The following is a 72089-nucleotide window of genomic DNA, read 5'->3' on the forward strand; positions in this document are numbered from 1 at the left end:
CTAACCCAACTTCAGTCTCAAAACTTACCTAAACTTCAAAGCCAAGAACCTTTCCAAAGACATTTCTCCTCTGCTGAACCTCCAAATTATAGTCCTTTGATTGTGTAACTCATTGGGCAGATTTTACCTATCTCCTCCCCATTGTGTCACACAGGGCCTGGAGTTGAAGCTTAAAGTTTTCAGGTACTCAGTCAATACTTGAATAAATAAATGAATAAACAAATAGCAATAAACATGGCTGTCATGTATATTCCTTTCCTCCTAGAATGGATTATAAATTATCTAGACTCTTGAATGTATTGTAACTTCTACTTCTGTGTTTCCACCAGTAGCTTTCATGGACACCCAGTAAGTAGGTGTCACTATTCTCAGTTATTAAATATGTGGTACTAATATGCTTGAAGATTCAGTAAAACAAAACAAGCATTCTGTGAAAATCAATCAGGGCCATGTCAGTAGGCTTCACTTTTGTCATATAAGAATGTGGACACCAATAATCCATTTTTCAATTTGTAGTTCCTCCTTCAATATTATTTTTTTAGTATATAGAAAAGCACTGATGTTGGCCCACTTTAACACTAGAGAGGACAGCTGCCAGAAATATTAAGTAGGTCATAAACTGAAAAGCATGTGGAAAAATGAACTTTTCACCTTGATGAAAGGTGGTAATGGATTAGGACTTCTTAGACTACAAAGGAAAAAAAAAGAATTTCAAAGATGATGCTTCTTAACAAAGATTTTATTTTATTGTCTCAGGTTCAACTTTGGAAACCACTAGGTGAAAATCTTAGATCTTATAAAGATGAATTAGTGCCAGCAAAGCATTCTGAGTCTGAGTCTGGCGGCTTACATGAAACAAAAAGACCTGCAAATATAATCTCTAACTGAATGAACATTTCATCTTTAAGTATGCATTACTGCACTAGCTTTCCAACAATTACTTTAACTCAAAGAGCAATGTTTAGTAATACCTTGGGAATGATATTTCCAAGCTACCGAAGTGATAAGATTATAATTGTTCAATTCATGACACATTGCTTTTGATCTGAAGGTAATTATGTACATAGACGCTTAGTGCATCAGCACTCTGCCTGATTAAAAAAACAATCCAATGACGGCCTTGGACATAACTCTGGGGACTCAATATTTGTTCCAATGCATAATAAAAGAATGTCAGCTACAGAAAAGTATTAAGCCAGATGATAGGGAAAATTGACAATCCTGATAGAAACAAAAATGCCAATGTCTTTCCATCTGGTTAGAACCATACGTCACAATCATTATTGATTTTCTGGGTTATATGATATGAAAGAAGTATGCAGGGTGAAAAAAAAAAGTTGTTACCGTTAAGCAAAATTTTATGTGTCTTAAAATGAGAAGAGAAAGCAAGCCAATTAAGTGTAGACTGAGTGTATATACCATCGAATAAAAGTATCATTAATACCATGCCTTGCATAGTATAAACTGAAAGTCAGTAACAACATAATTTCAGAATTTTTATGGTGGTTATAGATTATATATCAAAGAATCACCTCAGCAGGTGACATAATAGGGATAATGTACGTGGCTGGATTCCAGGCAAATAGATAATTAGTTCAGAAACTGAACAGCCATACTAGCCAGTGTTGAGTTTACTGAAGGAAGTGGATGTCTGAAAGATCAACATAATATCTAGGTAAATCATACCAAAAAGGAAAAAGACTGTCATAGACATGTGATTTTTAAATTATTTCTTCCATATTATAATCATATTTTTCAGATACTTGAAACCAAACACAATTCTGTCCTTATGAACCACAATCTTTAAGGTGAATTCCAACGTAAGTTATTAAATGTTGTTATAGTGAATCAAACTTCTGCTGTGTAGGAAGAGAAAGCAACAATTAAGAAAAAACAAGAAAGCAGGGAAACTAGAATGGCACAAGAAGCTAGAGAGTTAATTTTTAAAGATTTCATAATATTTAAAATATGAATCATGCCCCTCTCAATTTGAAGATAAGCTAATAGGTCACTCTGTGCCTGGGAGATGCATGCACAAAAGCCAACAGACATTTCCTCTCCTTTCTTTTGTTTGGGGATTAGCTCAGAAGCAATCCCTTATATGAAGCTTTTTCTCTCCCCCAGTGAAATAAAGGAGGAAGACAAGGAACTCGCATTTCTCTCCTAGATTTAGACTTTCTCAACATGGATTTCATACTTATGCATTGCTGAAGCAGGTTCATTTGGTCAAGAGTTAAAACTAGAAGACAGCTGAAAAGGTTCCTTAGCAAGGTAAGGTATACCATAAACTCTGGCTGAATATAGATTCAGTAAGTTAGCTTATGTCTATATGGTCCTCAAAAACTGCAATAAATAGAATGTATACATACAATTAACAAGAGACTAAGGATGATTTTTATGATGAAGTCCTCACTGAAGTACTCTGTCCAAATGTAGGTACTAATTCAAGGGTTTATGCCTTGATTCTCTATAAGCTATAGGAAAGAGCTAAAACTCTTCCTGTTCTCATTAGTTAAAATGGTATTGCTCTCAGCAAATAGAGTAGTCTATCTCACTATTATCATTTCTAATAATGCACTAGAATTACTTGGGTACTGTCTTCATCTTATTAATTAAGTCAGCATTTTAGAAAGAATAATAATGATGATTTCTGACTATTTTTTAATTGTTATTCAGATTGTAAATGAATTCACAAAACATAGAACAATCTTTTACCTTCAGTTCAGGTCAGTTCAGTCGCTCAGTCGTGTCTGACACTTTGCCACCCCAAGATTCACAGCACACCAGGCCTCCCTGTCCAACACCAACTCACGGAGTTGACCCAAACTCATGTCCATTGAGTCCGTATTGCCATCCAGCCATCTCATCCTCTGTCGTCCCCTTCTCCTCCTGCCCCCAATCCCTCCCAGCATCAGGGTCTTTTCCAATGAGTCAACTCTTTGCATGAGGTGGCCAAAATATTGAACTTTCAGCTTTAGCATCAGTCCTTCCAATGAACACCCAGAACTGATCTCCTTTAAGATGGACTGGTTGGATCTCCTTACAGTCCAAGGGACTCTCAAGAGTCTTCTCCAACACCACAGTTCAAAAGCATCAATTCTTTGGCGCTCAGCTTTCCTCACAGTCCAACTCTCACATCCATACATGACCACTGGAAAACCATAGCCTTGACTGGACGGACCTTTGTTGGCAAAGTAATGTCTCTGCTTTTAATAAGCTGTCTAGGTTGGTCATAACTTTTCTTCCAAGGAGTAAGCATCTTTTAATTTCATGGCTGCAGTAGCCATCTGCAGTGACTTTGGAGCCCCCCCCCCCTCAAAAAAAATGTCTGACACTGTTTCCACTGTTTCCCCATCTATTTCTCATGAAGTGGTGGGACCAGATGCCATGATCTTCATTTTCTGAATGTTGAGCTTTAAGATAACTTTTTCATTCTCTTCTTTCACTTTCATCAAGAGGCTTTTGTTCCTCTTCACTTTCTGCCATAAGGGTGGTGTCATCTGCATATCTGAGGTTATTGGTATTTCTCTCAGCAATCTTGATTTCAGCCTGTGCTCCTTCCAGCCCAGCATTTCTCATGATGTACTCTGCATAGAAGTTAAATAAGCAGGGTGACAATATACAGCCTTGACGTACTCCTTTTCCTATTTGGAACCAGTCTGTTTTTCCATGACCAGTTCTAACTGTTGCTTCCTGACCTGCATATAAGTTTCTCAAGAGGCAGGTCCAGGTGGTCTGGTATGCCCATCTCTTTCAGAATTTTCCACAGTTTATTGTGATCCACACAGTCAAAGGCTTTGGCATAATCAGTAAAGCAGAAATAGATGTTTTTCTGGAACTCTCTTGCTTTTTCAATGTTACAGCAGATGTTGGCAATTTGATCGCTGGTTCCTCTGCCTTCTCTAAAACCTGCTTGAACATTTGGAAGTTCACTGTTCATGTATTTCTGAAGCCTAGCTTGGAGAATTTTGAGCATTACTTTACTAGCATATGAGATGAGTGCAATTGTGCAGTAGTTTGAGCATTTTTTGGCACTGCCTTTCTTTGGGATTGGAATGAAAACTGACCTTTTCCAGTCCTGTGGCCACTGCTGAGTTTTCCAAATTTTCTGGCATATTGAGTGCAGCACTTTCAGAGCATCATCTTTCAGGATTTGAAATAGCTCAACTGGAATGCCATCACTTCCACTAGCTTTGTTTGTAGTGGTGTTTTCTAAGCCTCACTTGACTTCACATTCCAGGATGTCTGGCTCTAGGTGAGTGATCACACCATCGTGATTATCTTGGTCGTGAAGCTCTTTTTTGTACAGTTCTTCTGTGTATTCTTGCCACCTCTTCTTAATATCTTCTGCTTCTGTTAGGTCCATACCATTTCTGTCCTTTATCAAGCCCATTTTTGCATGAAATGTTCCTTGGTATCTCTAATTTTCTTGAAGAGATCTCTAGTCTTTCCCATTCTGTTGTTTTCCTCTATTTCTTTGCATTGATCGCTGAAGAAGGCTTTCTTATCTCTCCTTGCTATTCTTTGGAACTCTGCCTTCAGATGCTTATAGCTTTCCTTTTCTCCTTTGCTTTTCGCTTCTCTTTTTTTTTCACAGCTATTTGTAAGGCCTCCCCAGACAGCCATTTTGCTTTTTTGCATTTCTTTTCCATGGGGATGGTCTTGATCCCTGTCTCCTGTACAATGTCATGAACCTCTGTCCATAGTTCATCAGGCACTCTGTCTATCATATCTAGTCCCTTAAATCTATTTCTCACTTCCACTGTATAATCATAAGGGATTTGATTTAGGTCACACCTAAATGGTCTAGTGATTTTCCCTACTTTCTTCAATTTAAGTCTGAATTTGGCAATAAGAAGTTCATGATCTGAGCCTCAGTCAGCTCCCGGTCTTGTTTTTGCTGACTGTATAGAGCTTCTCCATCTTTGGCTGCAAAGAATTTAATCAATCTGATTTCGGTTTTACCTTAGCGGCCCAGAATAACAAGAAAAAATGAAGATTCTAGTCCCAACACTGACCATCTTGAATGTTGTGGCCTGCTTCCTGGTAAGTTTCAGCATTTTGGATAACAGTATTTTTATGGAACTAAAAATTATATGGTGGTAAAAAACGGATTTAGATTTTCAGCATATGCTTAATGCAAGAAAGAATGTCTTGCTAAACAAATCATCATTGTATTTTTGGTATTCTATTTTCTATTTATAAAATTTCCTTATTTTAAAATTAATATATACACAATAAAGGAAAGATAATAGAAGTTATAATACATATAGCATGGGATTTTGAAGAGCTTCTCTGTACTTTTTAATACTATAAGAGATTAGTTACTGAAAGTTTGCCTTAGAATTCCTGGATTAATATTTACAGAGGGTGTATAACCTTAACATATTAGCTGTTCCTTTTCACACTGACATTGTCTATTTCTAAATTGATTAAATGAATAAAGAGAAGAGACCTTGAGAATGTTGCTTTATTTGAACAATTTAATGTCATGACAATTGATTTCAGGTTTTCAGTAAAATATAATCTGCAAGGGAAGCCTCACAAGAATATTTTACTTCTTTCTCTATAGTATAATGGGAGTCAGGAAATAAACACTCAGACAAATCACCATCTGTACGCCAGTCTGCCTTTGTCTTCATCAGACAATCACTCAGCGAGTCAATTCTCATCCATTCTAAGAACAAAAGAAAATTCTCTACCTACATACAATCCAAATAGCTACTCTAAGTCTACTAATAGCGGAGCAAGGCTCTCTGGATCTCTTTCAAAGAGAAACCACTCAGAGACTCTTCAAACTAGTGTATATAACCTTTCCCCATTTGGGAATGACTTACCAAGTAATGCTGCTTATGTCAACGATACTGTAGACAACTCTACTCCAGCAAAGGCCCCAAAGAACATTGTTTCACCTTCACCTGCTGCCACGCAGGACACTTCTGCTATGAGGACCACACTTTCCAGACTTTCACCCACCTCCAAAATAACACACAACAGGATGACTGTTTCTGAAGAAAATAGCATCTCAGTATCTGTATCCATGACCACTCCCCAGTATAAGTCCAATTCCACCGTTGCTCCCTACTTGCATGCCAAAGCAATTCAGAGCCTAGAGCCTTTCTTCCCAACCACTGGCAAGTCTAAACTGTTCTTTGTCCCTAATCCTGCTGCCTACGTCCAAAATGCTAAGAATGAGTTCAGTGCCTCTGCAGATGAGAGTACCACTGTTGTGTCAAATGCAAACAACTTCCACATGGAAGAAGCAAGACCAGACAGTATACACTTTGTTGGTACCACAACCCTTATGAAAGAAGGCAATACAGCAAATATTTATGCCATGGGCATTTTAGAAGATTACATACCTTTGCTTGATGTTGCTGACATGAAGGACAGAAACATAATTATAATTGATGCTAGCTACCTGGAAAGATATGACAAAACCCTGAGCAACTATCCTAAAATTCCACAGAAAGACGATTCTATTGTAATTGATGCCACAGACATGAAGAATCAGGATACATCTACAGTTAATGCTCAAACACCTAGCATTTTGTCTGCAAATGATGACAATGACTTTGAATCTATTCCAATTCTGAGTAAGTACGACAACGCTGATACCAAATCCATCACAATTGACACAGACATTGATGAAACCATTTCCAATATCAATCCCATTAATATTAAAAAGTATTTTCTTAATTATAGAATATATAAGAAAATCAATAATGATATTAGTAATCTGAATGATACCAAAACAATGTTAGATGAAGCTAAAAATACCATGCATTTTGAGGGGGACTTAACTGCCTCCAACACAAATGGTATCACTTCTACAAAGCATTATGCTAACGATATTCCAATGGAACCAAAGACCAACACCAACATGAACTTTAAAATAACTTGGCCTTTAAAGGAAGGTATGACAGAAGGCATTCACCCTGTTCAGATGGAAAACATCAGAACACCTATCGATAAGAATATTGCTAAAACAATTGAATCTAATGTAGACAATTCAAGAATTAAGTATCATTCTAATATGCTTGCTGATGTAAATCTCCAAACTGATAGAAACAATTTTAAGTCTGTGAGCACTGATGGAATTGAGAATGTTATTATTATGCTCCAAAGAATTGAAAATCTGGACCAAGATGATGGAGGTGTAAAGGAAGTCATCTTCTTTCATCCAGACACTTTCACAACAGATATTAGAAGAAAAGGTTTCTCTTTCAACCCTGATATAGATTATGCCCAAACAGCAGGAAACAAAATCATCCTCCCTTCTGGCATCACTGATATGTTCAACCCTCTAGTCAAATATAAAATAAAGCTTTTTACAGTGGACAGCACAAACCTCATCAACAGAGGTAACCCAAGAACTCCCATCAAAATTACTGTAAATGACACCAAAGCCAAGACAGATATTGAAAGATCTACTGTGTTTAAAACAGCCAATTTCCAGAGCAATATTCATCCTGTGGTCTCTATCACTCATCCTGGCACTGTTGGGTCCACTTATTTTAGTGAAAACAGTGTATCTGACATGACCTCAGATTCAAAGGTCAACATCACTCTTTCAGATCAATCTACTGACTCTGTGGATGAAAGCATTCATCTCTCTACTAATAACAACCAAGCTGGTGGTGCTGCAGTTCCCAACCTTGAAACAGACTTTCCTATGTACAAAGGATACACTCTTCTGTCAGTAGCTGAGTCATCTACTCCAATGCCCAATGCCCAAAATAATCAAGCTCAGAACTCCCTGCTAATTTATGATTATCTTTTGACTAGTCCTTGGATATCAGATTCTGTGGCTGAAAATCCTCATCTCACTAATGATACCATGACACAAAAATGGCAAGCCAATAAATTATCAATAGATCCTTTGAACATTCCAGTGGAAGTTGATTTCAGTTCTCCAAACAATGCATACAACGTCACTGCTCATGCAAGTAAAGGGACCACAAATATGAGTAACAGCTCTGAACTGATGATTAATAAGGCCACCACAGCAGAAGGAAGGCCCACTGTAGCCATGACCTCCCTGCCTGCAAAGACAGCTGGTGTTCTTACACCAAGAAAAAGATTTAGAAGTTTGATAGACAAGGAAATAGCTAATGAAGAAGAATCAGCTCCTGATGTGGAAGTAAAGTCTGTAGTGGAAGAAGATGCTGGTTTTCAGATAAAAAATCTTCCACCTACACATAATTCTAAGTACTTTGAATCAGGAGACAGGGGCTTTGAAAGGAATGGATTTGTGTCTGTTGATACCACAAAGTCTCTTTCCCCATTAAGTAGTAGTATGCCTATTACTGAAGTAGCAATAAGTGACAGAGACTTTACTTCTCCTAGAGGAGAAAATTATGTTCTATATGTCATAAAACCTGAAAATGACAGAATGCATTTTCAGACACTGGCCACCGAAACAATAGCTAACGGTCTGCGTAAAAGTGCAGTTGTGAAACAGAATGTGGAATCAGCAGATGGCACTGAATTCCTTCTACCTAGCAATTCTATCCCCCAAATTGGAAGAATGGATAAACCCATACTCCATAATTCATACTATGATGTAACCAGTGATAATCCACTTAGTATCACCAAAGAGAACCCAAATGTTGTTCAGAGCATCATGAAACATGAACTATCACTCTCCACATTGGATAATGCAGACATTGTTGATTACATTGATGGCTATCAAGCCCCTGCTGCCATCACTTCAAGCAATGCCAAGAGACTTGCCAATAAAGGCAAAATGGCTGGGACTCAAACTATTAATATTCCTCTTGGCATTAGTACCATATCTGATGATATTTCCTACGTGAATAAAAACACTGAAGTTATAACAGATTTGGCTTCAATAGCTGCCGCCTCACCAACAGAGAAAGGCATTCTTACCATGATTGAAGTTAACACTCTTGGTAATAAGCCTAATAAACTGAGAGATGACTTAACCATTTCCAGAATAGATCCCAACGTGTCTGGAGATGATGTCATTCTGTTAATAGCTGATCCCTCTACTGTTACAAAGTCCGTTGCCCACTTCAATCATCCTCAAATGACAAACCCTTCAAAAAAAATCTCTTTGGCAGATATTATAATACCTAAAACTTTTCATAACTTTACTTCAGCAGCTTTGACTGCTGCTGAAGGCAGTGTTGACACTAAGTTTTATATCTCAAGATATGAACCTGAAAACTCTTTCAGGGAAGATATAACACTGAACTATGAAGCAGATCCTCCAAAAGACATACACGTCACAGTAGAGGAAGAAAACACACTGAAAGAAGGAAATGTGAGGGATCATATTTATGTTATACCTATTTCAGATGATAATGTTCCTACAGGCAACAAGCTGGCAGATAAACATTATTCTAATTCTGATGTGTATAGCTCCATCAGATTCAAAGGAACAACCCAAACCACAGCTGACCAACTTGAATTTGAGAATCCTGCATCAACCTACATGACTGAAGTCTCCAAACCTCCACTTGAAGAATTTACTTCCAGGTCTCAAGGAAAAGTGGTTGGAGCAAATAGTAATAGTGGAGATGACAATGGTGAATTCTTTGGTGGTGATAGTCTTTATCCATTGATGAAAGAAAATGTCCCCAAAGGATATACTTTTCCCCCTGAAAGAAGATCTACAGTTATACCACCAAATTTTAGGATTCCAATGAAAGATAATATAGCCCCTGCTCCAGAAGGCAGTGTCTTATTAAGAAAAGGAGCTTCTAGAAGACATTTTACACCCTATACTGATGTTCAAACTGATCCAGGAACAGAAAAAGACCAAATTGCTATAGGTAGCATAACCAATGCTCATACAGGCATTGTTCCTATGACCTTCTCCACTACTGTCTCCTCTGAAAATATGAATGTGGGGAATTATTATCAAGTGTCTGGAATAGGAACTCCTCTATCACTGGAATATCCAAATACATTGAGAGGTGATGAGTCCATCATTCTTTGGCATGGGACTACTGTGGCAAAGGAAAATGATCTAAATGCTATGGACTTGATCATCACTGAATCTGATAAAAGTGATTCAGAATATATTTCAAATAAGCATGCCTCTGAACTAGAGAAGGGAGAAAATCACCTTAGTATGAAACCTAGTGAATACACACGTGGACCGAATGGATTTGTATATCAAACACCATTCTCTAAAGGTGAGGTCTCAAAGAATCTTCTATATAGAATAATTTACCCTGAGTTTGACGGTGAAGACAAATACCAAGCCACCATTCTTAAAGAAGGAAATACTGACTTTGATTCTCTTGCCACTTCTTTCAAAGATTACACCCAAAATTTTAACACTCAGCATCTGAAGACCATAGTGCCCTCCATAATTGAGGCAGGCAAGACATTTTCCCCTGAGTTTCTAAAAAGATCAGCTGCAGAAAAGGGCACTTGGCCTGAAGATAATGATGTCATCATTCTCCCTCAAGTTTCTGGTTTGGGAAATACAGAAAGCAAAGATTTCTTTCTACCACACACAGAAACAACTGTTACCATGGGAGAGAAGAGAACATTTGACACTCTCCCCATTGACCATGCTGCAGTCATCACGTCCATAAAAAGTCAAAGTCATTTCTACAGGAAAGGCATTTCATCCAATGTTAGTAACACAGATGCTCCAGAGTTGGCAGACACAAGCACATCAGGAAACTCTAAAATCAATGAATATAAAATGAACTTAGCTGAAGTAAAGCCTTCAAAGGATCACAGTAATCCCTTGGCTAAAGGTACTGCCTCCCAAGCTGAGAACGTCTCTGGTGGTGAAATCAGTAAGAGTACAATCAAAACTGACTCAATAGCATCTATGAATCACATTAATGTCGCCAAAATGCCAACAAATGCTACCACCATTTCACCTAGTGTCTCTACCTTTGAGTCTAAGGAAAGCAGTGAAAATGGTGACTCCATCATGCCTGAGGTAGATGGTGTTCTATCCATAAAATTAAATTCACTATTAATCCCCAATTGGAAAAGATCTAGAACTGCAGTTGCCCTTAGTAAAAATGATGATTCTTTTTCAAATAAAACTGTGACAGTAGAGTTATCAGAGCCATTGGGTGAACACTCTCTTATCAAGAACCCGAACTGGAAGATTACCAAGGTACAAAGTGAATTTCATCCCCTCTCCGTGGTCTCCTCTGTTCCTCTTGAAGATCCCACTGCCTTTTCAGAGAATTCTATCAATGTTGTCGCTGACATACTTACCACTGAAAATGGGGTCCTTAATAGTAAAACTGATTCCATGGAAAAAGAAACTACCTCTTCAGGAACAGAGACTAATGCATCTTTCAGTAAAGATAAAGCTATTGTAGAGGATGAGCCCTTTATTTCTGAAGCCAAAATTCCAGTGAATTTAAGAGAGGAAAATTCAGCAAATGTTAATCCATTCCTTCTTAAGCTGGATGTTGCTTCTGCTAAACAGAAAGTGCCTGGAACTTTCAAAGGAACTAACCCTGTTTCCACAATAAGAACAATACAGCTGGAAAAGGCCAGGGCTAGTGGCTCATCGTCTCTTGATAATGATAACTTAGAGAGGTCTATCACAACCTCTTATAGCCAGTTACATCATCTACCCCAGAAACCAACTATTCCTCTTACTGCTGCTTTTGTTGCTGATTTTATCAAAATCAATAATTCTGAACTTGATCCTGCACCCATTATCAGAGGGAGTGACCTAAAAATAACTGATGAGTCTAGTACATCTAATGATATAATTGTCCTAACTGACAAAAAAGTCATTTCACCTGACAGCATTATCTTTGCTTATGACAACAGGAACATTATAAATGGGAAACGATATTTAAATTCTGCAGAAAAAGATAGTACAACTCAATATGAAGTAATTCCTGTTAGAAAGGACTTTTCAACAGAGTCAGATGTGGTTTTTCTGGCAGAAGAAGATCATCTAGACAATAAGAATCTAATGACCATGAGGCTTGATGACAATGATTTTAACTATTTATCAGAGGAAAATTCCTTTTATATTGGAGAAGAAAACAGTCCCACAACAAAAATACCTGCCCTCATCCAAAGGCTCTATAAATTTGGATCTCATGCTCCTTCCCCCATACATGTCACTGAGAGTCTATCAAACGAAAATTCTGTAGAACTCAAAGCTAAAAAATATCAACTGTTGACCTCCAGAAAAGGAAACTCTGACTCTGACAAAGTTGGCTCCTTTCTCAAAGATTATACCATCAATTTCAAAAGTAAGTTACCCAGAACCATGACTCACTCCCTAACAGATGGAAATAGAATTTTTTCTCCAGAATCTCCAGATGATTTATCTCTGGAAAGAGGCATCCCGAGTGAAAATGACATCATTATCAATCTTCCAGAAGACAAATGGATTGAGCCTGTCAATACTCCAGACGCAGAATCAGTGGAAATTGTGGAAGAAAGCAGGGCCTTCTCAGATGTAGTCTCTGATCCCACCAGGAGCACAAATCCAATAATGAGCAAAGACTGGCTTCACAAGAGACACACAGTCCTGCACACTGTGCTGTATGACCAGAGGGTACCCAGTATGTCACTCAAGTTGAAATATAATCAAGACACAGCTTTCAAGGCAGAGAGTTACCATTCACAGGATGCCACTGCTCCTTCAGTTAATGTCAACCCTGATACTGAACTTTCCTTTGTTGATGAAAATTCTGAGAATAAAAAAAACAGGGTTTCAGCCTATTTTTCACCTATGAAGACACCTCCCACTATGGCTGATACCACTGCTATTTCCCTTGAGAATAGTTATGAAGGAGGTGAGTCTACACAACCTAATGAAAATAACATTAGACCTAAAGAATTCCCAACTCTACAAACAACAGAAAGTGTCATTCTCATGCCTCAAGTCCTAACTGAGGATTCTGCTCTAATAAGTGATGGGTCTTTGACAGACTCTTCAAAGACAGTATTATTAGTACCAGAGAGAGTGACTAAATACCTTGATCTCATTCATGGAACTGATATTTCAGAAAATCAGGTCATTAAAATCCAAACAGATCTTCAGCCCCATTCCTTGGACTCAATTATTCCCTCTGCTGATTCAGTAACTTTTACCAGGAATTCCATAGATGGTGGGCCTGATTTGCCATCCACTGTGGAGAGAAAGACTGTTAACATTTCTAAAATTAAGACAGATGTGCAACCTTCAGATACAACAGTGAAAGTCCTTTCACCTACACAAATAAGTTCTTTCCCTTCTGAAATAAGGAAAATGGCCACACTCTCTGTTGAGGAAGACACCAACGCTAAATTTGATTTAAGTCACATTACAAACGCAACAGTTCTCATTCCAACTTTGGAGAAAACACTTCTCTCAGCCCCCGAGCCCAGTACTCTCTCCAAGAGCAATAGTAACAAGGAGGAGGAACTCATTGTTTCCAAAGCAGGCAATTTCATCTTAGGAGATTCAAGAACATTGAGAGAGAACCCTTTCATTGATAGATTTAATATTTCTGCTAGACTTCAAGCTCCTCCCAGTTTAAAAAGAATACTTTCAGCTGATTCCACCTTGTCTCATGAAAAGACTTTAAAGCCTAAGAAGAAAAGTTCTGCTCTGTCTGATACAGATGCAGGTCCTATAGGTTTGTTTCATAATGTTCCCACTGGATCCTATGAGCAACTGTGGAAATCCACTCTTTTTCCTTTTGATTTTACAACTGCTATGATTTCATCAGGATATTCTGAACTTGATCCAGTTTTCAAAATGAAAAAAGATGCTACAACAAAGACTAATAATAATACTCCATTTCAGGAAAGAAATTCTCCATCTAACAAAGACATCATTTATCCTAGTACCAATACTTCAACAAAAGACATGTTAAACATTATTTTTACTAACAAATCTGTGCAAAGAAATTTTGTAGGGAAAGATATAAACACTGAAAATGAAGTAGCTCTTATTACAGAAAACATCTCAAACATTACTTCAGAGGGTGAACATGTTCCAGATGATGAGGATGTAATAAGTACTGTGTCTGGTGACACAGTTTTTGAGGATGTTATAAAGAAATATGTCCTTGAACCACAGGAGGAGAATAACAATCCAGTTACTAAAGAAGCTACTGTCATTTATGACCCCAAAATAGTTGGGTCTCACCAACTCTACTCCAGTGCTAATGCATACAAACATTTATTTCAAGGAGCCCCAACAGAAACAAACACTAAGGAAATGCTGCAAAATTTGATATCTAGAGAGGAACACTTCAGTTCTGGCCTGGATGATATTCTCAATTCCACTGACAATTTGAATTATAAAGTTCCTAGATCTATGACTTACCCACCAACTCACACAAGTGAGAATCTTCACAAGTTTCTAGGTAAAATACCTCTAAAAGGAGGTACTTTAAAAGAAGACGACACCAGCATTATCTTCCCTGAAGACAAAAGGATGGACTATACCCTTGCTTCAAATCCAGAAATAACAGTAAATATGGTGAATGGAAGGAAGTTCCTAGATGGACCCATTGATTCCTTGGTGATCACCTCTCCATTGGAAAATAAGAATCAATTCTACAGTAAAGTCATTCCATCTGCTACTTATAACACTGTTTCCCAAGGTAAAGCAGAAAATATTCTATTACCCAATATTAAAGAAAAAACTAATATGGCAGGGATGCCACACTCTTGGGAAACAATTTTTCCTTCAGCTGATTTCAGTGTCATCACTGATGGCAAACTTTCTTTTATCAATGAAGAGATCAAAATTTTAAACAGTGAGGCATCAATCTCTTCCTCACCTACAAATACAGGCCACACTGTGGATGATACCACTACTCTCTCCATTGAAAATACTGATGACAGAGGTGATTCCATGTCTCCAGAGGAAAATATTAGATCTAAAGAATCCCTAACTCTACAAATTTCAGAAAAGCCCATATTCATTTCTAATGCCTCAACTAAAAATCTTGAAACCTTTGACCCAATGATAAATAACCCTTTGGCTACTTCAACTGCATGGTCAAATATGTTTGAGACAATGGTGGAATACCCTAATTCTGCTAATGATGGTAGTGATCCCATTACTAATGAAACTGATTTGAAGCCCTCTTCCTTGACCTCCACTAAGCTTCCCATTGGTTCCACTGCTTTTGCAGACAATTCTACATACAATGAGTCTGATTCACTTCCCTCAGTAAACAGAGGAACTATCGACATTTCTAAAATTAAAACAGATGAAATATATTCTGAACCTTATAGAACAATCATAAAAGCCTTTTATCCTATAAAAGTCTCTCAAAATAGAGTCTATGAAGAAGGAAAACTAGCTAATTTTCCTGATCAAGAAGATCCAGCTACTAAATTTAATGCAGATCTCATTACAAACGCAATTGTTCTCAGTCCAACTGGAGAGAAAATCCTTTCCTCAGTAACTGGGTTTAATTCTCTGCCCGAGAGTGACAACAATATGGAAGAGGAAGTCAATATTTCTGAAATGGGCAATTTTCTTCTAAGAGATGCAAATACACTGAAAGAGAATTCTTTCCCTGTTAAATTTGATGTTACTTCTGCTAAACCTCAAGCACACTCCAGTGTAAAAGGAATCTCTTTAGTTGGCTCCACAGTAACTCTTCCAGAAGCATCTAAGTCTAATGATCCAAGTTCTTCTACTAAAGTCGCTATTGGAGAAGGGACCATAGTAAACTCTCCCACTGGAAAAGACAGGTTATCGTCATGGAAACCAACTCCTCTTCCTTCTGATTTCACAATATTCAGTAGTTCTTCTAAGTATTACAAAGTTGCGCCAGTTGTCAAAATGAAAAAAGGCGTCATAACAAAGACTAATAATAATATTCCATCTAGAGAAAGCAATACCCTCTCTGTTAAAGCCAATATTTCCCCCACTACCATTATTTCAACAAAAGGCACTAAAAACATTATTGATAACAATAAATTTGGAGAAAAGACTTTTATGGAGAAAGACACAGCCTTCATGGAAGAAGCTTCTTTTACAGAAAACATTTCAGAAGAGACCCATGATACCTTTTTGGCAGGTCAAGATATTCTAAATAGTAATGATATAGTAACTATAATACCTGTTGACAATGCTCTTGAATATGCTACAAATAACTACATCCTTGAACTAGTGAAGGAAGGAAATGGTCCCCTTATAGGAAAGGGCACACATACTAATGACTTCAGTGTATCTGAGTCTTATGCACCCTCTGCCAGCACAGCAGTCTCTGAATATTTAACCCAAGGATATCCAATTGATATCAAAACTGATAGGAAACACCAAAACTCGATCCCCAGAGAGGACATTCATAATTCTGACAATGATCCTACTGCTCTCAAAAGTTCTATTGTCCATTTTAATGCAAAGTCTCCCAGGTCTCCCATGATTTATTCTCCAACTGACTCAAATTGGACCTCCTCACCTGAGTCTCCAGTTGAAACAGCTATAGAATATAGTTCTCCAGCTAGAGATGACACAATTATCAGTCTCCCTAAAGGCAAAATAATGGAGTACCCATTTGTTCCAGGCCCAGAAAGCATGACAAGAATGGAAAAGGACAGAATAATCACAACTGACTCTATAGATCCTGCTGTGATCAGCAAGCCTGTAGAATATAAAGACCAATTCAATAGGAGAGGTGTCTCATCTGTTTTGTATAATATTGTTGTCCCAGATGGTGCAAAACCCTCTATATCAGGCAGATTCAATGCAAATAGACATAACTCAAACTTGGAAGATATTCCCCATTCACAGAACACTATTCCTTTAGCTGAGTTCAATGCCACTCCTGATGATGATCTTCCCTTCATCAATGAAAATACTGAGTATGCAAACAAAGCTTCAACCTTTTCCTCAACTCTAAATAAGGAATCTGGCACTGTGGCTGACTACATTGTTCTTTCCAGTGAAGATAGTTATGAAGGAGGTGATTTCACATTACCTGGAGAAGATAAAGTTGAGTCTAGAAGACTCTCATCTCTATTAACATCTGCCATGTTCACTCCTACTTCCTTAACTGAAAATCCTGAAATTTCTGGCCTAATGACAGATAACTCCTTGACTGAATCTTTACTAACTAGGTTGGAAATGTTAAAGAGATCAACTGAATATGGTGACGCCATTAATGAAAGTGATGTTCCAGAGGGGCAGACCGTAATCATGCAAGCAGACATTGATCCCCATCCATTGGCCTCAAATGTTCTTCTAACTGAATCACCCACTTTTTCATATATTCCCACTAATGGTGAAATTGACTCATTTTTCTCTCTGGATAGAGATACTCCTGATAATTATAAGACTAAGACAGACACACTATATTCCAAGTCTCAAAGAACTATGATGAAAGGCTTTTCCCCCAGAGGAGACTCTCAAAACATTGTCCACGGGAGAAGGAAAATAACTAATCTTTTTGATCAAGAAGATCCAGCTGCTAAACCTGAATTAAGTCACTTTAGAAATACAACAGTTCTCATCCCAGCTGTGGGGAAAATCCTTCCATCTGGAATCAAGCCCAATCCTCTCTCCAAGAGCAACAAGAATAGGGAAGATCTTTTCACTGTTAAATTTGATGCTACCTCCTTCAGACCTCAAACACAGTCTAATTTTAAAAAGATATTTTTAGCCAATTCTACATTAACTCTCCCAGAAGCATCTAGGCCTGCCTTTCCTGATAAATTCACTGACACCGGAGGAGCCATCACAAACTCTCAACTTGAAAGAGATGGCCTACGATACAGGTCAACTTTTCCTCCCCCTTATTTCACAACATTCCTGGAAAATTCCAAATATTCTGAACTTGTTCCTGTTACTACTGTGGGAGAATATACCAACAAAAAGACGGATTATCACATTCCATTTGATGAGACAATTATTCCGTCCAAAGAAGTTATCATTTTCCTTAATACTATTACCTCTGAAGAGGAGATGGCAAGCACTTTTAAAGAGAATATATTTGAGCCCAAAGATTTTATATAGAGAGAAACAACTGCTGAATATGAAATCATCTGTTTTACAGAAGATATTTCAGAAATGGTTGAGGACATTTTTTTCCTACAGGCAAAATCACTCCAGCAAATGAGAACTATATAACTAGTATATCTGATGGCAGTGGTTCTGAATACATCTCAGGCAACTATGCCTTTGAATTAGAGGACAGAGCAAGTAATTCTCTTATAAAAACAAGGTTAGCCATGTATACCCCAAAGACACATGTGTCTCACGTACCACACACCACAGTTGCTGCTTTAGACTGTCTATCTAAAGCAACATCCTCGGAGTTCAAAGCTGGAGAAAATTATCAAGCTACAATTCCTAGACAGGAAAACAAGAACTTTGATCCCATTGTTCTCAAAGATTCTAATGCAAGTGTCAATACCAACAAACCCATAACTCATTTCCTAACTGATTCAAGTAAAACTTTTCCTTCTAGTTTTTCTGACAAACCATGTGTGCAAAGAAGCACCATAAATGGTATTGATGGCACTGTAATTCTCTCTGAAGGCTTTGACTTGGGAGATAAAATAATTGATTACTCCCTTTTTCTAGACACAAAACCCATAACTGACAGCAGAACATTCACAACTGTTACTAACCCTGCTTTAAAAAACAGTGATGATTAACATATCACCTACCATTTATAAGGTAGCTACACCCAGGAGAGGAGACACCACCACATCCAGGAAACCCAACTTTACTGAAGGTAGAGCAGGTACAGCTGCAGTGCCTGATTCAAGGTTTAATAATTTCCCTTTAGCTCAGCATTCAGGTAAAGACAGCTCCAATGTGGATGAAGACACAGAAAGTACAATCAACACAGCTCTTAGTTTCTCTTATCCTTTGAAAAAGCTGTCCACCAATATGCTAAATATCCCTACCTCTACTGCAAACGAAAATACCATTGGCCATTATAGCCTTCCATCAGCAAAGAGTCCCATGTCTCTAAGACTTTCATCTATGGGATTACCTGAAACTCTCATCCTAACTTCTAATGTTCCTACTAAAGAAACTATAGCCCCCAGACTTACAAAAGATACAAACTTGTGTCACCCAATAGTGCCAATATCAGAGACATTGAAGCCTGTGCCTAAAGACTCCACTTACTTTAACGAAGGCATTGTCTCAGAAGGGCATAGTATTAAAGGTCAAATGATCCCAAAGTCTGTACATTTCTTCTATGCTATTCTCCAAGCTGATGCCACTGGTTCTTCAGACAATATGGTAGATGTCAAGACAAAGACATCTGCTACCATCGTCACTAAGAACAAAAGTTTTGATATTGTTGCTTCTGGTGATCAAAATTCAGAACGCAGGGAAATAGCCATCAAGTTTTCTACTCTTTTGCCTAACGAATACAGTAAAGCAAATTCCTATTCCATTAGGGAGATAACTAAAGCTTCTTCAGTGAAAGATGTAACTACTGAATTTGAAGAAAATCACTTTACAGGTGCAAATAAAAGAGGAAATAATCCAGCTATTCAGGTGGGAACAAACTTTCTAAAAGACGCATATCTGAGGCATTATCTTGTGAATAAAAATGTCATCACTGATACTAAACTAGTCATAAGGATTATTATGGTGCCCTGGAGCAGCTTATTCAAGCTTTCACATACCCAAGGATTCGCTTCTAGAGGGATCTGTTCCTCAGGAAACCCATTTCATGGCTAAGAACTCATACTTACCCACAGAAGTAATTATCACTATTCCTAATGATGAAGAATCTTTATCTAACATGGATATATAATTTCCATGGTAAAAGGAAATTCTCAGTTGCAATTTAATGTAGCCAATCTCAAGGCAACAGATACTGAATTTCAAACCTAAGGAAGAAGAAATACTACACAAGAATCTATTGTTGAGATAGAAAAAAATCTTACCTAAATTTGAAGGAATTTCTACTGTACCACAATCTAATGAGGAGGCTAAAATAGATACTTTAAGACTGACATTCTTCAGTCACAGATAGAAACAATTAACCCAATGTATATCCATGAAGCACCTACAAGCAACAAAGCAGATATGAGGGTCGTGACTGCCCCTGCTGTACATACTATCTTCTCAGGAAAGAGAGAAATAGTGATCCCACAGACCAACACATCCTTCAGTTACAATTTCCCTACTCAAGTACCCAACCTTCCAATCACTGGAAGGAAAGAGAAAAAGTAGACCCTGATACAATCAAATCTCAAAATGCAACTGCTCCTCTCAGTTCTATCACTGTTTCTGAAGGTAGGAATTCTTTTGTTAATAAAGATTTTATGACCACAACAGCTACATTCTGATTATAATCCTGTCAATTAAGGTTAAGAACCCTATTTTTGCCAATAAATTTGCAAAATCTAAAGATACATAGACTCTTTCTAAATGGGAATTCTGCCTCAGTTGATTCTTTTAAAACTTCACATGACTTTTCTTCTGATAAATAGCAAGATATTCTCAATATAAAGAAAGTCTCAATGCTGGACATCCCTACGGCATCAGCCTTTTCAAAGTCTATACCTGAGGATTCTTCTAGTCATGTATTCTTGAAAATCATAAATGTGGCAAACGACCTTCCTGGAGACTTACTGCAAAATCTATCCCTTTGGTTAGCAATTTCTACTTTTTCACTGAAAAGAAAAATAGGCTTCAAGAAAATGCTATCTAAAAGGATGCATAATCACCAAGCCAAACACCAGGAGGAAATGAAACATAAAAATATTTTACCCAAGCAAACTTGCTGCAGCTGCCAAAATAAGGAAGATATGTACCCCAGGAGACATGTGAGTAGATATAAATTTGAAATTTTTCTGGGAAAAGACAAAATGTTCTCATTAGTGTGATATATGTTAAAACAATGGAAGAAACTACTATTCAGATAAAATGAAACTTACAGAATCTGATCCTCTGTTCTTATGTCAGATAATACGCTTGTTAAGAATGATCCATTGGTCAAATAAATCATGTTCTTTGTAGCAGATGACTCCAGTCCCATTCTCAAGATTGCTAAAATTCCAACAGTCCCACCAGGATTTTCTCCATGTGCTTCCTGTTTTTTGATGGATGACACACACTCTCAATCTGAAGTGTCCTTTTTGAGATCAACAATATAAAATATACATATAATAATAAAATTATTCTCCATAGACAGAAAAGCCTTTTTATGCTACAATCAACATGATTCCACCTTACTCTGGGAGAGTAGATGTGATCATGGAAGTAATCTCTGAAATTAAAGATTATTTGACTATTTTTATTGTAAAGCTGTTATCATTTCACCTGACATTTCTAACCAGGGAATAAATGCTTATAAGAATGAATATTTTGCTCCTTATTTTTTACTCTATTCAACATAACAAATACCAAATACTCTAAGATAACTTCTAACAATTATACACCTAACACTTACATTTTTTCCCTTTTTGTACACATACATACAAAAAATTCCCCCCCAATACCACCAAGTCTTCCGTTTATAATATGCTTTATCTTGAATCAAGCTTCACAAATACCAAATTATGAGAAAGAAAAAAAGTAGAGGTTAAAAACCTCCCATTAAATTAGCCAATCCAGAGAATGGTTTTACCCTCATATTTCTTTTAATGCTGCTGGAACTGACTTTATTTCTATTTAGAAATTTTTTTTAAATGTGCCTACAACTAACCAGAGACTTCCGTCTTTGATCTTGATGCTGACAGCATTCCCTATGTCAATAAAGACAGTGGAGCCCTCAATAGCAATGGTAGCATCTTGAAGCAAAAACATTTCTGGAAAGCTGTGCATATATTTGAAGTGAAAATTGTCCATCTTAAAACCTATCTGATATTTCCACAGAAAGTATCGATATATTTGTCCCAGACCAATCAACTAAGAGAAAACACTGTAAACTTTGAGGTTGAGTTCATGCATGCTTAGTCACTTAGTCATGCCCAACTCTGTGACCCCATGGACTATAGCCTGCTAGGCATCTCTTTCCATGGGATTTCCCAGACAAGAATACTGGAGTGGGTAGCCATTCCCTTCTCTGGGGGATCTTCCTGATTCAGGGATCAAACTTGCATCTCCTGCAATACAGGTAGATTCTTTACCATTGAGCCACCAGGGAAGCCCAAACTTTGAGGCTGAGTCCATATTTAATGAAGAATAAGCATTTGTCTTTGAGATGGAAACTACTGGTTGGGATGATGCCACTACCTTTTTTCAGATTTAGTTCTGCCTGAGTCTGAAAGTTCTCTTTCTTTTAAGAGCATTAAGAAAAACAACACCAGAGTACAATCCCTTTTCACCTAATTAGCTAAAGCTTAAGGATGATAACAAAGTAATGATGACTAACATAATTTTTTTAAAGGAAAGATACTCATTCTGAAATTGAGGATATAATTATTAAGGCTGAAGAGTTATTTACACCCGGATCTTGTTTCTGGGTGAATTTTGATGTATAATATCAACTCTCTGCCAGGAAAGTCTTTGTGTGTTTGGGGTTGAAATAACACTGTCTATAAAAAACCATTCCTAAATAATCTGACCTACAAGATCTGACAATCTCACTATTATTCAAGTTAATTCAATAAAATCAACTACAATGAAGAAGAAAACTAGCAAGACCCTAATAGACCAATAACTTATTTTTATTATCCCTACTGAAAAAGTGAGACTTCCTGCTCTAAAGAAAAGAATTAACTGAAATATCTACTACCTAATTAGCTTCTGCAGCTACATTCACTGCCAAAAATGTCATTAATGTGTTTTAGACATTTAAATACTATGAACCTGAAGAGAAGATGCTTTATTTCCAAAAGACACTGTTACTTACTTGAGAAACAGGTAACCTGAAGCTGATGCTGATAATCCATGGCCCCTGGAATTTCCCTCATTGACACTAAACCCATTAAGTACATGGCAGACTCTGCTATATCTGTTTCAAGTGACACGAGACATATATTGGAAGGTATAGCACTTATAAAGAGACATGGTAAATATCAAGTTCCCCACCATTATATTATTTGGCTTTTAATGTTGATTTCATAAACAGAGAGGGCTCTATTATCTTTTCATTTAAGTCTACTGACAAGTGTCCAGTCATGTCCAACTCTGTAACCCCATGGACTGTAGCCTACCAGGCTCCTCTGTCCATGGGATTTTTCCAAACTAGAATACTGGAGTGGGTTGCCATTTCCTTCTCCAGGAGAGCTTCCCAAGCCAAGTATCGAACCCAGGTCTCTTTTGTCTGCTGCACTGGCAGGCAGATTCTTTACCACTAGTTCCACCCGGGAAGTTTTTTCATTTAATGTCAGTACTCATAACTCAGTGCCCAATCAGAGCACAGAAACAACCTCCAAGGAGAGCCGGGGCCACTGGCCCTGTGGTTGATGCAACAATCACCATAATGACAAATGCTTCAATCACTATAATGAACACCACTCTCCTGCCTAAGGACACCACTGCACCCAGGGAAAGATCTTTGAGTGGGCACGGTGCCACTTTGTCCCATGGCTGAAGATGGTTTGCCAAAAATTTATTCTCATCCTCCAGCAGAAAGCACTAAGACAACTGAGGCAACCATCTTCTTTGGGGCTGACAACACTATTCCTAAATCAGAAACAACTATTACATCAGAAGGAGACCACGTTACTTCAGTAAATGACTATATGCTAGAAAATGATTTTGCAACAACTACAGGCAACAAGCTTATACCACCAAAGGAAAGACTAAAATCAGAAGATGATGTTGAATCCCACCTGGAGAAAGAATTTGCCACTCTGATGGACATTAAAAACCCAATGGCTAATGAGTCTATCACTGAAAACTTCTTGCCAGTGAAAACTGGTAATATCTCATCAACAGATGCCATTTCCTTAATCGATTTTTCCACTGACATAGCAAAAGAAGATATTCTCTTGGATACCATTGACCCAGGGGATAAAGATGTGTCACTAACATCTGAAGTCTCTGGCACACCAAAGGAAAGCACAGCTGGCATTGCTGACACCCCGATCCTTCCAACTACAATGGGTAAATCTGATGTAAGCAATTACAGTTCCTCAGTTAAGTTCAAAGTCGCTGCTGATGGGAATGCCCATATTACTGATTCCTCTGTCCCTGAGGCTGAAATCACTCCAGCTACTGAAAGAAATCTCACCACTATTCCAGACATGGTTGCCCTTGCAGAAGAGAAAATAACAGAAATTGACTTAATTCTTCCAGAAAATGACCCCAATGTTGTGCCTAAACTAACTGATTCTGATGAAGAAAAGTTCATCACTGTGTTTGAACTCACTACCACTGCTGAAAGAGACAAAGATAACCCAGAAGATATTCTGCTAACTGATGAAGAGTCTACAGATGGAGTCAGTGTTTGGATGGAGAGGGATATGGCAAATGAAGAAGAGAGTCATTCTGTTTTGCTTACTGCTGTAGAATCCAGATACGACTTCATCATCCCTGCATCAGTAGCTATGAACCTCACGGAAGATTCGCTTACAGAAGAAGATCTGCCTGAAAATAATAGGATGGAATCTGTAACTAAGAATACTGACGAATTGTCAGGAACTACTGATCTAGATGCATTCAACCATAAAGAAGACAATTTCACAACTGAAACGGGTGTCTTTAAACTACTGAAAGAAGAACCAGATGAGTTCCTGATTTGAAAGCAACAACAATAGAAACGCCACAAAGTATTTTAAAATTAGGCAGCTAGTTTTAACATCTAAGAAGTTTGTCCAGCAAGCAATAAATCTTAATAAATGAAAGAATGTGAGCATTTAAGGCAAGTACAAAACTTAGAAAATGCATGGGTTTAAGAATAGTGGTCATGCAGCTGAATATATTTTGGGAAACTTTAAAAAGTCAGCAATGCAAGAGTTCCCCTACTATCACAAAGTTTACTTGAGTTATCCAATAATTACTTAGTTTAATATAACTTCTTTAATCCCAGCCTTCAGGGATATTAAGAGAGAGGAATAAAGCAAGCTCACTCCCCACTGCGTCTAATCATATACATCATTTTAGTTCATCCTCAATAGCATATTTTAATGTGAGTTAGAGACAAAGAGAATCAAATTAATAACATATCTCAAAAACAATTGTAGTATTAAAAGACCTTAAATGCTTATTTTAAACAGATATCTTTTTAGTATGCAACCAATGATTCTCTACTGAAAAATATATTTGAAACCCACACTCATAGAAAAAATAAGGCTATTTAGTAATTGTTTCGCATGCCCATGTAAGAAATATAAGAAATAGTACAGGGTTCCTGGGGCATGCTGGATGCAAACTAAGGCAAAATGATATTTTACAAATGTGTGCATTTGTCAAAAACATATTGTATGTAAACATATGAATTAATTTAATTTTTCTTTAAAATTTCTTTCCTGAATTTTTGCTAATTTTTTTCAGGTCTTAAGCATTGATACTGCACTCTTCTTATGCTTTGGGTTAGCAATTCAAGGACATACATCTTCATTCTTTTTTGACACCAACTGTTAAAATGGGCCTGTTTTCACTTTGCTGAATTCTCTTCAATAAATCTTTTTGACAGCAACTGATTTACTGTGTGTAAGTGTGATTGATATTCTAGACCAGAATTCTCAAATTAGAGATATGAGTGAAAAAAATGAAAATTCATTGTTTAAAGAATAACTTAGCTCTGGGTATCAAGTAGAATTATCCTATAAGGACTCATAATTTTATTATATTTTATAAAGAAAAACAAAGCCAAAGTACTAGTTGAAAGTTAAAGGGTCCCTATATGGGAGGTGGGTGAAGAGGGATAGGAATTTACACCACTAGATAGACTATAGACTTTGTTGTTTAGTTGCTAAGTCATATCTCTTTTGTGACCCCATGGACTCTAGCCTATCAGGCTCCTTCTTTGTCTATGGGGCTTTCCAGGCAAGAATATTAAAGTGGGTTGCCAGTTCCTTCTCCAGGGAATCTTCCAGACCTAGGGATTAAACCCATGTCTCCTGCATTGACAGGAGGATTCTTTACTGCTGAGTCACCAAGGAAGCCCAGACTAGAATAGCGCTAAATTACTGCCTAACTACAGATTGTGTTGGATATATAAGCAAATATAATAAGAGACTACAGCTTTGACTTCACACAAATTCAGGTCCAGGGAAGTTGTGTCTGAAAAAGTGAGATTTAAACTAAAAATTGAAAAATTTAGAGAATTAGGGATATAACCTGTTCAAAGTTCAAGAAAATGAACTGAGCATGTGGTTGGAAAAATGACACAAGTTGAAATGGAAACGTAGGCAGGAGAAAAATTATGCGGTGTTTGTTGAACATTCTGAATTTTATCCAGAATATATTTGAGAGCCATTAAAGGTTTTAATCACTTTATCCTCATATCAACCTTAGTACTGAACTAGGAAGCAAGCTGAAAAGCATCATTATTTTAAAACTCCAACTACAGTTTCTTCCAGGAACTTTGCTTAGGAAGGAGGGTCTTTCCTTGCTTCTTCCTAGTTGGTTGCTAGCAATCATTTACATTCTTTGGCTTGTAGACAGTCACTATAATCTCTGCCTCCTTCATCACACAATGCTCTCTTTGTGTGTCTCTGTGTCTGGATTACCCCTTCTTATATGGACACAGGTTATTGTATTAGGCCCCTCAATGCTGCGTGACCTCATCGTGGTTACATCTGCAAAGATCTCAAGTTTGAATAAGGTCACCTTCACAGGTAGTGAGAGTTAGAACTCCGTCATACTTGGGAATGGGAGGAAAGACACACTTCAGTATGTAACACCTGTTGATATAAGGTTTATCTTCCCTACCAGTTTATATGTTGGATAATTAAGATGATTACATAATACATCATCAATACCAGAACACTTTTGAGACTGAAAGAAAGCGTTATTAATAATGACTCCAAAACGAGAGGCATAAACTAGAGTTTCCTAAGTAAACAGAGCTAGTCACCCCACCCTAAGGGTAGAGATCATATCCCCCTTGTCTATTGCTTGATTCTGAGAGTTTTGAATGCAATAGAACTTCAATAAACATCTGTTAAATGAATGAATTAAATTAAATAGTGAATGATGATGTATTAGGCAATGAATGCTCTCAGAGGACAAAATGGTATAAACTGGATACTTATGGATGAATATGAGTTTACTGGTACTGAAAGGGTATCCCTGAGGGAAAGGCAAGAACAAAGATCCAGAAGCATAAAAATACTTAGTGTGCTCAATATCACTGAAGAAAAGTTAAAGCACAGTGGATCTGAGAGAGAATGGAACAGACATATCAAATGACTGATTTAGCCTTTTGAAGGGAAAAATAATCAAACTGTCAGATCATTAATGTGTCAGAGTTCCCCAAGAAACAGAACCAATGATGATAGATGATAGAGAGAGAGAGATTTTAAGAAACTGGATGATTATAGTTGTAGAGATTGACAAGTTTGAAATCTACGGCATAGATTGATAGCCTGAAAATTAAGAGTTGATATTGCCATTTTGAATTCAAAACCCACAGGGCAAGTCCCCAGGCTAGAAATTCAGATGGTTTCTATGTTTCAGTTTTAAGGCTAAAATTCTTATTTTTTAAGAAATTTCAGTCTTTGCTTTCAATTGATTAGATGAGGCTAATTCACATTATGAAAATATGTTTTATCTAAAGTTAACTTATTGTTAATCACATCTACAAAATACCGTCACAGTAACATCTAGACTAGTGTTTCACTAAACAACAAGGTGCCACAATCTAACCAAATTCCCTCTAACACATAGCATTAAGCATCACATCATGTGTATAGCTATTTAGGGTTAAAATTTCATATACCTAACAGCTTATATTTCCTGAGTTAGTTTCACCAAAATTAATAGGGCTTTTCACAGGAGCTAAAAAATTTTTTCGTGGTAAAATGCACTAATAATGTTGGGGCATATTTTCTGATGTCTTCAAATGAGAGTAGGTTTATGAAGTGCTCGTGTGTGCATGCATGCTCAGTTGCTCAGTCATGTCCAATTCTTTGCCATCCTTTAAACTGTAGCCTGCCAGGTTCCTCTGTCTGTGGGATTTTCCAGGAAAAAATACTGGAGTGGGTTGCCATTTCCTGCTCTAGGGGATCCTAACCCAAGGATTGCATACACATCTACATCTCCTGCATTGCCAGGTGGATTCCTTACCACTGAGCCATCTGGGAAGCCCCCAGTATATGAAGTGTTCATGGAGGTGTATTTTTCACAGAGCCCCAGTAAATTGTGCTAGTAACTAATGCTCTGTGTAATATTTTAAGAAATGCTGATGTGAAAATGAGAGGTGTCTAAAGTTCTAAGAAAGGGATTAATATGTTAATTTTGTTTTAGAAAGACTATTTTGATGAAACAGTAAAAGATTTGGGAATGATAGAGGAAGCAAGAGACAGAGAGATAAACTATAGAAAAGAAAGTGAAGTCGCTCAGTCGTGTCCAACTCTTTGCAACCCCATGGACACCAGGCTCCTCTGTGCATGTGATTTTCTAGGCAAGAGTACTGGAGTGGGTTGCCATTTCCTTCTCCAGGGAACTTCCCAACCCAGGGATCGAACCCAGGTCTCCCACATTGTAGACAGACACTTTCCATCTGAGCCACCAGGGATAAACTATAGCAGAAACCAATAAGAATATATATTCCAATACTCAGTACATTCCAATATTTATCAGTGTATTCCATTTACCCTACTAAATTAGTAATAAGCAGAAGCTTAACTACATCACCTATGTGACATGAAAATTTTATGTGAAAATCTGAACATTCCAGTATCAGCCTCAGACATTTGTTGTTCTAGCCAAGTTGGCTGCTTCTCTATAATGAGAACAAATCTTGTGAGCTGGAATCCTCACATTTTCTCTCATTCTATAGAGTTTTAGATTAGATATAACTTACAACAAAGTCAGAAAAGAAAAGGGAATTAATATATATTAACGTGGTGTGGTGGTGGTGGTTTAGTTGCTAAGTCATGACTGACTATTGCAACCCCATTGACTGTAACTCACCAGGATCCTCTGTCCAATGGATTTTCCAGGCAATAATGCTGGAGTGGGTTGCCCTTTCCTTCTCCAGAAGATCTTCCTGACCCATCAATTGAACCCCGGTATTTTGCATTGTATGCGGGTTCTTTACCAACTGAGTCACCAGGGAAGCCACTAAGGTGGTAAAAGCATTATTATCACCTAAATTTAGTCCAGGAAATCAATTAGTTGATAGTCACAACAATGCCTGAGACAGAGTGCAACTACAATTTGTTCACTGTAAGAATTAATCAAAAATTTTCTTAACAGGAATTCGGTTCAGTTCAATTCAGTCGCTCAGTAGTGTCTGACTCTTTGCAACCCCATGAATCGCAGTACTCTAGGCCTCCCTGTCCATCACCAACTCCCGGAGTTCACTCAGACTCATGTCCATCGAGTCAGTGATGCCATCCAGGCATCTCATCCTCAGTTGTCCCCTTCTCCTCCTGCCCCCAATCCCTCCCAGCATCAGAGTCTTTTCCAATGAGTCAACTCTTCGCATGAGGTGTCCAAAGTACTGGAGCTCCAGCTTTAGCATCATTCCTTCCAAAAGAAATCCCAGGGCTGATCTCCTTCAGAATGGACTGGCTGGATCTCCTTGCAGTCCAAGGGACTCTCAAGAGTCTTCTCCAACACCTAACAGGAATTAGACATACTTAAAGGTGGAGGCCTGGCATGCTGCGATTCATGGAGTCACAAAGATTCGGACACGACTGTACGACTGAACTGAACTGAACTGAAATGTGGTGCTAGTGGTAATGAACCCACCTGTCAATGCAGGAGATGCAGGAGACTCAGGTTGGATCCCTAGATTGGGAAGATCCCCTGGAGAAGGAAATGGCAACCCCACTCCAGTATTCTTGCCTGAAGAATCCCATGGACAGAGGAGCATGGCAGGCTACAGTCCACAGGGTCACAAAGAGTTGGAAAGGACTGAAGTGACTTAGCACGCATGCAGAAATATTTTGGTGCAAAGGAAAGACAAAAGTGAAGTGAAGTCAGTCAGTCTTGTCCAACTTTTTCTAACCCTATGGACTGTAGCCTGCCAGGTTCCTCTGTCCATAGAATTTTCCAGGCAAGGATACTGGAGTGGGTTTCCATTTCCTTCTCTAGGGGATCTTCCCAACCCAGGGATCGAACCCAGGTCTCCTGTATTGCAGGCAGATTCTTGACCATCTGAGCCTTCAGGGAAGCCCATAGAGATAAATAGATCTGGGTTAAAATACTAGGATGTGAATCTGTGAGCTAGTTCTTCTGTAAAGTTTCAGTCTCTTCTCGTACAAAGTTACTTTCTATGTAAAAGCACAGAGATCTAAGACTACACCTTGATCTTGATTTTAGATTGTTCTCATTGCAAGAAGTTATCCTAAAAAATTTAAGACACAAACAACAATGAAAACAATATCTGAGGAGATATTGTGTCCAGTGACCTTAAATTCACCTTGAGCACTAAAAGTCTGGAAGTCCTCCTCGGATCTTCAAGTCATCACTGGGGGAATTAATGCCAAGATGTGCTGTGCTGAGTCGTTCAGTCATGTCCGACACTTTCTGACCCCATGTACTGTAGCCTACCAGATTCCTCTGTCCATGGGGATTCTTCAGGCAAGAATACCGCAGTGGGTTGTCATGCCTTCCTCAACACCAAGATACACCATTGTTAACAGCTAACTTGAAAGAAAAGCATCACAAATTCAACTATGCACCAATAAACTTCCCACCTGTAAGTATATAATGTTTTTCCATCTTTCTGGTGATGAATGACACTTTCATGGAAAGTAAAACCTACTAACATCAAAGCAAATGTCAAACTATTGCAATGCTCACGTTTTCAACAGCTCAATAATTGGCACATTTCTTCTAAGCAAGACAACTACTGTCATGCACAACATAACTTCTGTTAAAATTTGAAGAATTATTAGTCTAGTGGTAAAAAGCATAGTGAAAGTGAAACTGAAGTCGCTCAGTCATGTCCGACTCTTTGCTACCCCATGGACTGTAGCTTACCAGGCTCCTCTGTCCCTGGGATTTTCCAGGCAATAGTACTAGAGTGGATTGCCATTTCCTTCTCCAGGGGATCTTCCTGACCCAGGGATCAAATCCAGGTCTACTGCATTGTAGACAGATGCTTTACAGTCTGAGCCACTGGTATCAAATGGCTCACTACACATCTTTTTCTCATTTTTACGTACAAAAGAAAGCAAGACATGAATGTAACATTTGCAGCTGCCCTCCAGCTACTTAATGTTTCAGTTGAGCTAACTTCATAATCTCTGAAAACTAACTTTCAGTTCAGTTCAGTTCAGTTGCTCAGTCGTGTCCAACTCTTTGTGACCCCGGGGACTGCAGCACGCCAGGCCTCCCTGTCCATCACCAGCTCCTGGAGTTTACCCAAACTCATGTCCATTGAGTCAGTGATGCCATCCAACCAATTCATCCTCTATCATCCCCTTCTCCTCCTGCCCTCAATCTTTCCCAGCATCAGGGTCTTTTCAAATGAGTCAGCTCTTCACATCAGGCGGCCAAAGTATTGGAGCTTCAGTTATTTTATCTTAAAAAGTTGAAGATGAACACAAAAAATCTATCATCTTCTAGTACTTTCTGCCACCTCAGATTCCACAACATTAGCACATAGTAGCAAGGCAAATATTGTAAATAGCAATCTTTACTTACGAAAATGTGCATTATACCTAGGGTTTGCAGTCAAGTTTCAATAACTATTGCTTGTTGGTAAAAAGTCAAGTTGTTTAACAAACCATCCACAATAAAGGAAAGAAATCAACTTACGATATTATTTTTAAATTATAAAGAATAAGCCTTCACTTCTTCTGATGCCTAGATAATTAACCATGTTTTCTCTGGAAAAATGAAAAGGACAGATGTCAACTTTTAAAGATTATAATACTCTTTATTTTGTTGCTTCAGGAAATAGTTTGGATTAGCCCAGAAGCAAATGCTAACATAATAAGAATAACTTACTTAGCAATAGGAACAAAATAGATTATAAGGCATGAATCACCTATACTCTTTCTCTGAGCTTCCAGACCTCAGAAGCTAAGGCAAGGCTGACATTACTGGATGACCAGAGAGAGAATCCTTTATTATGATATCATTTTTTAAATTTCAAAAACTTAAAACAATTTTCTTTAGACTTTGACTTTATATTGTTTCTAATTAGTATAATTATTATGAGATTGAAAACTCTTATTTACAAAGATTTCAAATGGATAATGCATTTGAAAGAAAATATAAATACAAAAAATGGAAATGCTCTAACAAATTTATCAATGTATGTTTTATATACTTTTATTAGTGAAATATTAATATTTTCTGTAAACCTGATAATAATTAAGAAAATAGCTTGTCCTCTGGAATCCCAAATAGCTTTAAAGTGGCCCTTTTTAGGCATAAATTGAATGACCTATATGGAAAAATAATCCAAAAAAGGATAGATACACGTATATGTATAACTGAATCACTTTGCTATACAGCAAAAACTAACACAACATTGTAAATCAACTATATTCCAATAATTTTTTTTTAGTTTTGCACCTATAAAAGTGAAAATGTTTTCAGGTGCAGAAATATCTGTTTTGTTAAATTACACAAGAAATCAATGGCTTGGTTTTTTAAATTAACTGAATGTTTCCATTCTGTTTATCATTTCTTTTATTACAAATGGAAAGAGATATATATATCTCTAAATGTGTTATATTTTGCTTGAGATTGTGACTTTTTTACATGATGGAGATATACTTATTATCTTGGTTTTCTATATTTGGAGTATTGGGCTGTGATAATTTTATCAAATAGATTAATTGTTTTACTTTAAAATTAGAAGAATAAAACTTAGGTTAAGTTGTGTGACCATAATTTGATAACTGAAATTCAGCTCCTGTAACTATTGATCCAGTAGTCTTTCTGTTAAAATCACATGGAGATGCCCTAATGAATAGTCATTGTTAATAATAATAATAGATAATAATTCTCCATCAGTAAAGTTGTAGTTATCATGTTTTTAATGTTGCAACTTAAAAATGAGAAAAGAAGCCAAATTTGACTTTGAGATTTTGTAAGCATAAGCAATTAGCCTTTAATTCCTATATATAGCTACTTTTCTTTGGGAGAGGAATTAGTTAAGTGAATAGAGAATCCCTTCAAATTGATTCATTACTGAAGTATAATATATGAATGCAAAATTATGAAAAGGATAATTTTATAATAGATCTCAAAGAACTACAATTCAGATTTTGTTTGTTTGATTTTATTTTTTTTGGATGACTCTAGCAATAATGAGCATATCAAAAGAAATAAAAAGTTTAACAGAAATGTCAAATTTCTAAAAGTTATTTACATATGATAAAATAATACTTATGACAAGATTAATATAAATATTTCATATTCTAACAATACACATTTTTAAGTTGTAAGTAAATGTTTAAACTTTTCTGTCTAGTGTCTTAAATATGTAAAGGTCAAAATCAGAGCCAGAAAACCATTTTAATGTCAATTTCTTAATTTCTTTTGTGTGTTTAAATTATAAAATCAACAAAACACAGTAAGTTTTTAATAACAGAAAATCTGCATATAAATTAAACCATCATACCACGTTTATTTAATTCTTGCTTACATTTTCCAGTTCTTATCTACTTGGATAATTTACTTGAAGTATGGTATTTAAACTTTTCACTTATCATGATAACATAAGTATTTTTCTAATTTCTGTAGTCATCAATATCAGTATTCATATTTTTAAATTATAAGTAACACTGGAATGAACATTTAAACATTTTTCTATTGGCTAATTTACCAATAAAAACCCTCAAGACTGAGATTCTTTAAGTTAAAGGTATAGACATTTTCATGTTTCTTTTGTATATTGCCATCCTGCTTTCAAAAAGGTTATCTTAAGTAACAGAATCAACGGCTGCATGCAAGGACGTCAACGTTATCTCAACCTTGACCATATTTCGGTTTAACCTTTTAAAATAACTCCATAGCAATTGTAAAATAGTAGGTCAAATAGAAAGTTCTGTATGTTTTCTTGACAGCAAACCAAGGACTTCTGTCCACATTTTTATCTACTACTCACATTGTTATTGGAATTCGTTATTCTTAACCTTTGCATGTATCCATTGGATTTGATATTTTTCTTGTAAATTTGACAAGTTCTTTTTATGCCATAGATACAATATACGCCATGGATGTACCATAATATGCATAAATGTTTTTTCTTTGGTCAAAATTTAGCAAAAGCAAATCAGCGTTTGTTTTGTTTTCCTTCCACCAATGAACCATCTCTTGCTACCTACTTCTAGAAGACCCTAGGACAAGATGAAAGCTCTGATTTTGATTGCTATCCTCTTGACTTTCACTGCTTGCTTCTGGGTAAATACCAAATATCTTCACATATAATGTTCTTATTTAGTTTTTGATCATAAAGTATATGTTCATTTCACTGTTTAATGTCAACATAACTTTATACTACACATACCTTGTTTTAATTTTATTTTTGCCTGAGACCTTAATTTAACTTTCCTCTGTAATCTCTTGTTGACCTTGGAATACAATCAGTATTTTTCATTTATATTTTGGTGGTCTTTAGAATTCCCAATATGTGTATATAGGACCTTGTAGTAACATGATTTGAAATTTTTACTATGAATTTAGTATCATTCCCGGATAACATTTAATCTTAGTTATCTCCTCAAAAAGAAACATGTGTGAAGAAGAGAACTGATTATAAGGAAAACTGTAAAATAAATCTGCAACCATATGAGATTTCACATGAATCAACTAAATTAAGATATTCTAGACATGATATATAAATTCCCATCAAGAGTATGTGCTTAGTATCCTCTTATATTTTTAGATCTGTTTACCTAATGCTTGCACTGAAGTTACATTATCTAAAAGGTGATGAGGACCTTGTCTTAGGCTTATTGCAACAGACATAATTCAGTATCATATCATAAACAACCAAAGTCTTATGGGCACTCCTAACTATGGGAACTGCCTCTTCCCTCCTTGTCCCATGCTAAGATGCTGATTTATCTTTATATCAAATTTATGAGGTATTCCCAGGATTCCCTGGTGGGTGGTAAAGAATCTGCCTGAAATTCGGGAGACAGGAGTTCAGTCCCTGGGTTGAGAAGATCTCCTGGAGAAGCGAACAGCTACCCACTCCAGTATACTGGCCTTGAGGATTCCATGGACTCTACAGTCCATGGGGTCTCAAAGAGTTGGACATCACTGAGTGACTTTCACTTTCACTTTTAAATTCATGAAGACTTTGGCTCCATAATGGTCTCCAGTTTCAGCACCTGAGTTAATGATAGTCATTTTAACAACAACAACAAAAAAAGCCAAACCTAGCACTACCTGGACACTGAAGATTGTTTGGCAACACCATTATGAGAATATAATGTGAGAGGAATTCATTTGCTTAAAGACCTCCAGAAAAATTGATCATCCTGCAGATGGTGACTGCAGCCATGAAATTAAAAGACGCTTACTCCTTGGAAGAAAAGTTATGACCAACCTAGATAGCATATTCAAAAGCAGAGACATTACTTTGCTGACTAAGGTCCGTCTAGTCAAGGCTATGGTTTTTCCAGTGGTCACGTATGGATGTGGGAGTTGGACTCTGAACAAAGCTGAGCGCCAAAGAATTGATGCTTCTGTAGTGTTGGAGAAGACTCTTGAGAGTCCCTTGGACTGCAAGGAGATCCAACCAGTCCATTCTGAAGGAGATCAGCCCCGGGATTTCTTTGGAAGGAATGATGCTAAAGCTGAAACTGCAGTACTTTGGCCACCTCACGTGAAGAGTTGACTCATTGGAAAAGACTCTGATGCTGGGAGGGATTGGAGACAGAAGGAGAAGGGGACGACCGAGGATGAGATGGCTGGATGGCATCACTGACTCGATGGATGCGAGTCTGAGTGAACTCCGGGAGTTGGTGATGGACAGGGAGGCCTGGCGTGCTGCAATTCATGGGGTCACGAAGAGTTGGACAAGACTGAGCGACTGAACTGAACTGAACTAATACACTAACAAAGGAGAGTGAGGGGGAGGTAAGCAATGATTTACTAAACATTGGTAAGGTGAGGATAAAAAGAATGAGAGCATATTAGGCAGTGAAAAATTAGGTAAAACTGACATTTGCAACAACTTGGAAGACAAACCTCCCATGTGCCCACTGAGCCTATACCTCTAGGGTAGTGGATGAGAAAAGCTAGTGCTTCCTTTCCCATCTCCTTTGCATCAGTTAAATGAGTGTCAGAGCATTTATTCTGTAAGTATATTTTTCTTGTATTTTGTGGGTTTTTATAAACTTTGCTAAATTTCAAGTTCCCAGACAGGTACAAATGTAGGGAGGGAGGGAGGTAAGTAAATAAATTCTAAAATGTACATATATATTATTTTCTGAATCCTCCTTCATATTTGGGAAACAATCAGAACTATATATATCAACAATTGATTGTATTGTTTTCTTTACAATACAGCAGATTCTGAAGGGTTCTCACCTCTTATTTTACATCAGGGAATATATTCTCCATCCCAAAGAGAAGGATTTTGATAGAATATATATTATAGTATGAGATAGTCCAGGATAAAATGGAATGGGGTGGACTGGATAGGACACTGAGTATGTTGTGCTTTGTAACTCCTTATTCTGTTACATATGTGTATGTAGGTACATACAGGGCCATATTGTACTGGGCCAATAATGTATTTCTTACTGCTATGCACCAATCTTAAATTTTCAAAGCAATGACAGCATATCTGAAAGAATATTACTTTTATGTTCTGCCATTAACTCTATACTGACTTCCGAGAGAAGGGACAGAGTTGATCGATTTCAAGAAAGACAAAAGCTCACTGGACTTGTATTCCAACTGAGATACAAGTGGGAATACTTGGGTAGAAAAGCTTAAAAGAAAGTGTTTGTGATTCTTCCCTGCCAAGTGAGATATCTGAATGAATGACTTAGAAGCAGAATACATCAAGTTAATAGCAACCTTAAATTTGACACTTGAAGTGGACAAGAGAAAGGTAATTGGAAATGAGAGATAAGATAGAGAGAGGTAAGAAGACACTATAAGAGAATGCAGTGAGCACAGCCCTTACCAGGCTGCAACTGCTGTGCATCATTACTCCATTCCTGTTGCCAGGAAATAGGTATTGCTCAGCCATTGGTTGGCATCTCAGTTGGCTCCACCCACAAGCAATGAACTGTCAATGAGGGACTATTAGAGAAGTGATTCAGCCAATGGTGAAAAGTGTGGTGGTCATCAGGTGAAGAGTGAGGAAAGAGGCAGATTCAGGCCTTCTCCCAGAGACTCTCCAGCTCACCCGGCCTTGGGCCAGTGGGTGAGCTAGAGAGCTTAGAGAACAGACTGGGCTATGGACTCCAAGATTCTAGAGCCCTCATCAGGGCCGTACACTCAGCTTGGCAGCAGGCCTTGAGGCAGCACTGAATCTCTGTCCCTTCCCCATCTTTGCAACCTAATAGCAGTGGCAGGTTGCCTGCTGCAGTCAGTGGGACTTGGCTTTCCCCCCATCCCATTTGGGTGGCCTTAGGAGCCTGACAGTCAGTTGGGTTGGCCACCTGGCTCCCTCAATGATGACAGCTGGGCAGGATCTGGGAACCTAACCCTGAGGGAGCTGCCAACTGAGATCTGCATCTTCTTAACCAGGACTGGGACCTTGGAGAGCAAAAGTTGTGCCTTAGGACCTTGCCCTTTCTTGTCAGGGTAGAGAATAACATTCGTTTAGTAGAGATTTACAGGAACATTATTGCCTGACCGTGACCTGACTTCAAGAACAAAAGATCTGCCACCAAGAAGTTTGCAAGAACTAGCCATGCACCTCCCTCACATTTACTATAAAAAGGCTTTGCTGAAAGCTTTTGAGAAGTTTGCAGTTTTTAAAATGAGTCACGCATCTCCTTGCATGGCCCTGTAATAAACCTTTCTCTGTTCCAAACGCCAATGTTTTAGTGTTGTTTGGTCTCATTCTGCGTTGGGCACACAGACTTACATTTTCAGTAACACACTACATGGATAGGACTCTCAAGTGAATATTTAAGTCACCAAGGATAACTTCAGCCATGTGACAGTGTCATTGACAAAAGAAATGACTACAAAAAGCAAAAAGTCAGTGGGTGGAACTGAATGGAATTAGCTTTAAGTGAGCATGTATAACATAAGAAGCTAAAGGATTCAGTTCAGTTCAGTCGCTCAGTTGTGTCCACCTCTGTGACCCCATGGACTGCAGCACGCCAGGCTCACCAACTCCTGGAGTTTACTCAGACTCATGTCCATTGAGTCAGTGATGCCATCCAACCATCTTATCCTCTGTTGTCCCTTCTCCTCCTGCCTTCAATCTTTCCCAGCAGCAGGGTCTTTCCCAGCTAAAGGATTAGTATTTTCCAAATATGAATTTTAACCTTGATTCTCAGACTTCTGGCTATGAAGGCATAATAAGAGAGATCATATCTACAAGTGACATGTTGCCACAGTTTAGGGTGGCCATAGTATTCCCACAAAAATATTTCTGAACCACCAGAACACCCAACCACAGCTCATTAACTCACAAATTCCTCTGAAATCAGTATAGTCTTATGACTTGTCTAAAAGTTTTTCCATTCACATTCAGACTTCTTTCTCATGATCACACCTTTCCCAGGTTCAGAGTAACTGGGACATAGGAAGCTGTACCAAAATTTCACCAAATTCCCACCAGGATATTACCATATGCTATGTTGCTACTTGTTTTGTATAGTTTTTAAGTCAACTTGATACTTGCTGAAGAATATTTTGTCCTATAAGTTTGAACATCATTCTCAGCCCAAGACCACTGCTGCCAGTAGAGCACAGTAGGTGTCACAGCCATTTAGTCACTCAGCGGTCATATCAGTCCTGTCAGGAGACACCAGTTATTTTTCATGGAATTTAATGTAAGTATCATTAACTGGACATCATGAATTCTTAATGTGTAACTGAAGAGGCAAAATGAGAAGACCAAGGTACCAAGCGACTGAAAAAATAAAAAGCCAGTATTCATTAGGTCAAGGGAAGAAAGGGTAAGTCTGAAATTATTAAAACTTAGAATCTCGCAGGAAGGATCCTGCAGTATGAAATGCCAATCTATGGAAAAGCAGAACTTGGCTGGTGCTGGTTTCTCTGAGTTTTAGAGACAGAGTCCTTTTAGTTCAAGACCTGGTCTGATACAGCGGGGTGCTGGAAGGTGGGAACCCGCATCTCTGAGATGATTTATTGATGTTCTCTCTGTGTTTCAGACTGTTGTGTCCTCACAGTCTCCTATAAGATGGTCTTGGGGTGGCAGCAGGTATTTAGGAAATATAATTTTGCATTCTTTGTCTTAGAATCAATTCCCGAACTTGTATAAACTTTAGGTTCCTGAAAACCTAGATCAGCCTATAATTAGGATAATAGAGATTTATTCAATTTTACTTTACCTTTTTACAAAGAAAAGTTTGAGAGATTAAAGAGCTTTATCACAAGATAATATTATGCATAAATGGCAAAGTCAATACTGGAACTAAGGTCTTTTGAATTTCAGAACACAATACACCATTTTCCCCCTAATTTGAAAGTTGTTTAAGAATTTGTACTAGTTTTCAGGCAATGACACATGTAACTATCATTACTTTTTAATATACTTAATTTTTTAGTTCTTATTATTTTTAAGTAACATCCTTATCAACACCCTATGAATAATTTTTTTTAGGAAAAAACATTGTTGAACATGCCTGGTAAGATCTTAGTACTAACTACCACTCAGTTGCTTCATCATTTAAAAAGCTGGATGTTAATTTCTTCATGACAATGTCCTAGAGTTATTTTGCATATTAAATTTTAAAATAAAACATTATTTATACACTAACAAATCTCACATTTATAGTTTAAATTTTTGTAAGTATTGTGTCTAGTTTACAGAGAAAACTTGTACACTGATTTCTTAATAAAGTGAAACTGTGACAAAGAAAATATATATATATTGGATATTAAGATGAAGCTAGAAACAATGCCCAAGAGAGATCTCAAGTGGGAAACTAATATCTTTGATTCATATTGATTGATACTGTTTATATAACTCCAGAGAAACAGAGCTTACTGCTCCGCAGGAGGGCAGCAGACTTCAAATATAATTCTGCTAAATCTATTTATATCAGGGAGATAGTTTCCATCTGTCCAAATAAGTCTCTGCACTAACAATAGTGTGACACTACAGTCACCTTGACTTTCCTGTGACCGGAGACATTAGCTCACTTAGGTACTGTTCTAGAGACCATTCATTCAGGAACTTTTTGAGCCATGATTGATTAAAGTTTAACTTGAGTGACAGTCTCTATTTCTTAACAGACATGTGCTTCTATTGACTTGTCTTGTTCTAATACTTTGTTAGTCACAACCCCCTCAGGAATTGTCTTTCAGTTTTGCCAGTGTTCATTCTAAGTCCTTCAGAGTCAGTGATCCATTCCAACATAGATCACCCCTGGATTTGAAACACTTGGCTAATAAATATATTGGCATCTAAACAAAAAAGAAAGGATACTCATCTTCTGACAAGCTAGATTACTGTCAGAGAAAGAAGAGGTTTATTGAACTTTCCATGTAAACCTAGAATGTAGAACCATTTCATTGTTTGGGCATGTTTTTGTTCAATGCTGACTAGATGCTAAAATTAGCGAAACAATATACTCCATTATGTCTTTAGAAATTTTAAGGCAATTAAGACAAAGAAATGAAGTACGGCGATTTAAAACTAAGATCAACTCTCAAAATGGGGTTTCTTTGTCCCCAAACCACCTACAAGTTCCAAAATATTTTTAAGAACAAATATTTCAATATTCTGTGACTTTAACAATTAGCATCGTGTCAAAAACCCAGTAGGGATTCAACAACTGGTGAATGGGTAAACGAATGAACAAAAGAATAACTAAACTCCATGACATGAAAATTATAAATACCAACATTCTTCAACTGCAAAAATTGAGGCAAATGAGGTTAAATAGCTAGTCTGGCATAAGCCAAGAAATAAAGGCTGATTTGGGGAATTGAGGTAAAAATATCTAACTGTAAATTCACTTGATTAATCTCTGCAGCACACTATGACATGAAGTTTCATGAAGCTGATGAAGGTTATGTAGATTGAGGAACCAACATGAAATCCTTGCTAACTCGGTATTCAGGCCTTGAAGTGAGCAGACTTAGGTTCAGTAGTGCCTACATGTAAAATAGAGATGGTAAGAGAACTCAATTCCCCCTACCCTGTCTTGTGATTTCCCAACTTAATAACTGTGAGCATCACATAACCTTTTAGAACATTCTCTCAGAAAACTATTTTAGTTCTTTAAGGATCAAAAGAAGCTTCCTTTAAAATGCCCATTTAAGTCTTTTAAATGATGTAAATATCATGAAGTAATTACAGGCACAGAGAATTAAAATATAGTTCAAATTCAGCAACTACACAAATCTGGCCTCTTTCACCACTAGATTTCTCTCTCTTGCTATTTCAAAAACTTAGATCAAAATCCTATTCCAAGCATCCACTTTTCTCATCTTTCAAAAAACTGATTCAACTAAACCAATGTTACATAAATGAAAGAAAAAAATATATAGATTCAGACATGTAGAAACACCCAAGGATAAAATAGTTATAGTTTCATAATTTCAACTGAAAAACAACAGAAACATAAACACATAAGATAGTCCAAAAGTCAAGTTCCAACAGTCAAGAGACATATTGGAAATGCTCTGAATCTAACTGGCCATGGTAATGTGTTTGCTATTTAGCAACATCTATTTAATAATGACTTCTGATTTTAATTCTCGATCATTCCCCCAAACTCTCTCTAGATTAAGTTAGAGTTTAATTTTAAAACAATTTTATTTTTTAACTTCCCACATAATGTATTTAACTTTTAGATAGCATAGTAAACATAATGATAGCGTGTACCTGTGTGTGCTAAGTCCTTGCAGTAGTGTCCAACTCTTTGCGACCCTACGGACTATAGCCTGCCAGGCTGCTCTGTCCATGGGATTCTCCAGGCAAGAATACTGGAGTGGATGACCATGCTCTCCTCCATGGGATCGTGCAGACCCAAGGATCTAACCCACATCCCTATGTCTCCTGCCTGGGCAGGCAAGTCCTTTACCACCTTTGCCACCTAGGAAGCCCCTATAGTCTGAAATACTGGAGTGGGTAGCCATTCCCTTTTGCCAGGGAGATCTTCCCAACCCAGGGATGGAATCCAGGTCTCCCACATTGCAGGTGGATTCTTTACCATCTGAGCCAGCAGGGAAGCCCAAGAATACTGGAGTGGGTAGCCTATCCCTTCTCCAGTGGATCATCCCAACCCAGGAATCAAACCAGAGGGATTTGATGCATTGCAAACAGATTCTTTATCACCCGAGCTACCAGGAAAGTGGTCATGATAGTATACATAATCAAAAATGACTCATTAAAATTACTTGAAATACACCTTCTGCTTCTCTTTAAAATAAAGAAGCAGTGGTTCACTTGAAGCTCCAGACTATTTTGTTGAAACAAAAGGGCCTTGTGATTCATTATATAATATATGTTTCCTCAGGAAACACCAAATATTGAATGGATCAAAGCTCCTCCTCAGAAATGAAAAAAAAAAAAAAAAACTTGCCGGAAAAGATTGCCAAATTGGCAATGACAATTTCCTACCTTTGTTTAAAGAACATCAACCAAATCTCAACTAGGCTTTTCCTTGTTATCACTATGTATCCCTTGTATCTATATAACAGCTGAAATTTCTTATTCTTTCTCTACTTCATTTACCATCTTTCAAAAAGTGCCTGGCAGGACTAATTTGACCAGCAGGATAATTAGCCCTGAAAAGGCTCTCATACAGCGGTAAGTACATAAAAATATAAATTAAAGGACTTTTACTTTGAAATTTAAATTTTTCTTAGACTTTCAAAGACATAATTTTATGGGTTTTTTTTAGCATGTTTATTTTCAACAAAAGAATAGTATGTGGCTTACATAATATTTAGTTACCATAAAGCCTATTAAGTATTGATAAATTCCATATGTCAAAAAAAAAGCATTTATTTTAGGCCCCTGGGACAATTAATCCATCCAATTACACAACCAATCAACCTTCCCCTCTGATGTACCTTAATGATTTTTGACCTTCTTAATGACCAAAATACTGTCAGATGTCAGATGTACTCTGAGAGAATGATTGCACAGTATGTTTTTATTATTTGCTTGACTTTCCTTTCCTGAGATTTTAAGAATGTGTCACAGGAGAAATGATGCTTAAAAATAAAACCATATGCATATATATTCAATGAATTTTTTTCCCTAGATCATTTTAAGACTCAGATTGTTCAGCCACCACACTTAATTGATGGGCCGAGATAACTGTCCAAAAGCTAGACTGCACAAAGTTGCATGAGGTTGCTTTCCCACAACTCAAGCTCATGTACTTCAAATATATTGTCAATTTTGAGCCAACTGAGAATAAAATACCTGGACACCTCCCTTTTTTATGCACAGGTCTTTAATATACCACATGAGGATCTTTTGAAGTTTTTTGTGACCACTCATCACAGACTGAAACACCTTAGTAGACTGTTATTAAAACTAGGAAAGGATTTATAGTATGCAATAATTTTCCTTTAAACTGTATCTAGTAGGGTGATACTGTTTCTTTCCTTATTTTTCAGTTGTACCAAGAAATTAAATTTAAAACATGAGATCTAGTTAAGAAATTAATATCTGAAATACAAGTCTGTAGAAATCTACAAAGCCCTATAATCACTATTTAAAAACACCAAGATACTCAAACCCAAAAAAGCTGTCCATTTCAAAGTAGCAACTTCTGAAATCCAAAACCTTAGTTATAAAAGTTTCTACAGTATAAACGCTTTCTGAACAACTTTTTTGCCTTTCACAAGTCAAAAGTTAAAACTAATTTCATCATTCTAAAGTTAAATGTTACTACAGCCTACTGACATTAATTGTGAGCCCAAAATAATATTAGACAAAATTCTTAAAATGCTGCAGTAGTATTCCTGTAAAATCCCATGGATGGAGGAGCCTGGTAGGCTGCAGTCCATGGGGTCGCACAGAGTCGGACACGACTGAAGTGACTTAGCAGCAGTAGTATTCCTGTATGAGTCATATACCAGTGTTGGGACACTTTCTGAATAGTACTATTCAAAAGTAATGCTTATCAGCCACTGTGCTCACTTTCAGGAATAACCATAAGGATGAAACCACTGTGCTTGACCTTGGGCCTTTTGGCTTTTGTAACATGTTTCTCGGTAAGTCTCATTACACACATCTGTATATTTTTCTAACAACTACTACTTCAGATTTCTTTTTGCATTATACTTTATATATTAGTAGTTAGCAATCATTGTTGAAGCACTGTTCTAGTGTTTTAATCTGCCTTAAATTTAAAAGCTAACTTAATTTCAAAAGCAACACATTGCTCATGGCTGCTATTTGGGAAAGTTTGGATCTACAATATCAGGCTACTTTATACAGACACATACAAATGTGGGTCCCACACATTAGCAATTTCACAAGTAGCTGAAACAAATTGATTGCAAGTCTTTGATCCAACATACTGAAAGACAATATTTGAATATTATTGATATTTAACACTGTTGTTTAATGTTATTGGGACTTTATTTCCTAATCTATAAAATGAGATAGTTAAAAAAGAACATTTATGGTCATCATAGTGTTCATGGAAAATCCCATGGACAGAGGAGCCTGGCAGGCTACAGTCCCTGAGATCACAGAGCTGGACAGGACTCAGCACATATACATAGTGTTCATGGATCATCTATATCAGAGTAAACACATTCATTAATTAAAAATATGCTATATATTCTGTACTTCATCCCAGAACAAACAAGAGAGCCCAGAGAGGAGGATATAGTGATCTACATTTTGTCAAGCACTCAGGGGAATCTATGCATGCTAACTTTTGAGAAACTATAAACATTTGTATCAACATATCTCATGGAAAAGACTGTAGAAGCTTCTAAATATCTTAAATTGCAAAAGATAAAAACCCACAAGTTTTTGGTTTTCTTAAGTAGTGAAATGATAATCTCCAAGGAGGGATGGATGAATTCCAATATAGGAATGAGGAGATTAATTCCAGAGTAATTTCTGCCAAAGATCTGTAAGATCCTTTATACCAACTGGAAAATGAAAACTTTTTTTCAGATCATTAGGACTTTCACAAAACAGGAAACATAAAATTAAATCATTCTGAAACATCAAATAATGCTTCTTCCATCTACTCTCAGAAACTTGAATAAGACCAGGCCATTCAATAGGTCACTCAGGGAATCCAACATTGGCCTAAGTACATATTAGTGCATTATATCACTAAGTATATTATATTATTAAGTATCTTGATATAATTTTTGATAAGCCAGTTAAAGATACAGACATATTTAAAAGTTTATATCATGTCTTACTGACCTAATCTTAAAGATGATTTTCAATATGTTTATATCCTCAGAATATGCGAAAAAATTTTCTTAATTTAAAGGATCATATTTTGATTATCTAAATAATGATTTTTTTGCAAAATTAATTTGAGTTCAATAATTTAAGCAGTCTAAGTGAGAAGGCAATGGCACCCCACTCCAGTACTCCTGCCTGGAAAATCCCATGGACGGAGGAGCCTGCAGTCCATGGCTGCAGTCCATGGGGTCGCTAAGAGTCAGACATGACTGAGCAACTTCACTTTCTCTTTTCACCTTCATGCATTGGAGAAGGAAATGGCAACCCTCCAGTGTTCTTGCCTGGAGAATCCCAGGGAGGGGGGAGCCTGGTGGGCTGCAGTCTATGGGGTCACACAGAGTCGGACACAACTGAAGCGACTCAGCAGCAGCAGCAAGTAGAAACAAGTCTTTTCATCATTATATGAGACTAATGATCATTAACAACTACTGAATTTTAGAAATGCAATGAGTAGAATATCTTTTACATATGGGCAAGATAAATAGTAATATTGGGCATGAAATCTTTTGCATGTTCATTCCATTATACAGAATTTTACATTAATTAAAATAATTTACAGACATTATCTCATAATCCTCAAAGAAAGGCAAACGGTTTACTATTAATTCTATTAAAATACCAATAAATTTAGGTCCAAAGGATCAGCTCCAATTATATTCCAGTGAGAGGACAGGTTCTACTGACATAGTATTGTCATCATTTTTACCAAGTTCACTACCTTGACCCCAAGGTGAAAAAATAACCAATCACTGTGGCTGGGTTAAGAAATTAGGAAAAGAACAGGCATTTACTATGAAGATTTTTCATTAGCCCTAACCTTTGGATCTATATCAGAATATCCTTAGGAGACAAGGCTACATTTACCTAATTCTTCGTGTCAACAATGAAAACGATGTTAAATATTTTCCCTATACTAAGAATTTGTTTTCTGGAAAGTTAAAAATTAAATCTGAAACTTTTTAAACACCTTGACTAGTTTTTGGCTTGTCAAGCCCTTGAGTCAAGCATCCTCCAAACTCCAGTCAAATATCACTAGCTAGAGAGGGAAAACAAGAGTACTGATATAGAGAAGAGTTTGGGCATTTTACAACCTCATTGGTACATCAATAAAAGAATTTCAGTGACATGTTGAGTCAATAGAATTGAAAAAGTATGGTTAGCAAACCTAGACTACCTTTTCTGAAAGTATTGCTATAAAGGAAAGAGGTGCAGAGAGCTAGCACAGCAAGGGAAAGCACAGTTGAAAGTGGACCTTTTTCAAAAAGGTAAACTGAACATAAGGGATAGTTTACTGAGAAAAACAAGACAATTGAAAGGCACATACGTGAAGTGCAGGAAGCAAACGGGACAATTGGCAGAGCTCTGAGATGTTACTTGTGAACGAAAGGAAATATCTAGATATTGATGACTTTATGGTTGTGTGGCTGGCAAATCTGTGACTCATTTCCAATCGTGTGCATCATTTTGGAGAAGAGGGAGGAAAATCATCTTGGTGGAGAAGATGGGGGCTCAGAAAGAGGTAGAGAATTTTAATGAAATCAGCATCCACTTGGGAAAATCACAGACCACTAAGGAATGTGAAAAGCAAACTTCAAATACTTGAGAGGTTTGTAGGAGAGCACTGAAGGACCATAATCTGTGGTGGCACAGTGCTTTCACTATCTGCCAGCCCTGTTCAAGAGCTCATGACAAGGAATCATGGACAATTTAAGGTAATTCTAAAGTTGTGCATGCTCAGTCATGCTCGACTTTTTGCAAGCCCAAGGACTGTAGCCCGCCAGGCTCCTCTGTCTGTGGGATTTTATAGGCAAGAATACTGGAGTGGGTTGCCACTTCCTTCTCCAAGGGATCTTCCTGACGCAGGGATCAAACCCGCATCTCTTGAATCTCCTGCATTGTCAGGCAGATTCTTTATCACCGCACCACCTGGGAAGTCCAATTCTGACGTTAGGAATTATCAAAGGGAAAACAACAGACAAATCAATAGGTGGAGGGCCTGAGGAGAGCAAGAGGGAATGTGCTTGTATGTCCATAGAAACCCTCAGTAAAGGAAGACTTTTACTTTCTTACCCTAGAGCATTGCCATATTTTCCCTTCACTTGCACACCCTCCCCCCTTTTTATATTATTTAAGCCTCTTTACAAAGGCTGGCCTTTTAGTGAGACAATCATTAATCTTTCCTCTAATGAAACCTAACCAACATTTGTTTCCTGCACTATTTGTTAAAAGTTGTATTTTCAGAGTAGCAGGTAACATTTCTTGAGCACTGTACCTGAACCAAGCATGGTCCAAGTACCTGACAGGCACCATTTCACAGTAAATCTCACAATGGCCCTAGGAGGTGGATACTTTCAGGACTGACATTTTCCAAATGAGGAAAGAGAGTCTCCAAAAGGACTCCACATTCACACAATCTCTAAGTAGCAGATGCAGAATTTAAACCTGGGCATGAAACTGCAAGAGACTAGCTTTCTACCTCCCTTTTGGCCATTTTTGAACTGCTGTGGATTGTAGGTATTCACAAAAGGCAGGAGTGTGTCTCTACCTCTCCTATATTAGTGCAGACCAAAAAGTAGTAATATATTTCACACTTTATTAGTGTTCAAAGCCTGGAGCAACCCTGAATAAAGAGATATTTTCCCCATTTGGAATGATTGCAAGCACACGTCCTACTATAAGCAAACAAAATGATTTGACTGAACTCTTTTCCATTTAGTATTATCTCAGGTTTCATTGAGAGACTAGGCATTCAGAAACTCCACATTTTCTCTGACAAAGACTTTAGATACATGTAAGAGTTTTTCATTGCTGCATAATAAGTTGCCATAAACTAGTAGTTTTTTAAAAATGCATTTATTGTCTTGCTATTTCTTTGGTCAGACTCTGGCCTTGGCTCAGTTGGATTCTTGCTCATACTTTTAGAAATTTCGAAAGGTGTAGCCAGGGCTATGGTCCATTCTGGAGCCCAAGTCATCTTTCAACTTGCATGGATGTTGACAGAATTCAGTCCCTTGTCAATAAGACTGAAGTCCCCACTTGCTTTCTGGCTAAAACCAGAGACCAATCCCAGCTCTTTCCACCCAAGGCATTCACACCCAAGTCATCATCTCCACATATGGTGTTTGGCTCTCTGCTTCAAAGTCAACAGAAGGCATTCAAGTCTCTCTGAATTCTCTCTCTGACCTGTAGAACCTATTTTACAATAAATGAGCTCAACTGATAAGTCAGGCCAGCTTGGGCCAGCAGGGAATAGGAATCTTGGGAGGCACCTAAGAATTCTGCCTAACACAGAAAATACACGTTGTTATGCTTGACACTGAAATATCTAATTTAAAACTGTTTACTTCTTTTCTTTCCCATAGTCTGGAGAGAGTTACAGAGACCCCAGCCTGCCAGGGCCTAGACCACTGCCACCTGCTCGACTTCCTCCACGACGCATTCCTTCTGTCCCAGGATTTGTTCAACACCCTTCTCTACCCTCTGGTCCAGGAAGAATTCCACCACGCCGTCCTTTCTTCCCAGGTTATCCAAATCCACCAAGACCTTATCCATATAGACCTCAACAGCTCTTTCCATATCCTCCATTTTATCCTCCCTTCTTTCCACCTCTACCCCCAATACCACCAATTACAACAGACTCCCCTACTGCCTCCGTTACCGACAGAACAAACTCCATTACAGATACAACAGTCCCCGACATTGACACAACAGTCCCCGACGTTGACACAACAGTCCTCGACGTTGACACAACAGTCCCCAACACCGACACAACAGTCCCCGGCATCGACATAACAGTCCCCGGCGTCGACACAACAGTCCCCAACACCGGCACAACAGTCCCCGGCATCGACATAACAGTCCCCGGCGTCGACACAGCAGTCCCCGATGCTGACACAGTAGACTCCATTATAACAACAGTCCCCATAACAAACAATATAGACTCCACTACAAACACAGAAGAACCCACCACCAAATTCATCAACCCCACAACTACATCATCCAATACCCAAAATTCTTTTAAGAGATTTTTAGAAAAACTTCTTTTCTTTTTTGGATATGGAAGAGATAGCCCATGAGCTCTGAGTTTTGGGGAGAAATAATCTTAGAAATTGTAAAAGAAAGCACAAGTTATGAAAACAGTATGCCAACAAAGTGAAAATAAAGAATTGAGCAATGATACTAAGCCTCCAGTGTCCTCAGGAGAGCCATCAGTTTGTCCGTGTTTATGCCACCCATTTGAAAATTAGTGCTACCAGAAACCTGCCCTTGTACTATGAAACCAAGAAGGGAATTAGGAAAAATACAATGAGATACCTAGACTCAGAGCTTAGAGTGATAAAGTTGGAAAAATAGGCAACAGGATCCTTTCTTGGGTACCTCAACCCATCATATAATTACAAAACACAAAATAACATGTTAAAAGATGCTAAAATAATCTTAGCACTTGCAGCTTTTTACATGATCTGTCAATTCCAGAGCAGAGATGTCTTCCTCAGTTCAGTTCAGTTCAGTTCAGTCGCTCAGTAGTGTACAGCTCTTTGCAACCCCGTGAACCGCAGCACGCCAGGCCTCCCTGTCCATCACCAACCCCCAGAGTTCACTCAGACTGACGTCCATCGAGTCCGTGATGCCATCCAGCCATCTCATCCTCGATCGTCCCCTTCTCCTCCTGCCCCCAATCCCTCCCAGCATCAGAGTCTTTTCCAATGAGTCAACTCTTCTCGGGAGGTGGCCAGAGTACTGGAGTTTCAGCTTTAGCATCATTCCTTCCAAAGAAATCCCAAATCTAAATATCTAAAGAGGTACATTCAAGGCACAAATCTTGAAATGTCATATAAAAAATCATTTTCCAGCCAAAGTAGGACTTGATAAATAATGATCATTTCAGACATCAATAATAAAAGGAAGATGGCTGAGAAATCCAAATTTCCATTGCTTCCTATTATTAGGTAAGATTTTAATCAAAAGTATTATGACCATTTTGGAAAAAAAAGTATTATGACCACCATGGCCTCATTGTATCATGAGAGCTATTATCTCTCGTAGATTTTTTTCACCGTTTAAGTATAAACCTCCATTTTCCTGCAGTACACTTACTTAACTACCCACATTTCCACCAAGTACATTTGAATCAAAACTTCTCAAAGATACTTGAAGTAAGCCAAAATTTGTTTCTTGATGTTTAATGCTATCCTTCTTCCACAACTACTTATTGAGAATCTGCCATGAAACAGAGACTGTTATAGTGAATGAGAGATCAGTAATAATGAAGGCAGTCAAAATCACTGCTTTCATGGAGCTTATATTCTAGTATAACAAGAAAAGAAAGTAAGCAAATGTAAATGTAATTTGAGAAGGAAAAAGTATTTTCCTCAGAAGTGAAGTAGCTCAGTCGTGTCAAACTCTTTGAGACCCCACAGACTATAACCTACCAGGCTTCTCGAATATCCATGGTATTTTCCAGGCAAGAATACTGGAGTCAGTTGCCATTTTCTCCTGCAGGGGATCTTCCCAACCCAGGGATCAAACCTGGGTCTTCTGCACTGCAGGGAGACTCCTTACCACCTGAGCCACCAGGGAAGACGAAGGGTGAGGTGATAAAAAACTATGGTGATTGGCTGTCTTATCTGGCAGAATCTCTGATGAAATGATACCTAAGTAAAGACTTGAAGAATGTTAAGAGCAAAGTATTACAATATCTTAAAAGTACACTGAAGGCAGAAGAAATCAAAGATGGAAAGGTCTGAAGTGGCAATGAATTCTGTGTGTATCAGAACCATAGAATGTTAATCTGATTCAAACTCAGTAAGAAAGAAGAGAATATCAAGGAGGCAGACAGATCACATCATAAAGGACGTAGGATTTGAATTCCATTCTATGTATGGGAGGTAACTAAAATTTTAAATTAAAAAATAACATTATCTGATTGGCATTTTCAAATTTTCATTTCTATGACTATCCTGTGAATATGATTCTGTTTAGGAAAATAAAAGAATAAAGTCTATTTCAAAACTTCTGTTGAGAGAGGTGATGGTTTAGACTAGGCTGGGATCAGGCTCCCAGGGGAGAAGGGATCAGATATAGAAATGCTGGAAATACCCAGAGGTATTTGAAAAATGGTGGATGTGGATTTCAAAAAAAAAATCTAGAAATAACTCTGATATTTAGGACCCAAGTGAATATATGAATAATGATGTCTTTTAGTGACAAGAAAGACTGGAGAGGAATCAGGTTTAAGGATTTGGAATATACTAAGTTCTGAACTGGATATATTAAGCTGGAGATGTCTAACTTCTGTACTATTTTTCATTACTGCCATAGCATATCACCACAGACTTAGCATCCTGGAATAGGGAAAATGCTTTATCTCCCAGTTCAATGTATCAGAAGTGTACACAATGGCCGAGTCACATAGTTTCTCTGCTTAGAGTCTCACAAGACTGAAATAAAGGTATCATCAAGGCTGCAATCCTTTTTAGAAGCTCTGGGGTGAACCTGTTTCAAGGCTCAGTCATCTCTCTATACATCTCTCTTGCCTAACTCTTCTTCTGCTACAACCTCTGACTCCAGCCAGAGAAATGTATCTACTATGAAGAGCTCAATTAATTAGAGCAGGCCTATTAAAAAAAATTGAGGATAATTTCTCTTTTGAAAGAATTATAGCATAATAAAGGGTTTCCCAGGTGGCACAGTGGTGAAGAATCTGCCTGCCAATGCTGGAGACACAAGAGACTTAGGTTCTATTCCTGGGTTGAGGAGATCCCCCTGGAGTAGGAAATGGCAACCCACTCCAGTATCCTTGCCTGGAAAATTCCATGGACAGAGAAGCCTGGTAGGCTACAGTCCATGGCGTTGCAAAGAGTCAGACACAATCAAGCACACACACACACACACACACACTTATAACGTAATAATATCTGGAAAGCGCTTTGACAGCATAACTCTTTGAAAAGTTGCATTTACTTCCCCTCATTATTCAATTGTCCACTGAAAAAATATGTACAACCTGAAAGTTGAGAGTTAGGTTTATTCGGTGGGAATCATGAGGACTCCAAGCCCAGTAAACAGTATCTCAGGTGACCTGGAGAGAGCTGCTTCTGAGAAGGCAAGGGAAGGAGCCAGGCTATATGCAAGTTTGCAGCAAGGGGCAGGTAATCTGAATGTTAAAAGATTATTGTTAATTAAGGAAAATCAGATTTCTTGCATGAAGAGATTTAGTGCTCTTCTATGTATGGGAAGACACACAAGGCTTACTGAAATCATTTCTTTCATATGCATCTCAGCTGTCTGGAGCCAAATCCTGCTTTTTGATTGTTCACATCCTAATTCCTTGTATAACCATAAGAGCTGGTGATGTAGCGGATAACTGCTTCTTGTGCTTCCCATAAGTCCCCCCCCCGCCCCCCGCCAAGTCCTCAGCACTTATGGGGGAGGAAGTGGCTGATGGCTGCAGAATAGCTGGCATTGTTTTACCTGGGCTCAGATGGCTATGTCATGGCTTGTTACTGGAATAAGAAAATACTTCATTTCACAGAAATAGTACATTTCAGAGTAATATTTCATTTCACACAATCAATGAGAGCTTGATTGAATAATGAGGGAATGGAAATCTTGAAGGGCAGATGCTTAGAAACATGCCTACTACAACTTCTAGGTAGAGATTCTGAGCAGGCAGGATATATACGCAGGAGCAGTTCAAGTGGGAGGTTTGAGTTTAGCCAGGATCCCAGTTTTGCCAGGAGAAAGTTAGAAGGGGAAAGCTAGGTAGGGAACAGCAGCTATTCAGGGAATGAGAGTTGCATGTAAGCTAAGCCATACAACAAAGACAAGTAAAAGTTTACAAACTGGACTTAGAAACAACTCAGACTTGGGTAAGTACACCTCCACTTCATACTATTATCAAGCATCTAAATGAGCAGAGAAAATGATGTGCTTGAAATGAGATCAGGAAAATGTGGTGCCAGTGAGTGAGCAGAGGGGCTGCCTAGTACTTCCCTTCTTCCTCCTGCAGGCGCAGACAAACGTGGGGTGTCTCAGTAGTCAGGGTAGATGGAAAAGTCTACCCCATCACAGGACCCAGAACTGACCTTTGAACCTTTTAAATAGGGGAAATATGCATCACACTGAAAGTTTCACTATATTGCCTTTTAAGGGATTTTATGCAGAGTTGGAGAAGGCAATGGCAACCCACTCCAATACTCTTGCCTGGAAAATCCCATGGACCGAGGGGCCTGGTAGGCTGCAGTCCATGGGGTCGCGAAGAGTCAGACATGACTGAGCAACTTCACTTTTCACTTTCATGCATTGGAGAAGGAAACGGCAACCCACTCCAGTGTCCTTGCCTGGAGAATCCTAGGGACGGGGGAACCTGTTGGGCTGCCACAGAGTCGGACACAACTGAAGTGACTTAGCAGCAGCAGCAGCAGCAAACAAAATAAGTAGCTTGTTTTGCATGCTTTTTCTTAATGTGCCATCAAGTTTAACTAAGGTTACTGAGCATGAACCTGGTTGATAACAGTATACAAGATTACAGGAATGAACTACAGAAACATAGATAACAGCAACAACAATAAATAAATAAATAAAAGGATTTGGGGAGTATCTTTAATATGCTTTATTGTGTGCTTGTCCTTAGTCGTTCAGTCATGCCTGACTCTTCGTGACTCCAAGGATTGTAGCCTGCCAGGTTCCTCTACCCATGGGGATTCTCCAAGCAAGAATACTGGAGTGGATAGCCATACCCTCCTCCAGGTAATCTTCCCAACCCAGGTCTCCTGCATTGCAGGTGGATTCTTTACCAGCTGAGCCACCAGGGAAGCCAAGAATACTGGAGGGGGGAGCCTATCCCTTCTCCAGGGGCTCTTCCTGATCCTGGAATTGAACTGGGGTCCCCTGCATTGCAGGCAGATTCTTTATCAATTGAGCTACCAGGGAAGCCCACGCTTTATTACCATTTGTCTTCAAATCCTGATCATTTATATGCAACTTCTTATATGGAAGAGGAGATAAAACTAAAATTTCTATTTCCAAGACACAGCTTGATTTCTGCATGTGACTGAATTCAATCCAGCAGGACACAGTGACATGGGAATAGGAAGGCAAAAATAAGGCAGAAGCCCTTTCTCCTGCTTTGACTGCCACCAAGCAAAATCGGATAGATACGCTTGAAGCACCACTACTGCCACATGTGTGTGAGGCACTTTGACTGCAGTGGAGCAGCAGAGACAGTTCTATACTTTCTGAGTCACAATTCTAACCATCCAACCCCAAGACGAAGAGACAGTGGAAGCCCCCTAACTTCTATTTCTTCAATCCTCTTAGTAATGCTTTGTAAGCACACATTTATCCCTATGGATCCCCTTTCTACTTAAAAGAAGGCCTTCTTTCCTTGAATAGAACCCTGGCAAGGACAAAAGAATGGGAAACAAGGAATAGGCGACTGGGTCAGCTGGAAGCAGACCATGGTCTATATTGTATTGAATCAGCCCTTTCTACCATCTAATAAGGGTCCCTGCTCTTTTAAGAGCAAATATCCCTCTATTTTGGTTCTCTCTTTAATTTTAAATATCTGGTGCTTTCCTCACAATAGCATACACACATTTGTTTCAATAAAACAAACAAAAAAAATACTCCTTATCCCACTCTCTATAGACTGACTATATGCCTCCAGGAACTTTTGCTTCATGCCCTCAGTCACAGCAGACTGCTGCCTTCATTAAAAAATTCCTTCTCTCATAAGTCATGGATAGGGTCTTCCTAGGTGGTCCAGTGGTTAGGAATCTGCCTTGCAATGCTGAAGATGTGGGTTCGATCCCTAGTTGGGAAACAGATTTCACATACAGAGGAGCAACTAAGTCCAAGCATTGCAACTACTGAATCTTGAACTCCAGAACATGCGTGCCACAACTAGGGAGTTCGTGCACCACAACAAAGATTCCATATACCCCAACTAAAACCCAACACAGTCAAATAAATAAATAATGTAAAATAAATAAAATGAAAGTCATGGATTACTTCCATATCCTCATAAAAGCCATAAACCAACCGCTAGAATGTGCACCCATCTTTCTGAGTTTTAGAGCTTGCTCCATTTTTCCTGCTGCTCTGCCTCGTCACTTTCAGCACCATGTTTCACGCCAATTGATTCCTAGTTTCTTAGTTTCTGACCACATCATTTTTCATGGCCCATTTTGTTGGCCCACCAACATCACTTAAGCAAATCCCCAGAAAAGCCATTCCAATATATAGATATCCTCATTAATTTCCTCCATCTCAACTCTGGTATTCTAGAACCCTCCTCTCTAGCCATTTTCTGTATTCTAAATTGCATTTTTTTTTCTTCCTTTATTGAATATCCTCTGCAATCTCACTAGGTTCCTTAGGTCCTCCTGACTTCTAAGTATATAATGAACATTTGAGTTTCACTTGTTTACATTTTCTGCCTGGCTTCTTATATTGAAAAATAGCATATAGTTATACATGCTAATCAGTAAATATTTTCAAGCTAACAATAAATTCACTACAACACTTAATAACAATAACCACATTGAGTATTGTAAATCTACAAAATGCTTGAAAATCAGTATGCAAATTACAGATATTGAAAAGTAATCCGATATACCTAGGTAGTAAAGAGAGAGATAGAAAGATAGATGTAGAATATGGGCATATATATATATCCACTACTGGGTATATCTGGGACTTCCCTGGTGGCTCAGATGGTAAAGTGTCTGCCTACAATGCGGGAGACCCGGGTTCAATCCCTGGGTCAGGAAGATCTCCTGGAGAAGGAAATGGCAACCCACTCCAGTATTCTTGCCTGGAAAATCCCAAGGACAGAGGAGCCTGGTAGGTTACACTCTCCATGGAGTTGCAAAGAGTCAGACATGACTGAGCAACCTCACTTTCACTTTCACTGGGTATATCTACATACATATCTAGGTACTGACATACCTAGATAGTTGATAGGCAGCTAGATCACTAGAAAGATAGAATGATAGATATACATTATATACATATCAGTTCTACAAAAAAATGTATTCACATTTTCCTTGTTCAGATGAGGCTCAGAGAAGTAAAGTAACTTGGCTAAGAACAAGCATCTCAGTGACAGAGACAGGATTCAACTCAAGCAGATCCAAATCCACATCTATATTCTGTACACAAATGCTTACCATTCCTGTTTCGATTTTTATGTCGTGAGCAACTCCCACTGTCTACTTTCTCTGTTCCCACAAGTAGGTCAATGAACACTGCTGAGAGAGAGAACCAGTCTATACTGTCTGAACAGGCTACATGTTCCTACCACTACTGTAAGCAGTCTATTTTACCTACCTCGTCTCTTACATGGTGAGCAACCTAAGAGCAAGTAGAGACCACTCATCCTTATAAATATGCAAACTCAAATCTCAGGGTCTTGTCAATGAAAATAAAATTACACCTTAAGCTAAGATACAATGACAATAGAAAGAAGACACCTAGTATATATGTATTCCTTCTATCCCAGTTGAGTACACAGGACCTTGATGAATCTGCTCACAGAGATGAAAAATGATCTCACCTTGGTTGCTGATAGTTACTCCTGATTTCATATATTGACAGTACTGTGGTATAGTGTTCACTTCATAATGCCAGCTTTCTGTGGGTGCCCCTCCACGTGGATAATGCTCTATTGTGATGTCATCCATCTCTGTCAATTACAAACAGTATGGTTGTAGCAATACCAAGATGGATGAAGCTTCAGAATGAGCCCAATTGAAGAATCATACGATTAAAATTTGGGGTTTAAGAAATCCACAAATACCCAAAATCCTGCATGAATAGAAATGAAAGAGTCCTTTATAAAAATATTTATTCTAAAGTGTCCTTTCAAAGGAATGCCAAACCTCTAGGACAATCCATAAAATGAAGGGAAAAGTTTATTGTCAAAACAATTCAGACTATAACAGGAATCTTAAAAGGTCAGAGAAGAAGCCATTTCCATCTTCTTACCTACTTTTGAATTCTCAGCTAGATTATATTTCCCAGGCTTCCTTGCATTTAGACATGGCAATGTGTCTGATTTCAGCCAATGAAAGAGAAAACAGAAATGGACAAGGTCACTTCTAAACACAGCCATAAATTCTTCCTGTGTCTTCCTTCAGGATTTCCCCTTCCTGCTACTGGAATGCTGATCCCTAGGGAAACCTTTATAATCACATGTTGAGGATAGCAGAGCTGCCATCATTCTTGTTCTCTAAATAGCAGCCTACAAACAAGCCACCCCAGTTTTAACCCTGATGACCTATGATGTCAATAAAACATTGTATAAGCAAGAAATTAAATACCATTGTTCTAAGTTACTATGGTTTGGTTATATGTTCTTGTACCTTTTGCTACTCTAACAAAGAAATCAGTATCCTATTTTGAAGTGGGGGACTATACTGATAAAAGATAATGAGAGGGCACTAAGCAATGGTTTGCTAATCAAATGGTGCATGGTTTAAGACATAAAAGAGGATAAAACAAATGACAGCGTATAAGGCAGTAAAAAGTAAGGTAAAACTAACTTTTGCAATAACTTGGAAGATAAGCCATCCATATGCCCACTGAGCCTGCAATTCTAGGGCAGTGGATGAAAAAACCTAGTGTTTCCTTTCCCACCTTCTTTACAACATTTATATGGGTGCCAGATTACTTGAACTTTAAATATGTTTTTATTATATTTTGATGTTTTTTAATAATATTATCTAAATAGATTGAAAGTTTCTAGATAGATATGTAAATAGATTCTGAAATACCTATATTATTTTCTGAATCCTCTTAGGTGTTTTGTAGACAGTCATAACTGAATATATAATAATGATTTTTTTTAATATTACTTTGACCACTGCAGCGAATTATGAAGAGGTCTCACTTTTATCTTATACCAGGGAATATATTCTCCATCCTGGATAGGTAGGATTTATGATGAAATATAATCACACAAGATAGTCTAGAATAAAATGTAATAAGACGGAATGGAACAGAACAGAGTACTGCTGCTGCTGCTGCTAAGTCGCTTCAGTCGTGTCCCCGTAGACGGCAGCCCACCAGGCTCCTCTGTCCCTGGGATTCTCCAGGCAAGAATACTGGAGTGGATTGCCATTTCTTTCTCCAATGCATGGAGTGAAAAGTGAAGTCTCTCACTCATGTCCGACTCTTCGCAACCCCATGGACTGTAGCCCACCAGGCTCCTCCGTCCATGGGATTTTCTAGACAAGAGTACTAGAGTGGGGTGCCACTTCCTTCTCTGGAACAGAGTGAACTTCATAATCCCTTGTTCTGTTACATATGTGCATACTGGGCCATAGTGTTCAATGTATTTCTATGTACATGCATAAAAACTGCTATGCATAATTTAAATTTTTAAATACTGATTTAATATATCAGAAAGAATATTCCCTTAATATTTTGCCTTTAACTCTGTACTGAATAAAAAGGGAAATGACAAAGAGTTGATGGATTGCGAGGAAGCCAAAATGTCAATGGACTGGTGTTCCAAGTGAGATGCCAGTGGGAATAGTTGAGGATGAAAGCTTGAAAGAGGGTGGTTGTGGCCCTCCCCCACCAACTGAGATATCTGAATGAATGATTTAGATGTGGAATGTATTAGGGTAATAGTAACCCAGGAGGAGTCTGGCATGCTACAGTCCATAGAATCACAAGGAGTCAGACACAACCTAACGACTGAACAACAAAGGATGCTTCAAGTACACTTGAAAAGAATGTTTATTCTGGGTTTTCTAGATTGTAATGTCTTCAAAGTATCAATGAAGTCTGAGGGTTCTATTGTATCATTTAGGATCTCTGTTGCCTTATTGATTCTCTATCTGAAAGATCTGTCCATTGACGTCTGTTGGACGTTAAAGTCTCCTACAATTATTGTATTCCAGTCAATTTCTCCTTATGTCCGTTAGTGTTTGTTTTACGTCTTTAGATGCTCCTATACCGGGTGCATATATGTTAATAAGTATAATATTCTTTTCTTGTATTGACATTTTTAAAGTGCTGAAAATAACTAGAAACCTAGGATTCTACACTGTAAAAATATCTTTTTTTAACCTTGCAAATATATCTTTCAAAAATGAAACAAAGAGATTTGAAGATGATAAAAATCTGAGAAAATGGGTCACCAGTTGACTCACAATAGAGAAATTCTAAAGAGAGTTATTCAGATTAAAGGAATATGATCTTAGATGGAAATACGAAATACAGGAAAAAAGAAATAAGAACTATAAAGAATAATCATATGGCTATATCTAAATAAGTAGCTATTTCAAAAATGTTAATGACGTATTTAGTATATGTCTATGCAGAACTAGAATTCATTATAGTAACAGCATAAAAGTTGAAAGTAAATTGAATTAAATTGCTGTAAGAGTCTCACACTGCCTGGGAAGTAATAAAAATATTAAGATAGATTTTAATAAACCAAGGAGGCATACTTTAATCTCTAGGATAATAACTAAAATAATAATAATAAAATATATTGCTAACAAATGAATAGAAGGGAAATAAGAAAAATGGAGCTAATAAATATCAAAGACAAAGAAAGAAAATATAACATATAAAGAGACATAGAAAACAAACAGTAAAATAATAAATTTAAACACAAAGATATCAGTACTTAACATTTAATGTAAGCAAATAGATTATCTAATTAAAAGACAAACATAGACCTAATTTTTAAAAATTATATATTTATTACAAAAGATTCTCTTTAAACATGACAACACTGAATGTTTGAGGGGGAAATGGAAAAATGTATATTGTACCAAAAGCACTATTCAAAAGGAAACTGGTGTAGTTATACTAATAGCAGACAGATTTAAAGAGAAGTATTACTAGAGAGAAAGCAGATTTCCTAACACAAAAGAATGAATTCAACAATAAACTAACCATTTTAAATTTAAGACATAGCCTCTAGGTATACAATGCAAGAACTGATGGAACTAAAGGATAAAAAGGGCTCTTATAACAATGCAGAAAATACATCACTGAATTTAATTATTATAGATACAGATTTCTTTAGAAAAAATTTTAATCTATCAAATAACTTTATTCACCAACAGTCTCCACCTGCAATTTGAATTCCCTGTGACAAAAGACAATTGCTACTTTAGGTACTGTTCTAGAAAGCAGCTAGTCAAAATCTTTTAAAGTCAGGTTGCAATTAAAATTGCGCTTGAGTAAGAGTTTTTGTTTTTATAAGTGTGCTTCCGCTTGCTTTGGACACTCGAATCCTTTGTCGGCTACGACCCATGCAGAAATTGTTTCAGTTTTGACAGTGTTCTTAAATCCTTCACAGCCAGTGTTCCATTAGAACTATAAATTAAACCTTGTATTTAAAACACTTAACTGAAAATGTATCTTGGCATCAAAACAAATTATAGCACCAAGGAGAAAGAAAAGTCAGCTTTTCCATAAAGTGAGTATGTGACTAGCCGGCGTGCTTAGGCTCTCAGTGTGTCCTGACCCTTTGGGACCCCACGTGCAGCCCGCCAGGCTCCTCTGTCCGTGGGATTCTCCAGGCAAGAATACTGGAGTGGGCTGCCATTTCCTCCTCCAGGGGATCTTCCTGACCAGGGATCAAACCGTCCTCTCTGCATTGCAGGTGGATTCTTTACCTGCTGAGCCATCCGAGAAGCCCTTGTATCTGGAAAAGGTAACAATGGGTAACAATTAATGAAGTATTCAGCATCAACTTAGATGATTTACTGGCTCATATAAATGTATAGCAACAGAATTGTGTCAAAAATAATTAGCAAACTAATAAATTGTGTATGAATTCTAGTTGTCAGGTACATGAAATCATTAGCAAAGACATGATAAGGCAAAGAAAACTTGCTAGTTTAAGATCAACTTAAACTCAGTTTCCCTGTCACCACTAAAAGCTTTCAAATCACCTTTACAAATTTAATACACAATACCCCTCAATTACTGGGTTTCCCAGTAACTGCAGGAGACAGGAGAGACACAGGTTCTATCCGTGGGTCGGGAAGATCTCCTGGAGGAGGGTATTGCAACCCACTCCAGTATTCTTTCCTGGAGAATCCCATGCACAGAGGAACCTGCGGGCTACAGTCCATAGGGTCGCACAGAGTTGGACACAACTGAAGCAACTTAGTATGCATGTACACACCCTTCAATTACTATAGACTCATCATACCAGGATATTTTAAAATTTTCCAGTGGTCATGTATGGATGTAAGAGTTGGATTGTGAAGAAAGCTGATCACCGAAGAATTGATGCTTTTGAACTGTGGTGCTGGAGAAGACTCTTGCGAGTCCCTTGGACTGCCAGGAGATCCAACCAGTCCATCCTAAAGGAAACCAGTCCTGGGTGTTCATTGGAAGGACTGATGCTGAGGCTGAAACTCCAATACTTTGGCCACCTCATGCAAAGAGTTGACTCATTGGAAAAGACTCTGATGCTGGGAGGGATTGGAGGCAGGAGGAGAAGGGGATGACAGAGGATGAGATGGCTGGATGGCATCACCGACTTGATGCACGTGAGTCGGGGTGAACTCCAGGAGTTGGTGATGGACAGGGAGGCCTGGCGTGCTGCGATTCATGGGGTCGCAAAGAGTTGGACATGACTGAGCGACTGAACTGAAGGAAGAAATTGCTATTGAAAGACTATCATTTATTTGTCACATGGGCCAGATTTTTATATGTCCAATTTTATTTAATCTACAGAACAAATTCTATAAAGCAGATTATTACTGTCTTATTTTGTAGACGACAATGGTGAGATACAAGTGATTAGGTCGCTGGCCATACAACACACAGCTATATACAAGACAGGAGCTGGGATTTCAATCAGGCTACCTGATTTCATCCCACACACACCTCTAAACTGCTGTATAACAAAAGACTCACATTTTTCTGACTGCAACTCAAACACAATTTACAAAGTAACCCAATGTATATCCACCTATATAAACATAAAATGTTTCTTGAAAATATACTTACACATAATGCAATCTGATATTTTTTCTCTACTCTGCTCTATCCATTTTTTAAATTCTGTTTCCTATTTTCTAAGTTGATATCACTTATAGTGGATTGCATCCACACTTCAATAAGTGTTGTCATTTTTTTGAAGCATGTTAGTTACATGACAGGAAACCAATTGGACTTGGAAAACAAAATAGCACAATAGAAAAGATTCAGTCTTTGAAATATGTCAAATTTAAGTTTAATTCCTATCTTAAATATTCATGCAAACTTGAACTAGTTTTTTTATTTCTCCTATGATTTCTTTCCTAGTGAGTAATCTGGCAGTGAAAGTCAAAGTGAAGTCACTCCGTCATGTCCGACTCTTTGTGACCACGTGGACTGTAGCCTATCAGGCTCCTCCGTCCATGGAATTTTCCAGGCAAGAGTACTGGAGTGGGTTGCCATTTCCTTCTCCAAGGGATCTTCCAAACGCAGAGATCAAACCTGGGTCTCCTGCATTGCAGGCAGACACTTTACCATCTGAGCCACCAGGGGCTCTTCAATATGGCAGTAATAACATATATTTCAAAAGATTATTGTGAGAATTAAATGATCTAATCCACATTAAGTAATTAGCACACAGTCCAGGATGGGGCAAAGACCCAGCACACCATAGCTTTTAGAGAATAAAGAATAATATCTTCCAGGATAGGACAATTTTTTCTCAACTTAATAAACATTATCTCATATGGATAAATCTCTCAGTGCCTGGATTCATCTTAAACATAAAATTATCTGATTTACTACATTCAATTAAAAATAGATTAGTAGTTTTCCCATTCCTACCATCTTTGGTAGGCTAGTGTATATTTTATCCATTTACATATGAACCCAATATATTTTGGAGTATTTTCTTATTCTTTAAGTAATCCAATTATTCACTAGCTATAGGAAAAATATATTAAGCCATTTCCATATATTTAATATTTTAAGTAGCTCAAATACCTGTATGTAATATCTATAGATAAAAGTACACATCTAGGGAGGAAATATAAAATTAAGATGACTGTAAAAGAATATAAATATATGTATACGTGTGTGTATATATATTATATATATATAACTGAATCACTTTGCTGTACACCTGAAACTAACACAATGTTGTAAGTCAACTATACTTCAATAAATAAATAAATTTTTTTAAAAAGGAACTATAAAGTCTCTGTTTCCTAATTCTCTATTTCTCACCATAAGATCTTTCCTCTTACTTCCAAAATTGAAACAAGGCATTTATTTCAACTGCCTTCTTTTCCTGTTCTTCCAAATGCTTCTTCCCAAATAAGTCAGTGCTTACCATATACATGTCAGTTCTGATATGTAAATCTGCTGCTGCTGTTGCTGTTAAGTCGCTTCAGTCGTGTCCAACTCTATGCGACCCCATAGACGGCAGCCCAGCAGTCTCCCCCATCCCTGGGACTCTCCAGGCAGGAACACTGGAGTGGCTTGCCATGGCCTTCTCCAAGACATGTGCAAATTCCAGAATCCATACCATTTTAAAGAAGTAATTCACAAGTTTTCACTTTGCAATAATTTCAAAGAAGTTTTAAAAATACTTTTGCGTGTCCTCTTACTCCATAGATTCTGATAAATTGTTCTGGAGTAAGGTCTGAAAATTGAGAATATTGTTAAAGTTCCCCAGGTAATTTTCATGTGCAGTCAAGTTTGAAAACTACTATATTAGAGCATTCAGCATACTTCCTCAAGGCTTGCTAGGAAATGATTGGATCACAGTTTTATGGCTGAAGCTGCCAAACTGGTAACTGCAACTGTCATTGCTTTGTTTACATAAAGAAAATCAACACATATTACCTTCCCTCAAGCTCTCTCTTAACTCCAATAGAAATCCAGAGAGAGGTATTTAAGGAGAGAGATTTTTCTGTGGAAGTTCTTTTTCTTCTTGTGTTTTCAAATTGTGGCTATCTAAGCTGAGTATCTGACAAAAAAAAATTAAACAACAGTTTGGTTATTCCAAAGAAGAACCTCCTGCCAAGGTAGGTACTTAGAAAATAGATGTAAGGATTTTGACTTTGGAATTCTAACTTTTACTCATACTCTCAATCATATCATTTCCATGGTGTGATACCATGAAATAATACCAGGAATATTATATATATGGGAATAGAAATCAACCTTAAAAAGAAGGAAATACTGTCATTTGCAACAACACAGATGTACCTAGAGGGCATTATACTATATGAAATAAACCAAAGAGAAAAATACAAATACTGCATGCTATCACTTATATGTAAAAAAATTTTTTAAAGCCAAACCCATAGAAACAGAGAGTAGAAACAGGATAGGCGGTAGAGAGTAGAAACAGGATAGGGGGTAGAGAGTGAAATGGGGAGAGGTTAGTAAAGGGAACAAATTTTCACTTATAAAGTCTCAGGATCTAATGTATAACACAGTGACTATAGTTGACAATCAGTTCTGAAATTTGATGAGTAGAACTTAAATGTTCTCATTAAAAAATAAATAAATAGGTGAGGTGATAGACACATTAATTAATCCAATGAAGAGAGTCCTTTCACAATGTATACATATCAAATAATAATATTACACAGTTTATGTTATATTTGTCAGTTACATCTCAATAAAGCTTAAAAATTTTAAATAGTCATGTTACCTGAAAAACTCAGATGTATTTTAAGAAAAAAGTATTGTCAGTGGTAAAGCTCATTAAGTCTAAAATTTCTGAAAGAGTGTGTTGAGAAGAACATTCATGTTGACTGGTTGCACAATTTACATCCAACTTCATAATCTATTGACTCTTTTCTGCTGACATATTTTAATGGTCTCTAAAGTTAATCATGAATAGAAGAGTCTTAAACTCAAAGATGTATTTATATTTCTGTTGTTTTTGTTTGAGTTGAGTTTTTAATACATTTTGAAACTGCCTTTTAAGAGAACATATTAGAAAGATAATTTTAAAGGGGTGGCCTCACCAACCTACAACTGTAGAACCTGTGGACCTCTTGTCCTAGGTCATTTTCAAGGCTAGTACAGATGATGGACACCATTCTGATCCCAAGGCAATCTGTCATCATGGTGGTGATTGAATTTGCCTTCCCAGAACACAGGTTGTCATGCACTTATGATATATTACTGAAAACTGTAACCAAATTAAGGACAAAGTCTCCTTTTCCTAATTCAGACTCTGATGGACAATAATTGGCTTTTAGGAATCAATTGTGGAAAAATATATGGCAATAATATCTTGTAGTGTTGTTAAAGGGAAGATACACATTGTACAATATTTTCTCTTCAGATAAATCTAACTAAGAGGGATTACTTTTTTTGTTCTTTAAAAAAATAATTATATGAAGAATTGATTTTTTTACAACAATCTGGTCACATTGACATTATCCAGGTCATGAATAATCTATCAGTTATTACTACTATCAAAAGTACACCCAAATAAGTTATGTCTCTTAAAACTAGTCACCACTTTAGGCAGCAAGGATTTTCCAAAATTACTTTTATTTTCAAAATGTATTTGAACACCTATCTGGGAATTGCCTTTCGTTAAATACAAGTCCCATTATTTTGTTATAAAATATCACAAACAACAATATTGCTGTGCATACATGCTGCTTCCTTTCCCCAAAATGTCAAACACACCTTTGAAAGGCTGCAGTGCCATTTCTTTGTTGTATCATATAACATATACTAGAGTCCTTACTAAATTTTTATTTTAAATTTTGAAAACAATAACTAATCAATTGACTAATCTTGGACAATCATTGGTCTGCTTTCAGGGGCAACTTTAAAGAATGGAAACCTTAACTTTCATCTTCAGCCTATTGGCTCTTGTCACACATCTTATGGTAAGTTCCCCCAGTCTTATTCTTCATGTTTCTTACTAATTATAACTTCAAATAAAATTCTGATATCTATGATATCATGCTACTTCATATACAGTAGAGTGTCCAAATGTCAATCATTATAGACTTGTTCTTATTTTCCTTTTTCTTTCTCTTATACATATGACTACTCATCTGGGCACTGGTCATGGGCTTGAAGGAACAGAGGCCAGGGAGAATCTGGAAGTTTTGTCTTATCCAGAAACATCTCTTCCTTTTTTTTTCTTTTTCAAAAGTATTACAATCAAATTGTCAGAAACACATAATGTAAGTTTACTAAGAGCTTTAAGACTGCAGGAAATAGGAAAACAGAAAGTGGGGGTCTCAAAGATAAATTTTCTAAAATTTATAAATGCATTGTAAAGACTTTAAAATTAGAAAGTTCTTCTTATGTCTTAAAACACATTGGCTAGGGCTAAAATGTTTCTATTAATTGACTAAGAAATAAAGTTCTACCTTTTTACTTAAAAGAACAGTACAAAAAGAAAGGCCATTCACTCAAGAAACACTTATGTTACTTCAAACTTCTGAAAGCATTGGTTAAGCTGTATAGAAGAGTCAAAATATATATAATACAAAGAAACAAGTGATAAATTCCATAGCCATAAGCATCAATAGATTAATTTGAACCCCAGAGAAAGGACACTTATGCTAGTGTACTTTGGTGCTGAAGTGGGAGTTAGAGAAAAGAGAGAAAGCTCAAAATATGTTTCATTTTTTAATAATTACTGACAATCCACTGTGGACTGAGTCCTGCTGGATGGTACAAAAAGCACCAATGTTGAATTTGAAATTGGGGTCCTCATAGATCAAGTTCTCATTTCTTATACTTACCTAAGATAAACTATTTAGAAAACAATCCATACTACACAGTGAGCAAATATATGTGTAGTATAGATTGTTTTCTAAATAGTTTATCTTAGGTATATGTCAATAGGGTCTAATAATAATACAAGGAGATAAAGTAGAAGTATTATTTTAATACATTCAATGATTTTATGTAAATATTCTTGGACAAGTGGTTTATTTTCACCTAGCTCAGTTTCTCATCTACAATATGAAGTTGAACAATGTTTCATTCCATGGGATATCTGTATCAGGAACACCTGATCCAACTCTTAAGACTGTATATTTACAGACCCTGGCCCAGGCCTGAGAAAAGAACATCTGACTTTGAGGTCTGAACAATCCAGAGAATTCTTATGCATGCTGAAGTTTGCGACTACTCGAATAGACTTTACTGAAATTAACTTCTCAAGCTATTCTGTTATAGTTACATGAAGTATATAAAGAGAATTTTAAGATAAATGTAACTGAAATCAATACATAAAATGAAAAAGTCTTAAGTCAATGATTATAAGTAATTATCAAATTTATAATGGTAGAACAAACCCCTTTTTTTGGAACATTTCCCCAAACTTTGTGACAAATGTGATTTCCCTGGAAATGTAAACAGTTGGAAGATCAGGGAAGCTCCCTGGACAAATAATTTAGGAAAGTCAAATACAGTTAATTACAACTTGGTTTACTACAGCACTTTTCAGAGACAATAACAGAGAAAATGCCATCTTTGGTCCCCTTCCTTCAACCATCTGTTTCATACTGAGAATAAGTAACTTCTGAGAAACCTAACACAAATCACCAATCTTGAAGAGTATAATGAATTAAAGGCAAATTTTTACTCAAGATGCCTGCACTGTGAAACTAATACAACTTAAATTCTTTCTAGTTTAAAAGATTATAGGACCTCAGCTCTGAGATTTTAATCTGCATTTACAAAGCTTCATGCCTTTTCAAACTCAAAATGACTACAACTTAATTGACCCCCTTCCCTCTTGGCATGTTTATCTTCATTAATGACAGGGACCACGACTTAAGATCTGAGGATTTTATTTGAGTCTTTATTCATTCACTCAAAAACATTTACTGAGAGTCTGGAAGGTGCTGGAACTGAAGATAGAAAGATAAACAAAATAGAGACATTGTTTTGGGGGTACTGGGGGAAAAGAGAGAAGCTAAAGGTGGTGTTAAAGAACCTGACTGCCAACGCAGGAGAAGTAAGAGACGAGGGTTCGATCCTTGGGTCAGGACGATCCCCTGGAGGAGGAACTGGCAACCTACTCCAGTATTCTTGCCTGGAGAATCCCATGGGCAGAGGAGCCTGGCAGGCTGCAGTCTATAGGGTCACAAACAGTCAGACATTACTGAAGTGACTTAGCACACAGGCAAGCAATTACTATACAAAATGGTAAGGGATTATAAGTATTATAATAAAAGTGGAACTCATGTACACCCATGGTGGATTCATGTCCATGTATGGCAAAACCAATACAGTATTGTTAAGTAAAATAAAAAAAATAAAGAATCTGCCTGTAAAAAATAAAAATAAAAAGTGTTAAAGCAACAAAAAGGCCAAGGACACCTAACTTACCTCCTCCTCACTCCCCCAAAGATGTTGAATTCGGATTGAGATGCTAGAGATATAAAACTGAGGAAGATACCACCTCTTTCTTCACCAACAATAAAATAGCTTATGATATTAAAAGAGAGAGAAATATCAAAACAAATGGTTTCTATCACTGTAAGAACAAAGTAATGATGCTTGCTTTGAACTCCAGAGAAGGCTTCACAAAAGTAAAATTTTGGTTGATTATATATTATATAAAGATATTTGCTATACAATTTTTTAATTTTCAAATTAATGTGTTGAGGGGTGCATAAAGATACTTAAACATTTTGAAGGAAGGCAATGGCCACCCAAGTGCATAGACATTAGGGAGGGAGAAAAGAATTCTCAGCTAGAAGAAGAGCCTGTACAAAGGCACAGGGGCAAGAAACAGCTCCTTGTGTTGATAGTTCTATATGGTCTGTACAATCAAGGCAAGCAATAGTTCTATATGGTCAAAGCAAGGATGGAGAAGGGAATGACAAGAGATGAGCTTAGATGGTATAACAGGCTATCCTGTTGGTTGCAAAGGACAGGGATCCACCATGGCTATCTCAAGAAAAGATAAGTCAATGCAAGGAATAAATGTAAATTAGAACTGGAACAATAAATTCAGGCATCCCTAAAAGACAGTCCCTATCTCATGGCATACCTCCTATCCTTGCACTGCTCTCTCTCTCAGAAGAGATGTGTTCTCTTTACTCATAGCTTCTGTGTCCCCATAGTTTAGTTTACATGTGGCTTTTATTAAAATCCTAGTCTTTATCTAGCTCATATTAACCCCCAATATTCATATTTTAGTCCCCAATTCATTAGGCAATTTTAGTATTTTCTATTTCAAGTTACAGAGAAAGAACTTTGTAAATGTGGTTTATTTTCCTTCATCTGACCATAAATCAAAGTATCCTGGATAGCAAGCACTCTGGAAGATCTTTGGTCTATAATCCAGAAATAATTCAAATAAAGGCAGCCAGAGAAAAATCAGTCATGTTAAAAAAAACATGGCTATGGATCTTTCTGAAATGACTTAGAATTTTTTTTTTGGGGGGGGGGGTTATGGAAGCATAGTTGATTTACAATACTGTTAGTTTCAGGTGTACAGCAAAGTGATTCAGTTTTATATTTTTTTTCAGATTCCTTTCCATTATAGGTTATTATGAGATATTGCATATAGCTCCCTGTGCTGTATAGTAAATCCTGGTTGCTTGTGTATTTTATGTATAGTTGTGTATATCTGTTAACCCCATACTCCTCATTTATCCCTTTTCTGTCCTTCCTTTTTGGTAACCATAAGTTTGTTTTCTATGTCTGTGAGCCTGTTTCTGTTTTGCAAATACATTCATTTGTATTATTTTTTAGATCCACATATGAGTGATATCATATAGCATTTGTCTTTCTCAGTCTGACTTACTTCACTCAGTATGATAATCTCTAAGTTCATTCACGTTACTGCAGATGGCAATATTTCATTCTTTTATATGACTAAATAACATTCCATTGTGTGTGTGTATATATATATAGTATATATATACACATATGTATTCGTGTGTGTGTGTGTATATATATATATATATATATATATATATAACATTTCCTTTATTCACCTTTTAATGAACATTTAGTTTACTTCTGTGTCTTGGGTAATATAAACAGTGTAGCTACGAACACTGAGGTACATGCATGTGTCTTTTCAAATTAGTTTTTGTCTTTTATAGATATATGCCCAGGAGTGGGATTTCTGGATCATTTTTGGTAACTCTGCTTTTAGATTTTTAATAAACCTCCATACTGTTCTTCATAGTGGCTGCACCAATCTACATTCCCATCAGCAGTGCAGGAGGGTTCCCTTTCTCCACACCCTCTCCAGAATTTATTGTTCGTAGACTTTTTTATGATAGCCATTCTGATTGGTATGAGGTTTTGATTTGCATTTCTTTAATAATTAGCTATGTTGAGCATCTTTTCATGTGCCCAATGGTCATCTGTATGTCTCTTTGAAAGAAATGTATATTTAGGTCATCTGCCCATGTTTTGATTGGATGAATTGTTTGACAGAATTTTTTTAATTTATTTCTTTTTAATTGGAGGAGAATTGCTTTACAATATTGTGTTGGTTTCCGCCATATATCAACATGAATCAGCCATAGGTATACGTATATCCCTGTCTCTTGAACCTGCCTCCCACCATCCCCTCCATCCCATCCCTCTAAGTTGTCACAGAGCACCGGAATTGAGCTCCCTGCATTATACAGCAATTTTCCACTGGCTATCTAATTTTATATATGGTAATGTATATGTTTCAATGCTACTCTCTTTCAATTCATCCCACCCTCTCCTTCCCCTCCCTGTGAAATGACTTAGAATTTTTGAGTGATCACTAGTCTTTGTAAAAGGGATTCAGCTGTGTGTTGGTAATAGACATCAGGATAAATAGGAAATAGAAATTAGGAGGTAGGAACAGAAAATCTAGTCTAGCTTTCCTCACCATATGGCTAGGAATGAAACAGGATAAACTTGTGATAACAGCTACAGAGGTACTGTGGAGGTTAACAACCAGAGGTACTCTGTTTGAAAATGGGATTCTTTAATACATGAGATGTGAGTTGATATTATGGACTGGGAGAACACAGCGAAGGATTAAAAAGAGGTTGCTCTGAAAAGTGAAAGGTGATAATTAAAAGAGAAAAAGCCCTGGGAAGGGAGAGAAGATAGATACAGGTACAGATGAAAAAGTTGACTGTAAACAGGAAGAGGAAACAGCTGGAGACAGGGACGTTTTATAAGCATGTGGGCAGAAAAGCAAAGTTTTCCATGCAGTAGCATCAATTTTGTGAAACAGAAGACACGACCATCTTCTCTTGGGGATAGGACGCAAGAGGAGATGAAAAGAGGTGTAGATGCTTAGAAGACAGCATTTGGGGGAAAATAGAGGAGAACAGATTAGTATCATTGGGGTGCTAGATGAGGATGGACACTATAAATCTAATATTTGGGGATTTGTGGCGTTCTCCAGTAATGTTCACCATTCTGGCAGTGGAAATAGTTTGTACAGAGTTGATCCAAGTATTTCATGTTTCCTAGGTCAATAGGGTAGAAAGACACAAAAGCAAGTCACTGAAAGTAACGAGTGACTAGAGTCCTGCACCTTCCTGAAACTTCTATTGCAGGCCAACTAGTCTTCTGACTGTCCCTAGACTAGGAATTCTATTTCCTGACCCTGTTTATTTGCTTACAACATTCTTTTAATTTGAA

The 72089-nt window shown here is 37.4% G+C and overlaps 2 protein-coding genes across 2 annotated transcripts; both read left to right on the top strand.

Moving 5' to 3' along the window:
* Positions 1-23298: 23298 nt before the first annotated feature.
* Positions 23299-24860, top strand: CABS1 (calcium binding protein, spermatid associated 1). The gene has a single exon (XM_027971054.3). The coding sequence runs from the start codon at positions 23434-23436 to the stop codon at positions 24592-24594; it is 1161 nt and encodes a 386-aa protein (XP_027826855.2). The 5' UTR covers positions 23299-23433; the 3' UTR covers positions 24595-24860.
* A 17910-nt stretch (positions 24861-42770) lies between these two features.
* Positions 42771-49685, top strand: LOC105612196 (opiorphin prepropeptide-like). The gene is made up of 3 exons (XM_015096543.3): positions 42771-42860; positions 44214-44281; positions 48869-49685. Exons 2-3 carry the CDS (start codon positions 44228-44230, stop codon positions 49580-49582), a joined length of 768 nt encoding a protein of 255 aa, XP_014952029.2. The 5' UTR covers positions 42771-42860; positions 44214-44227; the 3' UTR covers positions 49583-49685.
* The last annotated feature ends 22404 nt before the right edge of the window (positions 49686-72089 follow it).

The sequence above is a fragment of the Ovis aries genome, chromosome 6 (assembly GCF_016772045.2).
Source record: "Ovis aries strain OAR_USU_Benz2616 breed Rambouillet chromosome 6, ARS-UI_Ramb_v3.0, whole genome shotgun sequence".
NCBI lineage: Eukaryota > Metazoa > Chordata > Mammalia > Artiodactyla > Bovidae > Ovis > Ovis aries.

Excerpts from the sequence above, each read along its gene's own strand:
- CABS1 (XM_027971054.3), top strand. The coding sequence starts at position 23,434 with ATGGCTGAAGATGGTTTGCCAAAAATTTATTCTCATCCTCCAGCAGAA.
- LOC105612196 (XM_015096543.3), top strand. The coding sequence starts at position 44,228 with ATGAAACCACTGTGCTTGACCTTGGGCCTTTTGGCTTTTGTAACATGT. Across the intron at positions 44,282-48,868 it reads CTTTTGTAACATGTTTCTCG|TCTGGAGAGAGTTACAGAGA; the intron begins GTAAGTCTCATT and ends TCTTTCCCATAG.